General features: G+C 47.1%; 2 protein-coding genes across 5 annotated transcripts; one reads left to right on the top strand and one right to left on the bottom strand.

The window, feature by feature from the left end:
- The first annotated feature begins 14000 nt into the window (after positions 1 to 14000).
- LOC111154231 (cathepsin B) lies at positions 14001 to 33467 on the top strand. Of its 2 annotated transcripts, XR_002641075.1 has the most exons (11): positions 14001 to 14095; positions 26202 to 26352; positions 27269 to 27354; positions 28107 to 28221; positions 28892 to 29010; positions 29856 to 29941; positions 30215 to 30358; positions 30899 to 31015; positions 31948 to 32076; positions 32508 to 32685; positions 32781 to 33467. XR_002641075.1 is itself a non-coding variant. In XM_022513710.1 (10 exons), exons 2-10 carry the CDS (start codon positions 26227 to 26229, stop codon positions 32603 to 32605), a joined length of 1020 nt encoding a protein of 339 aa, XP_022369418.1. In that variant the 5' UTR covers positions 14001 to 14095; positions 26202 to 26226; the 3' UTR covers positions 32606 to 33467. The 2 variants fall into 2 exon arrangements, 1 of the variants encoding a protein (XP_022369418.1); XM_022513710.1 differs by having other exon boundaries at positions 32508 to 33467.
- A 4252-nt stretch (positions 33468 to 37719) lies between these two features.
- LOC111156663 (farnesyl-diphosphate farnesyltransferase 1) lies at positions 37720 to 69465 on the bottom strand. 3 transcript variants are annotated; one of them, XM_022517708.1, is made up of 9 exons: positions 69284 to 69333; positions 68098 to 68281; positions 59447 to 59544; positions 58325 to 58508; positions 54643 to 54771; positions 51743 to 51934; positions 46858 to 47034; positions 44974 to 45126; positions 37817 to 38038 (listed from the first exon to the last, which is right to left on the bottom strand). In XM_022517708.1, the coding sequence occupies exons 3-9, from the start codon at positions 59536 to 59538 to the stop codon at positions 37817 to 37819; spliced, it is 1149 nt and encodes a 382-aa protein (XP_022373416.1). In that variant the 5' UTR covers positions 59539 to 59544; positions 68098 to 68281; positions 69284 to 69333. The 3 variants fall into 3 exon arrangements, with proteins under 3 accessions (XP_022373409.1, XP_022373416.1, XP_022373411.1); XM_022517703.1 differs by lacking the exon at positions 68098 to 68281 and having other exon boundaries at positions 69284 to 69465; XM_022517701.1 differs by lacking the exons at positions 68098 to 68281; positions 69284 to 69333 and having other exon boundaries at positions 37720 to 38038; positions 59447 to 59817.
- Positions 69466 to 70409: the final 944 nt, after the last annotated feature.

Genomic DNA, 70409 nt, shown 5'->3' with positions numbered 1-70409 from the left:
TCAGGAAGCTGCTGGTGCAAGTCCGGGAGTTCAAAGGATAAGAACCAGTAGCTCTGATGTCCGAGGACAGGAAAAGATAGTTGTCCCAGGTCAAGAGAGGGCACCCTTCCTCTGCCCTTTTGTTCCATTGAGGCCCTGGTGGACTGTATGACACCCACTTGCATTGGTGAGGGCTGATCTCTTCACTCAGCCACCTAAATCAAATGGCAAACTTTCCCAGAAACACTCTCACAGATACACCCAGAAACAATGTTTTACCAGCCACCTGGACATCCCTCAGGAAAGACAAGTTTACACATAAAATTAATTGTCACACTCCTAAATGAGAATCGGAGTCAAACTTTATAATCCATACATTTATCCCTTTACTCGCTCATTCAGCCAACATGGACTAAGTGCCCCCTGGGAGCCATGTGTTGGAATAGCTACAGAAAAACTTGGGAAAAGAGTGAAATAGCACTTGCTAACCTGATTCACCAGACCCCTGGAGGCAGGCAGCCTCTAGATAAAAGCCAGAGTGCTGGTGTTTTCTGTTGGCGGGCTGACTGATTAACATCCGTCTCTACACTTAGATCCTAAGTCCCCCCTGAGTCAGGCTTGCCCCTCAATTCCCAGTGCCCGGTACAGTGCCTGGCACACAGTGAGCAGAATCAATATACGATAAACACCGCAAATCCGAAGATTGCGTTATTTTCACATGAACACAAACATGAATATGAAATTATGAACGAAGGTCAAACTTGACCTGCATTTGTAAGATGAAAACTCTGAGGCAAAAGTGAGGGGGGCATGAAGAGGTGGCGTGGAGGATCCTCAGGGCAGTGAAGCTACTGGGTGTACTGGTGGATATAAGGATGTATCAGAACGTACACCACCCAAAGTGAACCCCAACATAAAATGTTGGAATCTGGGCGCTAATGGTGTGTCGATGTTCATCACTGTAACAAATGTTCCACTCTGTGGAGGATGTTGATAGTAGGGGAAGCTGTGGCGGGGGAAGAGGGGCAGGAGTGATATAGGAAACATCTGTCTCTTCCTCTCAATTTTGCTGTGAACTGAAAATGGCTGTAAAAAAAATTAAGTCTATTATAAAAATAATAATAAAAAAAAAACACTTCAGGGCAACTTTGTTGTCTGGGGAGGTGGGTCTAGATGGGTCAGGTGTGTCCCCTCTCCCAGGAAAGCTTCAGCAGTACCAGCAAAGCCATTGTACCAACTGGGAAGGAGCTGTGCCCCCGACTTCCCACTCCCGACCCAACACCTGGACGCCCTGTTAGCCAGCACGTCCTCTCTCCAGGCACACCCCAGCACAATGCTGGCTCTCTAGGCACGCACAATCCCACCAGCAATCCTGCCCTGATCTGCTTACATCAACTGAGCAAGGTCGGAATTTCCAAAAGGAACTTTCCCAGAGAAGTCAAATTGAAAGGCAAATGTAGAGTGGCTGGTCCTGGAGCTCTAACTGATATAGCCAGGTTGGGGTAGATGAGGCTTGTGGGACTGCACAGAACGGGGAGGCCACTGTGCAGGACACAGGAATGGGATGGGTTGTTTGGGCCCTGAAAGGAAGGTGGAGAGATACGGGAAGGAGCAAGAAAGCCAGAAAGATGGAGAGCGTGGGAGTGAATGGAATCCAGCAGAGCTGGGGGTCACGAAAGAACATTTTCTGAAAGGAGATGCCTCAGGTTCTAGAAGCATTTCTGCAAGATAAAACCCTTCTCCACCTCTAGGCAACCTCCTGCCCATCCTCGCTGCCTACTCCGGAATTTCCCAGAGGGTCTGCTAAACTTGCCAGGATTTGTGCAGATGTGTATAGAAATCAAGCATGGGGAGGAATTTTCTGTCCTCAGAATGCAAACACTCCCTCGTCCCCCATAGACATGCCAACATTAAAGGGAGGGCTTTAAACAGCCAAAGGGCCGTGAAAACAGAAGGGTTCCATCCATTTTACCTGGATCTAAAGAAAGGGGAAGCCCCAGTTGAAAACCTAAAGCAAAAGCAAAAAATAGAAAACCATAAAAGGAACAGCTAGCTTCCCAGACTAACTCAGGTTAATCTCAGATATTCAGACCACGGGTCCCCTCCTGTTCCGTGGTCTTGAGTTGATGTGCTGGTTCACCGGGAAGGCTGGTTCAGGCTTGAGCAAAGCCTGTCCTCTTGCCGTAGGCCACCTGACCTACATCTGGCTCAGTGCTCGCTCTGATGACTCACTCTGTCACACTACAACCCCGCCTCCTACCTGTCAGCTCCCCAATGCTGGCAGAAGGCTCTGTTCTTTTATAGGTTTTGGAGTCCACAACCCTGGCCAACCGTGCAGGAAGCTCTTGTTCCTGGACCAAAGACCACGTCTGCCTGAACGAAAGGCAGCAAACTGAGTTGAGATTAACGCTGCACTCTGCCCCCTACCAAATGTCCAACCCATTCTTAGCTCTCGGTACAAAATTCACCAACTTCCCCCACCTGGTCCCCTGATGACTGAGCCATGACTTCCCTTGGCACACACAAATGAGATGATTAGCCTGTGAAACATGCTTTATACGTTTACTCACGAACACACACATCAATTAGAGGAGGTCTCGTCTATGCATAACCCTAGATAAACAAACAAGGATGGGAAGATCACACACGTAAATGTCTGGAGGAAACAAAGGATTTCATGTCTTACCATGGATTTCTAAAATCTGAAGACCTTCTTGGGCATCTGGGCAGTTAAGTCAGTTGAGCGCCTGCTTTCGGCTCAGGTTATAGTCCTGGGGTCCTGGAATCGAGTACTCCATCAGGCTCCCTGCTCAGTGGGGAGCCTGCTTCTCCCTCTCCTCCCCACTAGGGCTCTCTCTCACTATCTCTGTCTGTCTCTCAAACAAATAAATAAAATAAATATAAAATTAAATTTAATTTAATTTAAAAGTCTGAAGACATTCTCAAGCAAAAGTAGAATTTACAAAAAATAAAAACGCTTCTTCAACGATCACTTAATTTTTGAAAAGTACTTATTGGCTCTCTATAGCAAACGAGCCCATGTTTCTAAAATGATGGAGAGGGTCTCCTGAGGGGCTCAGTTGGTTAAGCAGCTGCCTTTGGCTCAGTTCATGATCCCAGAGTTATGGGATCGAATCCCACATCGGATTCCCTGCTCAGCAGAGAGCCTCCTTCTCCCTCTTCCTCTGCCTGCCGCTCTGCCCACTTGTGTGATCCCTCTCTCTCTGTAAAATAAATAAATAAAATCTTTTAAAAAATAAAAAATTATAAAATTATAGAGAAATTAGGTAATTCTCTACGGCCCATCTCACCGATGTCTAAAATGAGCCTGAGCCATTGATTATGCATCTAAATGGAAACAGTTCACTGTTAACATTCCCTTTGGATCATGGGCTGGGCCACAAATGATGGGGAAACCTTAAGTTGGGGTACCTCCTTACTGTAACCCCTCCTGGTAACTTCAGGAGTTGGACACTCAGTATTCACTGCTGGAGGGCATGGAGCTGCCTTTTCACAGAGAGCTAAGTCACTAGGTCTGTCCCTAGGGGGAAATTTAGCACCTAGGGGAAAAAATACTCTGAAACATTCCATGAGAGCCCAAAGTAGGAGACCCAAAGTAGACTCATCCATTCTCTTAGTTCAGACCCTCTTGTCAAGCTTCTCAGCAGCCTTGGAATGGGTCCAGGGGACCTCATGGCGCTGAAGGTAGTGACTATGACGTCAGAATGTGAGACAGGAAGAACACTGCTCTGAGTCAGGAGGCTTAGCTGCTTAAGTGCATGTGACTTTGGAAAATCGCCCAGCCTTTCCTTGGTTTTGTCATCTGGAAAAAGTCTTCATCACAGGGCTGCTAAGAGGCTCCAAGTAGAAAAGGTTGAGGGTGAGAACGTGTTGTAAACTGTAAGAAGCCCTAAGAGTATAAATTATTGTCACTGCTTCAGAAAAGAGCAGGCTCTTTTCTGAGCTCGCTCTGCTGGGCACTCGGGGCTGGACGTGTACTGACTCTGCCACAGACGGAGTTGTGTCAAAACCCTAATCCCTAGTGGAGCAGTATTTGGAGACGGCGCCTTTTGGAAGTAAGTCGGTCTAGATGAGGTTATGGGAATAATAAGAGACCCTAAAGAGGCTGCCTCCTCTCTCTTCTCACCTGTTCACAGGGAGGAAAGGCCATGTGAGGACACATTAAGAAGGCAGCCGCTTGCAAGCCAAGGAGATAGCCCTCACCAGACAGCAACCCTGCAGGCACCTTGAGCTTGGACTTTCAGCCTTCAGAACTGTGAGAAAGAAAGTCCTGTTCTTTAAGCCACCCTGTCTATGCTATTTTTGTTGGAGCAGCCCAAGCTGAGTCAGACGTTCCCTTGCTCTGCTAACAACCCTGAGATTGCCCCTGTCATCACGGCCATTTAATGGATGAGGAAAAAGGAACCCAGATTGTTTAATGAACTTGTCCAAGGCCAAGGCCACCAACCAGGATTATGAATTCATGGCAGACACCCGCCAGAACTCACCTAAATTATTTCTTCTTCCTGGGCACACAATTAAACCATATTTCCCAGCCCTGTTACCTGGAGAGTTTTCTTCAGTGGAATATATGTGAAAGCGCTGTATACGGTCTATAAGCCAGGATGGTGAAGAGGACAGGGACATTTTCCCCATTCTCTCCCTTTCCTGTGGCAGGGACCTCAGAGTCCATGTGTAGGAGATAGCCCTGCAACAAGAAGGGAGCAGCCTGGGTCCCTCAGTGACATCAGGAGGCAGAGCACCTCCCCCCAGCCAACCCTCACTGGTCTCCAGCTTCTGTAGGAAATGAACTGTTGGTGCCTGGTTGGCTCAGTCGTTAAGCATCTGCCTTCAGCTTGGGTCATGATCCTAGGATCCTAGGATCGAGCCCCACATCACGCTCCCTGCTCAGTGGCAAGCCTGCTTCTCCCACTCCCCCTGCTTGTGTTCCCTCTCTTACTGTCTCTCTCTGTCAAATGGGTAAATTAAATCTGAAAGAAAGAAAGAAAGAAAGAAAGAAAGAAAGAAAGAAAGAAAGGAAGGAAAGGAAATGAACTGGGGGCACCTGGTGGCTCTGTGGGTTAAGTCTCTGTCTTTGGCTCAGGTCATGGTCTCAGGGTTGTGGGATCAAGCCCTGCATCAGGCTCTCTGCTCAGCAGGGAGCCTGCTTCCCCTCTCTCTTCCCCCTCTCTCTCTGCCTGCCTTTCTGCCTACTTGTGATCTCTCTCTCTGTCAAAGAAATAAATACAATCTTAAAAAAAAAAAAAAAGGAAATGGGATAGGTCTATTTGTTATAGAACCTGGCATTACTTACCCTGACTAATGCATCTCCAAGAGTCCTTCTTAACAGGGACTACTGAGCTCTCACTTGACCAGAGCCACAGGCAGCAAGTTGGTTCTACCATTTAGGATGGTTGAACAATCGAAGGTCAGCTCTAAACATCAAGACAACCAAACCAGTATCTTATGTGAAAATGATAAAGCTATCTGTTGGTAGTGTAAAAACCTGAATACTATCTCTGATTATAAACCAGGAAACAACACAAGATACTCTTAAAAAAAAAAAAAAAAAGATTTTATTTATTTGTCAAAGACTGCACAAGTAGGGGGAGCAGTAGGCTCCCTGCTGAGCAAGGACCCACCCCCACCCCTCGCCCAACGCAGGGCTCCATCCCAGGATGATGGCGTCATGACCTGAGCCAAAGGCAGAGGCTTGACCAACTGAGCTACCCAGATGTCCCAACACAAAGATACTTTTAAAAGGAGTAGAGGAAAGCTCATTTGCTGTTGCATTTGTCTTCAAGGACATGTATTTTGATTACCAACATGTGTGCAACCTAACCCAATTTGTTTGGTAGCAAAGTTTCCTTTTAATTTCCAGTACCCGTCAGGGCACTTGTCCCACAATAGACTGTCCATTAACATTTGCTGAGAAGGACTAGCCTTCGCTGCCTCATTGTTTTCTGCTCGCTTCTTGGTTCAAAAACATATAGTCAGGAATGTCCCCAGTCAGTTTTTCCTCTGGAGTTGCCAATAAGCCTGCCTCTTCCGGGAAAGTCCAAAATAGCCCTGTCCTCTAAGACAGTGTTAGAGGCTGAATTGCCTTTCCCAAAAATTCATATGTTGAAGCCCTAAGCCCCAGGACCTCAGAATGTGACTGCATTTGGAGACAGAGCCTTTAAAGGCAGTCCTGATTATGTTGAAAGATTCTATTGGGGCTGGGAGGTCCCTAATCCAATCTGACTGTTGTCCTTATAAGAAAAGGAGATTAGGACACAAAAAGAGACACCAGGGATTGTGTGTGCACAGTGAAAAAAAGAGACATTTGAGCCTACCTTTTAAATATAGTTTTGGTGGAGCTGTTTCCAACTTATATTACACTTTGTTACATATGGTTCTAAGACCAGAACTTTTATTCCAAGGTGATATTAAGAAAAATTTCAAAGACAACAAAACTGGAAGAATTTTACAGTGAATTTTATGATGAATGCTGGTATGTGGGCCCAATATTCTACCATTAATATTTTACTGTGTTTGCTTTATTGCACACCTATCTATTTTCCCATTTCTTCCTCGTTTTCTCCATCCCATCCATCATCTTAGTGCATTTCAAAGTACGTTGCAGATGTCTGTAACTTCCCTTTCAGCATCCATATCATTAACCAGAATCCAGTATTTGTTTACAGTGGTTTCTTTTCATGTAAAATGTATCTACAATGATGAAATTCACAAACCTGAGCATTGACAGTGATATACATCTGTTGTTCTGGGAAAGGGAGGTATATGCAAAAAGACCTCGAAAGGCCAAAAGAGCCCTATAACGGAAGAAAAAGTTTGATAAGTTCATCTAGATGAGAAATGATTTATTTGGGGAACTTAGGAAAGAATCGAGTCTTGCATGGATACAAGACCAGATCTCTCTGAAATCACATCTCCCTTAAGACTTTTATAGCCCTTAGAGACTGGGAGTACTTGCTGGGGCATCACCCAAAAGGAAAATGTTTGTTTTGTTTTTTAAACTAGGCTCCATGCCCAGCATGGAATCCAACACAGGGTTTGAGCTCATGACCCTGAGATCAAGACCTGAGCTGAGATCAAGAGTTGGATGCTCAACTGACTGAGACATCCAGATGCCCCCAAAAGGAGAATGTTTAAAAATGGGTTTGTGTCACGGTCATATCTCGGGGTAGATGAAGGACATTATGCTCTGAGGGTGTGTTTAAGGATGTGGTTAAACAAAAGGAAAGAATGAGGGAGAGTTGTGCTCAAGGAGGTTTCAGGTCACAGACTAGTCAACATGGCTGATTTTTTCCAAGATGGCATCGGTCTCATTCACACCCCTGTGGACCAAAACCCCTATCAAGATGTACAACATGAGCAACGCTCTGAAAAAGTGGTCATGCCTCTTCTTGGTCAATTCCACCCTCACCGTGCCCGGAGGCAACCTCTATTATAACATTTGTTCCACTACAGATCAGTTGTGTTTGCTTTAGAACTTTATTTAAAAGGGATCATAGAGTATGCTTTCTTTTTCTTACAGTTTCTTTCACTCAGCATAATGTGTTTGAGACAGATCCTGCGGCTATGCACAGCAAGTCATTTGACCTCTTTTTCAGTTTGGGAAGTATTGTTAAATACCAATGGGGCTGGTGATCCATCTTCCTACAGATGAACACTTGGGCTGTTTCCAGTTTTTGGCTATGCGAAGGAAGGCACTATAAACACTCTTGTACATGTCCTTTTGTGGCCTTATGTCTTCACCTGTTTTGGGTAAACACATAAAAATGGAATTGTTGAGTCATGGAGCAAGGGTATGTTTAGTTTGTTATTAAAAAAAAAACAAAAACCTGCCAAAGTGTTTCTTAAACCAAGGTGCCTGCACCATTTTATTCTCCCACTAATGATGTACAGTTACCCCCATTGTTCCACATCTTCGCCAACATCTGGTGTCATCAGTGTTTTTAACAAAACCAGACCCTTCTACATGTCTGGCTCTGGACAGTAGGAAATGGGAGGGGCTTTCCATCACTAAGCATGTACAGTGGGCACTGTGGTTAGTATCCCGTACAGAATCTAATTTAAATTTATTCCTCTAAGAACTTGTTCAGAGGCTGGGGGAAGTAAGGTAATTGTGGGACTGGGATTCAAACCCAGGTTTTTCTGGTCCCATTTTTTTTTTTCACCTCGATTAAAAATAACGTGTTGAGAAGGGAGATCCCTGTGCAAAGGAGTGCTGTCAACTGTTTCCCATTAGGGCACTCCAGGAAGCTCAGAAGATTCTGGTTCATGTTAGAAGCTGATGCTTCTGACCCTGTAGGTTTGGGTGACTTGGGGATAGAGCATAAGGGAGGAGAGAAATCCTTCTCCAAACACTTGCCTCTTTCCACCTGCTAGAGGTCTTAGGAAATGAAGCTCTCAGGACCATGAAAGGTCTGAAGGAAGAATGAAGGGCCCAGAGAGACTTTCCAAAGGTCTTTTCTGCCACTGGGGATAAGGAGTTCTGGGTGCAGCTCTAATCTCAGTTACAGCTCTGCCTTGCTGAAATAATAACCCCGAATGGGCTGTTTGACCCAGTGAGAGCCAATTATGTCCCTTGGGGAGCTCCCAGATTTGAAAGAATATGTCATTGCTGAGGTTTGGGATATAAATGGAGAGGAAACAGCACACACGGCACTCCATCCATCACAATCATATGAGGCAAACGCAAGTGTCTTTGTTAGCCAGATGAAGCATCTAAAGATCAGAGGGTCTGAGTCACTGATCTCAAGTCATACAGTTCTGCGTGGGAGACTGCAAACTCTGTCCACCTCCTGGTGCAAAGGACTGAGGCAAGGGCTTTGGAATCACAGGCTTGGGGCTGGGGGCTGAGAGAACACTCTTTGTGACCTACCAGACTACATGGGAGAATCCACACCAAGGGGACATTCTCAACAAGGCAGCTTCAGCTTCAACTGCACCCGCTCTGTGTGGAGACCCCACCTCTGAGACAGAATGCTGAATGAAGCGTGTGGATCCTGAGGCAAGACAGTGTTTCCCATGCCGCCTTAGGAGGGACCAGAGCCCGAAGCAGGCAGGGAAGGGAACCGCCTTCCCTTCCTATCCCCAACCCCCTGGCAGAGGCACACTTGGCCCATAGCGGAGCTCCAGAAAAGGGAGAGCAATTCTTAGTCCAAAGTGCTCCAGGGGACCCTGGGCACTTATTTCTCCAGGTTACCTGTGTGCATTTCAGCAGCAATCTCCTGAGGACACAAGGCCTTGGCCGGGGCGGGGGGGGGGGCCCCTCTGTCCTTTCGTGAAATCCCATCACTGATGATGCTCTGACCCGCAGGTATGTGAGTGGTGGCCACTCCTCTCGCCTGATGAAGCTGGAGAAAGCCTGAGGCTGTGTTATGAGCTGCTCTACCCCTAATACATTGCCCCAATATGTCTTTTGCGTCCCTTTTCCTTCATCTGTAGAATGGAGGGAATTTTCCCATGTCCCAGGTAGAGAATATCCTTTACAAGGTACATATTATATAATAGATGATCAATTATTGTTTTTTAATTCCCCTTCCTCTGGTCTTTGGCCAAACAGATTGTCAAAAAGAAAAAGACGTTAACTTGTTCTGTTGTGTTCAATACTATCCTATTCCTTTGGGGATCGTGAATACAGCTCCGTGTTGTCCCAGTTTTGCCTTGGATCTAGAACCTTCTTGTCCTGCTGCTGTCGTTTTAAATCAGTTTGGATAGGACAGTTGGTCTGACCTTGTAAGGTCCTTGCAACCCGAAGCCTGAAGGTAAATCTGAACTTCCAGGTTCCAGTGCTAATCAGGAGGAAAGAGAAGGTCGAGAGGGGATTTACTCGTCAGATGTCACTGTTGGGTCCACACCTGGGAGAAAGAACTGACTGCTGCTAAAACGCTTACCTGAAACTGGGCTCACCCCTTGGTGGATGTTGAGCCGAGAGATACAACAAGCCAAAGACTAGGAAAAGGAAGGGTTTTGCTTGCACCAAGTGCAGAAGAACGGCTGGGATCCTTCCTGAAGCAGTGCCTTCCTGAACCACAGTGGAACCAGGCAGTTTTAAGCTAAGGGTGCATACATATTCATGAAGGGCCTGGTGCAATGCAAATACAGCTTGGGGTTGGGGCAAAGTCATCGTATGGTGCCTGAGTCTAGGTCAAAGTCACCAGGGCCAGCAAGGGTCAATATCATCAATTCCCTGGCTTCAGCTGGTCAGGTATCTGAGTGCTGGTTTCTTTCACTTACAATAAATGTTTTCAAAGTTTATCCATGTTGGAGCATGCCCAAGTATTTCATTCCTTTTTATGAATGAAAAATGTTCCATTGCATGGGTATATGACGTTTTGTTCATCAGTGGTGGACATTGGGTTTTTCCATCTTTTTGATGAAGGATAATTGGAAGACAGGCAGGCAGGGACAAACACCTCTCCCCTTAAAAGGATTTTTACACTCACCCTGGAGGGAACCCTCCACCATTTTCTACGGAACAGATAGATGACAAAAGCCTGACTGGATGACAGGTGCAGTGAGGGTAAATCAGATTGAAATGGCCTTCCCACAATCCCATAAAAACCCCTAGAGTCAGAGAAGGTGGTGGCAACCCTCTCGGGGCCCCTCCCGCTCTGGGAGCTTCCTGATAGGGCTCAGTAAACCTTGTTTTGCTGCCCACCACTCTGGTCTAACTTCCTCATTCTTCAAAGTGGCGTGACCAAGAACCGCGGACACTGAAGGAGAAGTAAATCCTGTAACAGTTGATGATCCTGTGAAGGCTGTAATGAGCATCTCAGTACAAGTTTTTGTGAAGACAGAGGTTTTCATCTCTTTTGAGTATATACCTAGGCCTCTTTTCCAGAAGTTCAGCAGGCAAATGGCTTCAGCATATACAGGCTCAGGTCCTTCCGTAAGCTCTGAGGAGTATTCCCTGAGCCCCTGACCTCAGACCTGGCAGGTTAAGCTGAAATTCTACTCAACCTTCAAGGCCCACTTCATGCACGGGACACATTCACTCAGTAAATGTTTATTTGTTCTATACAAGGTGCCACGCTCTCTGCTACATGCTGGGGATGTGAAAATAACAGCATAGCATTTGAAAGCAAAATTCAACCAAGTTAATGTGAAGATCTAATGAGCTTTATTAAGCAATTTATGAATTGACTAGCATCCCACATCTGGCAAATAAGGAGAACTCTGAGGAGTTGTACAAAATGGAAGGTTTTTATGGGAGAGAAGTTGGGGCAAAAAGTTACTAGCCAAAGAAAGGACTGGTCCGGTGAGGTTACTTTCCCTTAGCCAGAAGGGCAGAGGGTCATGCCATTTTCCTTAGGGAGTGGGGGGATGGAAAGGACCCATGTGATGGATTACCTCATTGGTGCTGACCAGAAATTCTGGATTCATTCGCTTAAAATTCCATTCTTGGGAAGACAGAAACTGCAGGTAAGTCTTGGTTTGCTGTCCTGGGGGCAAGTGACTCTGAGGAAAAGAGGGCATAGGCAGGGAAAGATAGGAGGCCCGTGACTCCCCTGACTAGGCTTACACAGGGGGCTACGTGACCAGGCTCACAGAAATCCCAAATAGGCTCACAGAAACCCCAATGTGGAGAAATGCTGAGGTGGACAAAACAAGAGATAAGGGAACAAATCAGACCACCTGGTCTTGAATGTCAGGGAGTTTGGGGGTTTTTTTGGTGTTTTTTTGTTTTTTTGTGTTTTTTTTTTTTTTGACAGCTATACTGTAATCGCAGAAAATGACCAGACCTCAAAGAAGTGAGCCATTAAGGGTATTATCATTAGTCCTTGCTCAAACCAAGCTGGCATAAGAATTTCAAGGCTACAAGCTTCCTGTCAGTTCTCAGTAAAAGACTGCCAGTAAAAGCACCCAGTGGCAACCCATTCGGGACCTCTGTCACTGTAGAGAGATTTTTTTCTTTCCTTTTTGCTCTCTCTTTCATTTAATAAACTTTCACTTCACTTCACTTCACCCTTTTGTGTCCACAAGATTCATTCTTTAACTCTGAGAGACAAGTATCCCCACAATCCTATAACAACTCTTCCCTGGGCCTGTGGCTTTCTTTTTAACTATAGGCAAAAATGTTTATCCTCATGGAGTTTAAGATCCAGTGAGGGCATTGAGGAGAATAAACAAGTCAGTTATACAGTGTGTTCCTTTCTCCATGAAGCCGTCCTAGATGCAGCAGGAAGGGTTAAATTCTACTCAAACAGTACTTGTTTATTTCTTTTATTTCAAAAACATGACTTCTCACTCTCCAATGGCACTCATTCAAAATTTCATAAAAAGGCAATAAATGTAAAGTACTTAGCCCTCCTGTTATGATGAGGAGATTTTGACCATGGTCCTCTGTGTGTCTTCCCCACTGGGGTTTCCTTTTTTGAGCACCATTACGGGGTATGTAAATGACTGACAGCATGCGGGAGATGAAATGTCAAAACACTGATTTGCAGTCTAGAGTCCACGGTTCTCAAGATATGACTGGGTGAGTTTGCAGCTGGGACCATCGTGACCTGCAGCCTTCTTCCCCACTTGCGAGCTCCTCAGCTAACCCACTCAGTTGAGGGTTTAGTAACCATGGGCAGATTCTGAGACTTCCTTGCTTCCACTCCTTTCTTTAATTGGGACCAAACAGGTATAAGTGTATGTGTCTAGCTAGCTCTCTGATGTGCCCTGGCAGGCACAGGGACTGTGTAACAGCTAGCTGCAAGACGCAGCAGATAGCAGCCTGTAATAGTGGAAACAAAGGCAGAAGGAAATGTAGAAAAAAATTAAATGTCCTTATAACCTGCAGCCCATATTGACAAATACTTGAGATCCGCAGACTATAACATTCCTCCAGGAAGCTCCCAACCGTCTTAATGCTTTGCTAGAGGGGAAAAACAACCTTTGCTTGGCAATAGCAAGGCCTCCTAGACCTTGTGAGTCTTCTTTAGCCTATGAAAGTTCTTTGGAACTTCCCTTATCTTTACTTCCCCCAACCCCAAAGTATATTGTCAGTTGCAACTAACAACCCTGGGGCAGCAGTTCTTTCTGCCCATGGGTCTTGTTCCCCTGCTTTAATAAAATAATTTCTTTGCACTAAAGACTTATGAAAAATTCCTTCTTAGCTGGAGCACTACTCAAAAAGTACATCACCTGGAACCTCTTGGAATCCACCAGACCTACAGCTTTCTTATTACCAGGAGCACCTAGATAAAATCCTAGACTTTTCCTGAGCCTCTCGAATAAAACTGGGATCATACCTAGGTTGCAAAGTTGTCAGAAGGATCGGAAACCTGGGGATGCATCAAGGTCTTGAGCCACACCACCGTCTCCATCAGCCTGCCTAGCCACTCTCCGAACAAACTCCAGGGAAAATAGTGTACTTGCTGTGCGTGTCCCCTTTAGGACAGGTCTGGCACACCTCTTCCAAACAGATTTCTGCCCCTAAGACCCTTCTCTATAGACATCCTGACGCAGGTCCTGAAATTCATACCCACTTATTATTACAAAACTAGAGGACCTTATAGGCATGTTCTCAGAATATCAACGCTAAAGGAGCCTGTTCAGGTTCTTCTGGGAGACCTGCTATCATGATACCCCCAACTCAGTGGTTTCCGAATGAATGAAATAGGGACAGTCATCCCCTCCTCCAAGAAGGGATCTATCCGAGTTGAAGGCTGCTTTCAGGAGGCGGCGGCCCCTGGGGAATTTCTCCCGGCTGGATAGAAGCCCTTAGGGCCACCTTCATCTTCCCTCCGCTTCTGGCCCCCATCGGTAAGGCAGGCCGCCCACAGGGCTCGGAGCCCCTATTCCCGGGACAGGGAGCCCACCCCCAGCGACGCAGAGGCCGCAGCGGAGGCAGCGGCGGGGCGGAGGGGTAGAGGGTGGAGGGGTGGAGGGTGGAGGGTGGAGGGCGGAGGGCGGAGGGTGGAGGGCGGAGGGCCGGCCCGGGCTCGCAGCTGTCACGTGGCGAGTCAGCCAGGCGCGCAGGGCGGGGCCGGGCTTGGTAAATAGGCGCCGGGGCCGGCTCCGGGAAGCTACGGCGGCTGCTCGGGCACCGGCAGTGGCGGCGGCTCCTGCGCCCTCGCAGGCTGCAGGACCAGGCTCTTGGCTGCGGGGCTCGGTGAGTGCGGACGGGCGGCCCGGCGCTGCACGGCCGCGGTGGAAGTGACCTTGGAGGGGGACGGGCAGGCCGGGGCCCCTCTGCGCCCCCGGCCAGGCCCAGGCGGGTCCCGAGGCATCCCCGGGGGTGGGGGGCGAGAAGGCGGGGGACCCTCGGGCTGCCCCAGCGGGGCGGGCAGGGGTGGCAGCTCGCAAGCTCCTAAAAGTTGTTGGGGAGAGAAAGGCCAGAAAACAACCCCAGGCGGGCAGCCTGGCACCCACCCCGACTCTGACCAGAAAGCAGGCGCCCGCCGGCCCCCTCTCCTAGGGCTGTGTTCTCCACCCCAGGTGGGCTGAGCCTGACCCCCACGGTCAGCCGGCCTCGGGGGTCGGGCCTGGGAAAAGCGGGGGAGGAGCGGGGGAGTTTGCGGGGGCGCTCCGGGGGAGGAGCTTGCGGGAAGCGCTTGGCTTGGATCCTGGTGACTTTCGCGTGGAATCCAGCTCCCCAACCCCCTGTGAGCTTCGGGGCCTCAGTTTCCTCGGGAAATTGCTGAAATAATAGTGTCTCCCTACAGGTGTTTTCTTATTCCAAAGGGTTTGCTTGGGCAACTTTCTACACAGAACCACATGCACAATTTTGGGGGCCCCGGGAAATAGAAACCAGAAAACTGGAACCTGGAACTGGATGGAGTAGGGTGGAGCCCACAGGATGGGTTAAACCCGCTGATGGGAGGACAGATTTAAGCAGAGGGGTTAAGAGACTAGGTAAAGGGCTTGAGAGTCCTAGTCACCCTCTCCTTGGGAGGCTGGGGTGGAAGGAGAAGATGCCACTCCCTACCTCTAGAGTGTCCTGGAAGGGAGACTGTGCCTTCCATAGGCCCAGGACTGTTTGGGAGAAGGGAAAGCAGGGCAGAGTCCCTGGGGCACCACCTCTTCCCTCGGTTGATGACCCTGGAGTCCTGGGAGAGGCAGCATCTGGGTAGCAGTGAGGGGTGACAGAGTGTGGGGGCTCAGCAGGCCACCCAGGTAGATGTGAATTGCATTTGCTTTAGTGGGCCTAGGTCATTCTCTTCCCCTGGTACTGAGGAAGCCAACAGGCTGTGCAAGGATAAGGACGCTAGCCCAGGCCCCACATCCTCTACCAGTCCCTCACACCCAGTGGTTCAAATGGAGATCTGGCCTCTTTAGTTTGCTTAGAAAAACTGATCTTCAGGTGCTTCCACTAGACACAAATGCAGCTGGAATGCATTCATCCCGTTGATTCTGTAGATTCAGGATGATAAGGTGAATAGGTTTAGAAGGGTGTCTGGTTGGGTAAGGGCTGCTTTTCTTCCATAACATCCTTAAATAATGGAGAATTGTTTCGGTTTTTTGTTTTGTTTGTTTTTAAGTAAGCTCCGTGCCCACCATGGGGTTTGAACTCACAACCGTGAGATCAGGAGTCACATGCTCTACTGACTGACCCAGCCAGGCACCCTGAGAATTGTTTCCTGTTGGCACTGGTGATGGTGATTAGAGCCCTTGAACTTTATAGAGAAAGGGGGCTGAGCTGTACTCCCTCCCCCATACACACACCCACACCCTGTATGGCTTTCCCGGAGAGAGTCGAAGGTGCCTTGGAGAAAGCTTCTGCTCAAATCTTTTTGGGCATCTGTCCCGGAGCTGGGGTATTGCCATTCGGCAGTGGAAAGGTGTAGATCCCTTACCTGAGGGCTCCACAAGCCAGCCCAGCCCTGGCTCCAGTAACTCCCCTGCTGTTGGGTCAGGACATCTCTGTTTCTGGACTAGTCAGGTGGGCGGTGAGGGTGGAAGCTCTTTGGCCCCATGAACCTGTCCACGTGCTGCTGATTCAGCAGCTTGAATTGAGGCCTTTCTCCAAGACCGGTTGGTTCGTTCCTCAATTATAGGACCTGGGCGTGGGGGTAGGAAGTTGAGCACATTTTAGGAGTAAGAGATATTTTATATTCCTGTTGGGCAGTTGGATTGGGAAGCAAGGGAGAGCACATTCAGGGGAGTTGTGGGGCGTCCGCTGGGTGATTTTCTTAAATGTGTTATGGAGTTGTGTGGAATATCCCTGTCCTTGGGAGGACAGGACTAGGCTATTTCCGAGTAAGGGCTCATGGTGTCTGCTGCCTCTTTTAAATAGTTTGACATAAGGAAAATGTGAAAGATGGTAAGAACTGGGAATTTTTCTAGATCAAGAAGGAAGGAAATCAGGCACTTTTCATATGGTTCAACCTCAGGTGCAGAGAGGTGGTGGGGTTGACAAGTTGATGCATGTAGTTGGGCATATGCAGGTGTGTATTGTACTCAGTGAATGTTGGGAGGCAGTCAGCAGTGTCTACACCTGGTCTCGTGTCCTTTATCACCTCTTGGTTTAAGCTCCGTGCACACTTCTGGAAGCTGCCTAAGGGTGGGTGGGCAGTAAATCCTGGGTCTTTCCATGGCTGTTCATGTTCATATCCCACCAAGGGATCAAATGCCCGTATATATTTAGACTTAACCTGTCTCATTTTTACCCTCCAGCCTCATCCCCACCCCCCTCCCCCCATCTGGGGCTCACACAGCTCAGGCTTCCTCGGGGTTCCCAGGAAGTACATTTCCTCTTGGCCAGAGGCCAGTACTGGCTTGTTTGCTCTGCAAGCCTCATGACCACCCCAGAGCCTGCTTCTGGTCTTTCTGAGGGACAGATAGCTCCTATCTTGTCTCTTTGTAATTCTTTTGCATGTTTTGGGGGGTGCTTTTATTACTTTGTATCAGTCCCTGAACAATGTTAGTAAAAGTGATGTAACTGTAATTATGCCATTAGTATCCTTTCCCGCTTCTGTTTATGAGGGTTCTTCTTCTTCTTCTTCTTCTTTTTTTTTTTTTTTTTTAAGATTTTATTTATTTGAGAGAGGGAGATCACAAGTAGGCAGAGAGGCAGGCAGAGGTGGGGGAGGGAAGCAGGCTCCCCGCTGAGCAGAGAGACCGATGTGGGGCTCGATCCCAGGACCCCAAGATCATGACCTGAGCCGAAGGCAGAGGCCTAACCCACTGAGCCACCCAGGCGCCCCTATGAGGGTTATTCTTAATAAGTCTAGTCTAGTCATGGAGGTCTAGTGTCTACTGAGGGGCAGGTTGTTTTTACTTTCTCACTGTTCACGGCAGGCGAGGCAGGCAGCACTGCAGTAAATCCTGGTATCTCTCAGGCACTCCTGAGTTTCTCTAGGGCTAGAGCAGAAGTCCAGTTAACTCCTGGGTCATAAACCGTGTGCGTCTTCTATTTTGCTGATTGAATGCTGTCCGAGTTTTACCATTGTGTACTGCCAGCAGTGGGTGAGGGTCCCTTTTCCTCATTTACCACCACCGGGTAGTATTAGACTTTAATTTTTACCCACCTGATGGGCTTGAAATGATGTTGCTCTTTTCTTTTTGATGACCAGGAATTTAAATAATTCTTTACTTTCAGAAATCATTGGTGAGTGAGGATTTCTATTTTTGTTGTGAATCGCTGACTGTGTTTGTAGTTTTTTTGTTTGTTTTTGTTTTTGTTTTTGTTTTTTTAAAGATTTTATTTATTTGACAGAGAGATCACAAGTAGAGAGGCAGGCAGAGAGAGAGAGGGAAGCAGACTCCCCGTTCAGCAGAGAGCCTGATGCGGGGCTCAATCCCAGGACCCTGAGATCATGACCTGAGCTAAAGGCAGAGGCTTAACCCACTGAGCCACCCAGGCGCCCCTGTGTTTGTAGTTTTAATGTGTTTGTTAACAGCTAGAACTCCCCGAGCTTTCTTTAGATCCTAACAGGTATCTGGACTTATACAATTAGATAACCTTTTCTAATTTTTTTTTTTAATTTTCAGAATGCGTGTGAGTTTTGGGTAGTGCAGTTTGATTCTTCCATTTTGCAGATGAGAACACTGTGGCTCCTGCAAGCTTGTGACATGACAGGGGTCACTAAAAATAATTGTGGTGGAGTTTTAGAGTTTGGTCTCTTCATAATTGTCCGTCCCTCCTCAGGTACACTCCTCCGGGCTCACTCGTGTTGTTTTCTCAGGCACCACTTTCTCTCACCTATAAAACAAGTTCGATACAAGCCAGAGGTCCTTTTCCAGCATTACTGTTTTGGACTGTGGGGTGCCCAGGAAGCTGCCTGCCAGTGTTATCTGTTTCTACCAGCCTCTTAACTCACTTCACTCTGGTCGTCAAGATAACCTAGTCACTAGCAAGGGTGAGGGGAGGAGGATGGGATGGATACCACCAAAACAGTAAGCTGATCCAGTCTAAAACACTGAGAACAACCCAGTTATTCTGCCAAAGGACCCAGCAGGGGCTGGGCTTCTCCGTGACCCTCTGACCTAGGCTGGGGTGGGGTGTGCTTACACATACACCAGTCACTCAGCCTCTGGGCTTGCACAACACCTGGGAAGGTGGTGCCAGCCCAGGCCTGTGGCCACTCCGGGGTTGAGGCATCATCAGACATCAGCTGGGAGCCATCTTTTCCTCCACTGAGCCCTGTGGGTGCTTGGAAGTGCTTTGTTCTGCTGGTCAAGGTAGCAGAATTAAATAACCATTATCTGAGGACTTGTTGCTAAAAGTAGGGTGGGGACGCCTGTGTGGCCCAGTCTGTTGAGCCGCTGCCTTCTGCTCAGGTCCTGGAATCAGTCCTGCATCAGGCTCCTTGCTCAGCGGGGAGCCTGCTTCTCTCTCTGCCTCTGCCTGCTGCTCCCCCTGCTGTGCGCTCGCTCACTCTCTCTCTGACAAATAAAAAATAAAATCTTTTAAAAAATAAAAGTAGGGTGATCATAATTTTTCTGGGGGTGGAGGGGGGGACTAGTCTGGGATGGTATAGCTTGACCAGCCTGTGAGTAGAGCGCTGTGCGCCTCCCGCACCAGTGAGGACACAGCCATTTCCTGGTGGCAGTTAGTTCATTGCCTGGGCTGTCTGCTCCAAGCCAGGCTGCATGGAAGGCACTTTGAAAAAGACCATCTCCTTCCGTCTCCCGGCAGCCTTGTGAGGTGCATACGTATTCGTCTTCGTGGGGCCTCGAGAGGAACCAGAACCAGGCTGGGGAGGCAGCGTCTTTCAGTTGCTTGCTTTTGTCACTGCCCGTGTCTCCGCCCTCCTGAGCCCCCAGCCAGCAGGGAGATGGGATCTAGCCTGCAGTCGAGTTAGAGCCACAGTGCTCCTGTGAGCTGGGGAGGCCTGGAACACTGATCTCATTTCGATCTCCAAGGGTTTCCGCCAGCTTGTATAAAGTAGTCCTAAGGTCCTTCAGAATCCGGGCGGTATGCCTGTTTTAGAAACCGAGACTTGAGAATGTAATGCCCCCTTTAGCATCCCAGTAAGTCAGTATCTGAGTCCGTGAGCAAAGCTTGTGAGCAGAAGCTTCCAGAACTTTGCCCAAATTCTTGTTTCTCAACAATACAAAGATTTTCACCTGCCCAGGGCCTTCCTGGGGTCTATTGTTTGAAGACCAAAGTCATAATTTTCTTGTTTTCAGGATGTGGGCTGCTATGGCTGATCTTAAGCAGAGTTCCATTTGTGGGCACTGTAGCCAGATGGTTTCCAGGCTACACAGAACCAGTGGGAGAGGAGTTTGGCCTGCCCTGCTCAGCCTGGTGGGAATTAGTCTCTGGTTCTGGGACAGATGGTTGGCAGGGGGAGTACCTGTGAGTGACCTAAACTGTTTAAGTGGGTGAGGCAGGTGGGGCTGCCTTTTTTTTTTTTTTTTTTTTTTTTTTTAAGATTTTATTTATTAGAGAGTACACAAGGGGGTGGGTGGCAAAGAAGAGAAAGCAGACACCCTGCTGGGCAACGAGCCCAAGGCAGGGTTCAGTCCCAGGACCCTGCGATCATGACCTGAGCCAAAGGCAGATGCTTAACCAACGGAGCACCCCCAGCCAGGGCCCTCTCACTGCTTTCCCAGGTCCCCCTGGGGCTTGCAGGGCTGTGAGCCGCACAGCTTTGGCCCACTGCAGTGGGTGCCCTTTCTGGGTCACACAGCAGTCGTCCGGGGGGCATTCAGCCGCAGGGAGTTTGGCTCTAGACCACAGAGAGCCAGCTGGTGCCCGTTCATTCTCACAGCTCTAAGGAGGCAGATGGTGATGAGGAGCCCTTTTGGTTTTGTTATTTTTAATTTGAGGATTGTAAGCCATGAGGCAGTTAGACACGTTTCCATTATGAGCAGAAACAGGAAACATCAAGGCCGTGATTCAGACTCAAAGGCAAGGTCTCCTTTGGTGTGATCGGAGATGAAGGCGCTGGTGTCAGCCCCCATGGCGCCGCCCCAGCACGGAGGCGTAGCTGGGCAAGTTGCCGTCGGAGGAAATGAAGAGCTGCCTAGTTTTGATGTGTAGGTGGTGCACCGAAACAGCCGAAACTTCAGGAACAGCTGCCTTGAATGTGAGAGAGAAAGTTGCAGCCGAGTTCTCCAGACAGGTACCACTCAGTCTTCCCAGCGCTTCTGCCTGTCCACCTGCCCCCTCGTCTGCAGGCACTCCGCTACTGATCTGCAGGGCATAGCCTTTTTCCGTGGCTGTGGGCAGAATCGGAGCCCTCAGCCTGTGGGCCTTTAGAGCCAGCTGTGGAGGAGGTCCCACGGTGCATAAACAGCAGCAGCAGGCAAGGCAGAGCAGAGGAGGGGATGAGAGCCGTGCCAGAGACCCATTCATCTGTGTCGGTATTGCCCAGAAGATCACAGCTGGGCTTACTTGGAAATCTCACATACCTGTGTCCTGTCTCCTTAGATTTGGGGCAGATTGAGAATCCAGTCTCCCCGAGGACTCTACAGCCTTAAAAGGAAGCTTTGGTAAAAACCAAGCTCGGTGGCAGGTCCAACTGTTTCCATGTCCTTGGAGAATAACAGGACCGAAGCCTGCAACTCAGCATTGGCTCCTCTCCTGCATCCATTCCGTCTTCTTCCAGAGCCCCAAGGTCCACCGTAGTCCCAGGAATGGCTTCAAAGTCATCCGGGGAATGATTATACTGTAAGCGGGGTTCATAGGATCTGTTGGCCGCAGGCCCCTTTCACAATGACAACATTCTACAGAACTTCAGTGGCCTGTGCTTCCATAGAAACCATCGAGTGCTGTAGGGGTCTGGAAAGGGAAGAAGTGCCAGAGCCTGTTTTTTCGTAGCCAGAGATTGGCTTGGCAAAGGGCCAGAGGGATGTAGTGGCACCCCAGGTCCCCCGAGGAAGGCCAGCTGCCTGAGGTTTGGAGGGACCAACCATCTGCCCACAGTTGTTTCCTCTGCCTGTCCACGCCCTACAAGCGAGTCAGGTGACTCCAACTGTTCTTACCCAGTTTGGGCCCGTCTTTTCTCATGGAATAAGGACTTTCTGTTCATTCTGTCCTGTAATTAAAAAAAAAAACAAAAAACCACAAAACTGACAAAAGGGAAGTATTTGCCCCAAAGAGGGGAAGCGAAAGCTGCTTCTGTTTCAAGCGCAGGCCGTAGGACTGACCCAGGGCCGGCTTGTTGAGAGCACGGCTCACATTAACCAGCTGCTGTAGCCGGTCTGCTATGCATGATTCTGCAGATGCAGAAAGATGCCAGGCACTCCCTGAGGTGCAGTCACCACTGCTCATGGGACATCTGTGTCTTTCCCTTCTAGCAGGAGAAATCTGACTTCACAGTCTTTGGGCTCAGCAGTCTTCCGACCTCTAGAATAGGAAGCCCAGTTGGAGGTTAATTGAGGTTAGAACCTCATTTTTAATTCAGACTGTGGTGTAGAGGTACTCTGGGCACGTCTGGAGTCAATGGGAGTTACCTGGCACAGGCTAGAAGTGGGGACGAAGAGGGCAGGGAGGGAAAAAAGGAGGGTGGCTGGTGGGACCTGGGAGTTGAGGGTGCCCAAGGGGAGTAGCCCTTTGCTGCTTTCCTGGTATAGACCAGGTGCCATCATGGCACTCTTGACTTCCACCTGGAAAAAAGTCATGAGCCCCTTTTACAGCTGAGGCTCAGTGCAGGTTGGTACTCAAGGGTGCACAGTAAGGGAAAGATCTGAACCCAGGTCTCCTGACGCCAAGCCCAGTGCTCGTCCTGGCCATGGGCCACAGCAGCCTATTCACTACTTGAACCCGAATCCAGACTTTCTCCCAAAGCCACAGCCCCATGCCTGGGATGCCCACGTGCTCAGTGCTAGTGGGGCTTGGAGTCAGGGGTTCAAGCTGAGCTCCTGACCTCCAGGCTAATGGCTCTGCTGTTCGCTGGAGTCCCTGGTTCTCCCTGATGCAGGGTTAAGATGGGGAGAATGACGTTGACAGGAAGTATGGAGGAGGACCTGTGGAACCAAGAGAAGAAGGGCAAGTGCGTGAAAGTCTCGCTTGCGGGGGCCTCGCAGGCCTCGGGAGTTCCCTTGGCTATGGCCATGGTGTAGCCCTCGGCACAGAAACGGACTGAGAAATGGGTGGTGCCTCTTTGTTCTCTGCCATGAGAAAAAACAGAGAACGCTTGTTTCAAGTCCAAGTTACCATGGAATTGCTCCCCTTCCCCACTTGCTCGTGACTTGACATCTCAGCAGATGGCAGAGCCTCCAGGGATCACTGTGGGATGCCCCTCTGTGACCTGTGGGGAGTATTTCCCTGAGGCTCCCTCGGCACCCTGCCACATTCCCGGACCCCTGATGGGTCACAGTGGAAGCTGGGGAGGGCAGCCCTCCCGGCTGTGATTTGAATGGGCTTATCATCCAGGCCTGGCCCTGCTGGCGTGGGTCTGATGGCCCGTGTGCCTAGAGCCCAGTGTTCGTTCATGAGGTTCTCCTGTCGTGGGGGAACGTGAAGCTGCCGAGCGAGTATAAGTCAGAGGGTATCAGGATAAAGGAAGGGAACACGACTGCTTTGCTCCTTTGCTCAGAAGATGTTATGAGAGAGACCTCTGCTCCGTTGCTCCTTCCGAGGTGTGAGGACACGGCAAGACATTTACCTACCATGAGAGAGGCCATGTGGATCCTGATATGGTCATGGGAGCCGCAGCCTCCCCGTAAGGCACTGAAAACGAGAAGGTTAAGTGTTTTGAGCTGAAAGTCACTAGGAGAAGGCCTCACTGTTGACTAGGAGTCAGTTAGAAGTACATTTGGGGGCCCGGGGTTTTGGGTAGTCCTAGCTGCTTTTCTTCCTAAAAGAGCCAAACTTTGAATATAGTATGTTCATCTAATTTTTTTAAAAGGATAGTGAAAAATAAGTCTGCCCGCCACACATACTACTTTAACACTTTATTGATGTTTTACATGTGGTAACGGTAAGAGGCATGTACGTCGCTTCCTGGGCTCGCACGCTTACCGTGACTCCTCTGCTACTTGCTTTTTTCCACTTACGCATGTGTTGGGCATATTTTACTTTATCAGGACAATATGATTCACTCCACCTAGTTCATTCTTGATGGCTGCTTTGTCTTCTGTTAATCATTTACTGTAACTTAACAGTTATTTTTTATTATTAGACACCTGCTTTGTTTCTTGTCTTTCGTCATACAGAGAATATTCAGTAAACATCTGTACACCTGTTCTGTATCTTCGAATTTGAGGCCAGTAGGGTTAATTTCTAAATATCAAATTGCTGAGTCAGAGGGCATGCAGATTGCAAAAGTAATAGAAATGTCCTGGCCATCGTCTCCGTGACTGGGCCTACCTCCGGGGTTCAGCGGCCCAGCGTCGCTGCCTGCCCATGTCTGACCCTGCCAGGGACCGGCCAGCTGCCCAGCCTTTGCAAGCCCTTCATTTTATCTGTACTTCCCTGTGCTTACGTATCTTTTGATATCTGATAGCTATTTGTCGTTTGTTTTTTTTTTAACATTTTATTTATTCATGAGGGACGGAGAGAGAGAGGGGCAGAGGGAAAAGCAGGCTCCCCACTGAGCAGGGAGCCTCAGTGGGGCTCAATCTCAGGAACTTGGGATCATGACCTGAGCCAAAGGCAGACAGTTAACAAACTGAGCCACCCAGGCGCCCTGTACTACTTTTTCTGTAATTTAATTGTGTGTCCTTTTGCCATTTCTCTATTCTGTTTTTATTCAGATTGTTAAGCACCTTTTGCATATTAAGGAAATGAAGCTTTAAGCACATGGAAGTACTGTTTTGTCAGTGTGCCACTTTTTATCTTGTTTTTTCTCCTAGAAAGAGAGGCTTTATTTTCAGTAATCAAGCTCTGTCTCTTTAAGGTTCTGTTTGTCGATCATAGGTGTTTATCGTTTGGATAGTACAGTTTGTAAAGTGCATTTATTTCCTTCATGTGTTTTTATTCAAAATCTTTGTTCCGCATACCACTTGTGTGTGAGAAATCAGGTGTAAGCATTTGGCCTTCCTATGTTTTTCGCAATGCAGAGCTAGTGGTGCGGGCATGTACCCTGAGACAGGCCTTTTGTCTCCCACCAGTGCCACGAACCCTAAGCTTCTGAATGGTTTTGTTGATCGGACTGTTCCTGGCCAGTGTCAGGCAGGGCTGTATACGATCTCCACTACCCCAGGGGGCGGGCAGGTGTCTCTTCCTGCTCTTTTCCAGAGCTGTTTGCTGTTGTTACGCCTCTGTCCTTCCGGATGGGTTGTTGCTTAAGCAGCCATCAAGTTTAAATCTTGCCTTAACTATAATTCACTGTGGGAGGCCGCAGGCCCAGCTGTGACCTGGAAGGAGGTGGGTCCTTCTGGAAGCCCCTGAGGTCAGGGACAGGAAACCCTACACCTTCCAGCCCCCGAAACTACTGCCGCCGCCCCCCCCCCCGCCCCCGCCTGCCCACATGGGTCTCCCACAAGGCCCGGCAGCGGGGGAGGGGGAAGGACAGACTGTGGCACCCGGAACATTCCTTGCTTTCCTTAGAGCTGCTTGCCTAAGAGCATGATTCAGAGGTGGAGCCAGTCTCCTGACTTGCCGGCCAGGCTAAGATCTAAGGACTGTGGTTATAATGTGATGGGTTCCCTTCCTGGAAGGACTGTCTTTGAAACAGAGCCCTTGGCTGACTGGAAAAACCAGAGAAAGTCCCAGACTTTTGTCACTGGCCAGACTAGCTCTCCCTCCCTGGTGCTGTTGGGCTTCATTGGCCTGTTTTTGCTTGTTTCCCTATTTATGCTTGTTTTATATCCCAAATGTAGCTTGTGAAATAGATTTTGTTCTGCATTTTTCTAATCTTAGTGGTTCTCCCTTTGGGACCTAATCACCTAAGAATGTTCACTCTCTCAGAGCACTAGCCTGGAAAAGGCTTGAACCCAGTTTGACAAACCAGCGAGAGGCAGTTTGGCACTAGCAGGGAGGGCCCCGAACTCCTTTTAGCCTGAAGATATGGGTCTATTGATGGATTTCGGATGTTGTCATCGGTACTGCCTGTGACCTGGGCCTTGGGTTATGATGGACAGCAAGGCCGGGCTGGCCCTGGGCCCACAGCTCCCCAGCTAGCTGCACATCAGTGAACAGCCCTGTCTCAGAGCATGAGTCCGGCTTGAGATCGGCTCAGGGCACCCCAGGAGACCCAAGCAGCATGCCGGTTACCAGGCTGCGGCTGCAGAGGGGCCTCCCTGCCCGCTGCTCACTCTCTCCTAGCTCCCAGGCATCTGGAGAAGCGCACACGGCCGTCTTCGCCCCCCTGGTTTATTTCTCAGTTGTTTCTCAGTTGGGGGACACTGTGGGAGTGTGAGGTCAGGGTGCTGGCATGGTCAGGTGAGGGTCCTTTCCCAGGTGACCCCCTTCCTGCTGTGTGCTCCTGGCGCAGAAGGCGAGAGGGAGCTCTCTGGGGGAGCTCTCTGGGGTCTCTTGTGAGAATTCTAGTCCCATCCTCATGAGAATCACACCCAACAGCCCCATCTCCGAATCCCATCATGTTGGGGTTAGGATTTCAACACGAGTTTGGTTGGGGGTTAGGGTGGACGCACACTCAGTCCACAGCACGGCCCGTTGTGCTACGGGCATAGGTGGGGACTGTGGTGAGACGGGGCCTGGGAGCTCATGGGCGCTGTTGGTCTTTGAGGTCTCTGTGCCCCCACACCCAGGCTTCACAGAGAAGGACGCTGAGGAACAGAAGGGGGCACATGGTGGAGCCGGGAAGAGAACACGGGTCTTTCGACCCTGGGTTGTGTCTGGCCCCAGAGCCCTGCTGCCTGAGACGGCCCCCTCGTGTACGTTACGCACTTGGAGCATCCTGATGTCTTGTCTTTTCTAGGTGAATCGAAGATCCAGCTTCCAAAATGTGGCAGCTCTTGGCCACCCTTAGCTGCCTGGTGGTGCTGACCGGTGCCCAGAGAAGGCCGCCTTTCCAGCCGCTGTCGGATGAGCTGGTCCACTATGTTAACAAACGGAACACTACATGGAAGGTGAGCTGTGGGGACTGTTTCTGTTTGCGCTCCTCCCCCAGGGGTTCAGCTGATGCATTCTGCCTCCCAAGGGTGGTGGCTGCAGCCGTGGCATGGTCTGTCCCAGAGTCGGGCTGATTGAGAGTCATAGCCACTCCAGACCATGCTAACCTTCTCCCTGCTCTTTCCCCCTGCCCCGTGCTGTGTGTGCATGCACACGGTGGTATATGGGGGATAAACGAGCTTTGGAAGTGCTCACAGCCGGGAAGACCCTGGACACCCACCCCCCCCCCACAATCCTGGTAGTTAAGGCCCATCAGGCAGCTCCCTCCTTCTGCCCAGCCCTGAAGCGTGGGCCTATAGGAATAAAGAATGAGCCATGTTCAGGGCTATAGAGGGTCTCTCTGGACCTCAGCAAGTGTAGCAGATCCAATAAGATACCCAGTGGTCTGGGAGCTGCGTGCGCCCTGGGTGGCTCCCTTGGGGCAGGGCCTCGCTTGCTGTGCAGGGTGCCTGTCCCAGGCTGTCCACGCAGCTGGAACAGGATACCACTGATTGGGTGCTTCATAAACAGAAGTGCAATTGATTGCCGTTCTGGAGGCTGGAAGTACAGTTGCAGGGTGCCAGCATGGCTGGGTTCTAGGGGAGTGCCTCACTTAGTGGGCGGAGCAAGCCAGCTCTCACAGGTCCTGTTAGGGTACTAACCCCATTCACCAAGTCTCCAGCTTCGTGACCTAATCACCTCCTGAAGGCCCTACCTCTAGGTACCATCACCTTGAGGTTTAGGTTTCAACATGAATTTGGGGAGACACATTTCTTTTGCAGTCCCCCAAATCCCCTTGCTCTCCTGAGCTAAACAGGACCCCTGGCCCTGTCAGGCCTTCACGCACCCCACCCCTGCACACTGCCTCTGTTGACTGCTGTGACTGTCCTGCAGGCTGGACACAACTTCCACAATGTGGACCAGAGCTACCTGAAGAAGCTGTGTGGCACCTTCCTGGGTGGGCCGAAGCCGCCCCAGAGGTGAGTGCCTGCTACCTGGGGATGGATATGCTGGCCACACCTGCCCCACTGCCCTAAGAACAGCAGGGGTTGGTTTGGGACTGCGAGAAAGAGGGAGTAAGAAGTCCTCCTTGGCATCCGGAGGTGTCCCTTCCCTCGGAGCTGCGAGACTGCCTGACAGGGCTCAGCCTCCAGTGCCGTGTTTCCTACTGTGCTTCTCCACATGTCTCAGAGCCCAGTGGGCAGGCCCCCAGGTCTGCCCTGTATGACCTAGTGGATCCAGTCTTCAGGAATTGAAGGAGAATCTGAGAAAAGCTATCTGATCTGCCGTCAGTGTTCCATTTTTTCTAGAGAACTCTGTAATGGGCATTTTCAAGTAGATATTACTCTTGTAGGAAGCATTAGAAATACCTAACAATATGGTTGGAATAGTAACGGGACATCACTCAATGGCGAAGATGCTAAAAACATTGTGGGGACCCTGGGCAGACCCAAGGTGGTAGTGAGGGAAGTAAGAAACACAGTTATGTAGATCTTGTGGCCGAACTCCCGAAAAATATCCCATAAATAAGACTAGCAAGAAACACAGGGAACAAGATGTGCTAAATGGTAGAGTTCCTGGTTTGGTTGTATAAAGTTCCCAGGGGACGTGGCCACAGATGTCACCTTTGGCTTCCCCGTGCCTTCCCTCCCAGGTGGCAGGCGCTAACATCTGCAGGGATGGGGGAGAGTCGTAAGATGTGAGTTTGTCATGGACGCCTTCCTTTATCTAGACTTTGGTTTGCCGAGAACATGATTCTGCCCGAAAGCTTCGATGCCCGGGAGCAGTGGCCTAACTGCCCGACCATCAAAGAGATACGGGACCAGGGCTCCTGCGGGTCCTGCTGGGTGAGGCCCTGCTGGCTGGGAGGGGCCGGAGCCATGGGGGGCGGGAGGGCAGGTGTCAGACCAGACCACCAGGTGACGAGGCAAATTATGGAAACTTTCTGCGTGTCCGTTTCCGTCGACATACAAATTATGACGATCCCTGTGGTCGTGAGTTATTGCAAAGACGAGGAGGAAGAACGGGTGGCCCATGTGTCGGTGGGAAAGCTGTTCTTACTTCTCTGACACGCTGTCCCAAGGCCGTCAGCAAATACCAGCAGTTTGGAGCCCTGCTCTGCTCCATGAAGTACCACTCTGTATCAGTGAGCTGTCTTAATTTTGTTTCAAACTGTGGTAAAGTGCACTTGGTGTACATTGAACCATCTGTTTTCTGTCTCTTACCGACCAGTTGAGCTGCCTCCTGTTGGTAAAATCATAGAGTAATCGTCCCGTGTGAGCTGCTTTATGTTAACAAAAACCACATCTTAGACGAGAACTGAGTGTGCAGGTGGAGATTTGGGGCGGATTGGTCTCCCGCTTTAGAGACAAACTTGAGTGCCAGGACCCTCACTGACACGGTGGGAGACCAGCCACCAGGAAGGTCTGCGGGGTCCACTGTGGTCCTCCGACATGGTGCCTGGCAGAGCCCATGGCCCAGGACTGCGGCTTACCTGGGTGGGGCTCGTTCCTGCAGGCGTTTGGGGCCGTGGAAGCCATTTCAGACCGAATCTGCGTCCGCACCAATGGGCACGTCAGCGTGGAGGTGTCTGCCGAGGACATGCTCACCTGCTGTGGCGACCAGTGTGGGGACGGGTGAGTTAGCCCCGGGCCCCTCCCACCATGGGAGCCCCCAGGCTGAGGCCTCCGTGAGGGCAGGAGTGGTATTCCAAGTCTGATAACAGCCCTCTGCTGGGACAGCTTTGGGGCCCGGGGAGGCTGGAAGCAGGCCCCGGTGGGTCTGCAGCCGTCCGGGAGCTGCCTACAGCCAGGCTGACCCTGCCCGGGGTGTGGGTGGTACGTCCTGGCAAAACAGACATGGTCTCAGGATATGTGGGGACATTTCTGATCTCCAGCCTGCTTGGTTTCCTTGTTGCCTTTCCTTGATCATGGAAATGTAATAACCTTGGCGCCTGGTTTCTGTAATGAGGAATGATGGGCCCCCAGCTTGGTTGCAGAAACTGAATTCCCAGCATAGGTGCCTGTCTTTCTGCTGACTCTGGCCTTGGTTTTACAGCCGTGGTTCTCAGATATGACTGCGGATTAGGAATACCTGGGAGTGAAATAAGTGTCCAGGCCTCCTCTCCTTCCAGTTAACCCAGTCCCTGGCATTAGCATTTTCTGTATTAAAACACCAGGGAATTGCAGTGTGCTAAGAATCCGTGTGACAGCCTGGTTCAGGGTAGACATGAACGCGAGGGTCCTTCTGTCTCTTTGAGGATGGTGGTGGGTGGGCCAGGGAGCTGGGGAGATTCCCTGGAAGAAGTGACTCTCCTGGGGTGGGTGAAGTGGGCTTGGTTGGGACCCAGGAGAAACTTTTAGGCCAGCTGCTGAAGGCATTGGTGGATCCGTAAGGGACCCTGGGGTCTTAGGCAGCAGGCAGTGTGGTCTGGAAACAGAAGTTCTCGCACAGTGAATTTAATACATGGTTCTTTCCTTAGCTGTAATGGGGGCTTTCCTGCTGAAGCTTGGAACTTCTGGACAAAAAAAGGCTTGGTTTCCGGTGGTCTCTATGACTCGCATGTTGGTGAGTGTCTGCCATCAGCCCATATCTGGCCAATGGATTTTCTAAGCCATGAGTAAGAATGGTCTCTGCTTGCATTATAAAGTGAGGATTGAGAGTCGAGGTCGGGAGGTGGAAAAATCCAGTAGGAATCGGAGGTAGTCCCCTCCAGGGCAGAATTACCAACAGTGTCAGTGCTGCACATCTGACCCCCTGTTACCATTGCTGCAGTTTTGCCCTCAAGGGGTTTCTGAAGAGACTCTCAGCTGATCCTTCCTTTCCGTTGGGCCCCCGCAGGCTGCAGACCCTACTCCATCCCTCCCTGTGAGCACCACGTGAATGGCTCCCGGCCCCCATGCACAGGGGAGGGGGATACCCCCAAGTGCAGCAAGATCTGCGAGCCCGGCTACACCCCGTCCTACAAAGAAGACAAGCACTATGGTAAGGTGGGGCCCACGCTGCCCAGCACCCCGGGGCCAGGGACCCGCTGACATCCTTCCTGAGCCAGAGGAAGGGAGAGGCCAGGGCAGTTGACCCTTAGAGCCAGGAACACAGGAGGGAGAAGGAAAGGTCATGACCTTGTCAGAGGGAGCAGCACACTGTGTTTTCTACCTGTCTCCATGCTGAATCCAGCCCCAGGATCTCTGTTGCGTCAGTCACAGACCCTTAGGGTCACAGGGACCAGACCCCTTGTTTTACAGGGGAGTGATCTGGCCTAGAACCTTCAGGGCACCGCTCCGTCCTTCTCCCAGGGTCTCATGCTCACTGCCCCTCCCGCTGCAGAGCTGTGCTCTCCCACATCTCCCCTTCAGGGTCCGGGGCCATCGTTCATTCCTCCCCAGGGAAGCCTTCCATGACCCCTGGTCTGGGTGAGAACCCAAATGCAGGCTTCACCTGGCGGCTCCCTGTAAGTCAGTGAAGAGCTGAAGATGGCACCGCGGGGGGCACACCTCACACCCACTCGGCCGGTTCATTTGCCAGGATGCAGTTCCTACAGCGTGTCCAGTAGCGAGAAGGAGATCATGGCAGAGATCTACAAGAACGGCCCGGTAGAGGCGGCCTTCTCCGTGTATTCTGACTTCCTGATGTACAAGTCTGGTGCGTGTTGGCCCCCCTGATGGCAGCGGGGCAGGGGAGGTGTGGGTTCCAGGGAACCAACAGGACTAGATCAGGGAGGAAGAACTCGAAATGTGCTGGCGAAGTCCCAGACCACGCTCCGCGTGGACGGGGGAACAAGAAGCACCTGGCTTTGCGTGAGGCTGTGGGGATTCACCCTGGAGATCTCGACGCCCCTGGCCTGAGGGCTGCCTTAGAAAACCCCCTACTCTGGCACAGTCTGTGGCTGGCCCTGCTGTCTCCATTTTACCTGCTCATTATTTCAGCGTTCTCCACGGTTAGGGAACACCATTGGATAAAGGGAGATAATTCTGGAAGACAAGATTATAAAGCTAGCTGTTTTTAAGAGTTGTCCCTCCCTATAATTTAAAAGGGTGCATTTCCAGTTTGACAGAGGGATTCACCAGTGTGGGGATCGCCTGCTGCACAGGCCCCGTGAGCACCTTGGCCTGTAGCTTTCTCTGTCAGTACCGGCTGCCACCACCCTGGCCTCCCTTCTCACTTCACCTCTGCAGGGTGTTGCCTAGGACAGAACCTTAAAACTTAAGTTACAGAACCCTTTTGACAAATAAATCCTCACGTGGAGTCCTAGCATGTAGAATGGTAACTGGAATTGAATGGTAACATTAAATCTACTGCTTAAAATTTATAGCTTCAGTTTTCAAGGCAAGCCATGAGCATTTTGTTGGACTCCACTTTAACGTTTACTCAACATATTTGGGCGTTGGGCTTTCAAAAACCTATTGAAATCATTGCCCCACATCGTACGAGCCACTGGAGCCTTCTGAGAGAACATCAGGGCATTCTCTATAACCTTGTTTGGGAGGGCGTGGTGGGCCAGGCGGGTTGGAGGGATGCTCTGGGAAGTGGGGCAGCAGCCCAGTCTCTGCCTGAACAGGCTGTCCTTTTCTCAGGCGTGTACCAGCACGTCACTGGAGAAATGATGGGAGGCCACGCTGTCCGCATCCTGGGCTGGGGAGTGGAGAATGGCACACCCTACTGGCTGGTGGGCAACTCCTGGAACACGGACTGGGGCGACAATGGTGAGTGGTGGCCCCCTGCCTGCTCACAGGGTGTGTGGGCCAGGATGGGATGGTCATCTTGTCCTGCTCTGCTCCAAACACTGGGCCTGGGGCTCAGCAGTGACCTCCCGGGGGTTCCCTTACCATGAGGGCAGACGCTGATCCCAAGAAGGGGTGGTAGGGTCAGGCCATGGCTTTGAGGTGCTTGTCCCTCACAGTTCCCCATGCCCGGGATGCAGTGCTTGCTTATGTGGGGTCACATGGAAGTGGGGTCAGAGCTGGGCTGCTGGGCGAACAGAACAGGTCGGGAGAGCACCTTGGGGCTAGTTTGGTGACTGCTTTGGGGCTAGGCTGGTGTCTCTTGCTCCTGGGTCTTCCTGGAGTAAGTCTGAGTATGTTGGCAAGGCTTGTAACTTAGCACACTATTAAGGCATATCATTTTTGCTTTCCAGGCTTCTTTAAAATCCTCAGAGGACAGGATCACTGTGGAATTGAATCAGAAATTGTGGCTGGTATTCCATGCACTGACCAGTACTGGAAAAAGATCTAATCTGCTGTGGGATTAGTTCTGCCAGCCCTGGGGCACTGTTTCCCTAAATATAGCCAGTTGGGCTGGTGAGGAGATGGAGGGTAGGAATGTCTTTTATTCTTTTGAGTTCAGATATGATACAAGAGGTTTTAGACAGGGCCTGAGGGATTGAGCCAAACCTCGTGTCTACTGTCAGAGCCGTCTTCCAAGGAGACACATCCAAGGCCTGGCTACCTCCCAGCCCGTTGGGTGGACTGCAGTCCCCGTGCACACCTAGACTACGTGAGCTGCCACCGCAAGCGAAGTGAGTCCTCCCCCCACCCCCCAGACTAGTGCTGCGCATAGTGCCCGCTGCCCCCGCGTCCTCCCCGGCCACACTCTCCAAGAAGCCATACCGAGACCCAGAGGTGTTAGGCGTTCCAAAGGAATGGAAAGTGGAGTCCTTAACAAGACCAGTCTCCCACCAGCAGGGGTACTTCTAAGCAAGTAGCTCGCTAGCTGTGGGCTAGGTTGAAAAGAAAACCAGTGGGCCAGCCCTGGGAGAAAGCCATTCTCCCAGGGCACCTGCATCTCATGAGCTTTGCGGTGCTGCTGCAAAGATCCTCTGGTCTTGTCCTTGGCATGATTCCTTTTTAAATAAACATTTTATTTTGTGTGCACCTCAGCTGATCATGTGAATGAAAGCGGAACAGCTGGGAGAGCTGTCCTCGATTCACAGACTGTGTCCCTCTAATACCACCGGCTGGGCGTGAGCTGACTGGCCTCCCAGCCTAATAGTGACACTCATTTGGGAGAAACCAGCTTTAACTGTAAAAATCACTGCTTCACTGTTAATTTAATCAGGACAGGAATGACTGTGCCAATTAAACGTTTTCTCCCTTAACACGAAGTCTGTGCTCTGGTGGGATGCCGCGGTCCGTCCGTTCTTACCCTGCAGATTCCTGTCTTCCTGGATCTGGGTGTCCTTGAATCTCAAACCAGGGAACTCCTGCCCCAAACCACGGTTTCTCTCTTCATCGTTCCCTGTCACTTTCATCAGCCTTGCTCTATAATTCAACCCTTAAACTGTCTCAAGCCCCAATGATTTGTGCCCCTGCTTAATTTCAAGAGCTAAGAACATAGTTGTAGTCTGTTTTGTACCAGCCCCAAGCCAGCAGTAACCCATGTGGGGATTCACACAAGCGTGGCGTGTGGGTGATGCCGGAAGCCAGCTGTCCTAGTGGAGAGCCAGGTTGCCTGGGCCCTGCCGATGTTGAGATGGGGTGGAAGCAGAGCCTGTGTGTCCTGTTCTGAGTTCCCCTGTCTCTGGGTTCTGTTGCTGGTTAAGAATCCCAAGCAGTGAAGTATACTAGTGTTTGAGCGAACAGGAAACTAGAAGAAATTACTCCCATCCCACTGGCACATCAGTACCTAACTTTTTTCCCAGCTGAGGGCCGGACTAGTTCAGAAGCATGGGATGTTTGACTTCTGATTGAAATTAGAAGTTAGGGATCAGGAACTAAGCCGGAATTAAATGAAAAATTTAAAAATCTGTGAAACCTAGCATAATACAAAGGCCAAAAGCCACAACTTTGCAATCACTTTATTGTTAAATTTTCAACTGGAAGACATTCATAACCACAGTGTAGTTCTGACAAATTCAGCCTGCGCCCAAACAGTTGGATGGCCCCATGTCCACCCTGCGCTCAGCCAGGAAGCCAGGGGACACGGACAGCAAGAACCCAGGTGAACCGCAAGGCATCTGCACGCTTGCCTTAGGAGTCTTTGTTAGAAAACAAAACCAGCAATGTTGGTTTAGGATTGGGATCAATGTCAATACTTAAATAAACCTCAAATTACCTCACTGACCACCCTGTCACCTCAGTTCAAGTGGTATGCTTTTCTCGGGTGCCTGTTGGAACAAGGTATTCAATCAATGGAAGGCACCGAGCCTTTTTGTTCTTTACCCAGAAGAGGGTGTGGGTGTAGTTTAGACTCCGAAGATTGGGCACATAGTTGCTTTTCCACTCTGAAGATGTGTCAGATAGCTGTGCTTCAGGTCAAAAGCGGGGCCAACACCCAGCACCTTAGAATGCGGAATTTGGGCCAGAGCTCTGAATCTGCCCCTGCAATTTAACAAGACTCCTGCTGGTTCACACGTTCATTAAAAAGTTTGAAAAGTAAGGCCTTAGAGCAATGGTTCTCAAACTGGGCTCCTGACCAGCATTTTTATCACCTGAGAACTTGTTAAAAATGCTTCGGGGTTTGAGATACAAATGGTCCTAGCAATCTGGGACCTTCAGGTAGTTTGGATGCTTAAGTTGGAGAACCACAGCTTTAGAGCTCTGCTTCCCAAACTGCTAAGATTAATTAACAAAATGGCTAGCCTCCTCTCCTCCCCCAACACACATGTGCATGCCAGCCCCACAGAAGTTTCAGACAGAATGGGGCTTCCAAGTAATTGCTCCAAGCACTTCCCCAAACGGAGATGGGTGTGCATGTGTGCAGGTCTATCTGGAGCCTTAGAAGCTCCCAAAATGGGGCGCCTGGGTGGCTCAGTGGGTTAAAGACTCTGCCTTTGGCTCGGGTCATGATCCCAGAGTCCTGGGATCGAACCCCACATCGGGCTCTCTGCTTACCAGGGAGCCTGCTTCCTCCCCTCTCTCTGCCTGCCTCTCTGCCTACTTGTGATCTGTCTGTCAAATAAATAAAATCTTTAAAAAAAAAAAAAAAAACAAAACTCCCAAAACATGCAGAGCAGGCTCCTGCTCCTGTCCGTTGTAATGGAGTTTTTAAATTTAGAGCCCTGATTCAGATGTGTCTGATACTCTGAGGAAAAGCTAAAATATTCCTCTGTAAGTAAAAATCAAGGAGACTAGAGGCCAGAGATAAAATATATCTGATTGATTAAAGTGTGGAGCGGAGGATGCGGTTGCCAGATTCAACAAAAACAAAGGATGCTCAGTCAGATTTAAATTTCAGATCAAATAATTTAGTAGAAATACATCCTGTGCAATAATTTTGCGACGTAATTATACTAAAAACAAAAACTAGGGCATCAAATTCTAGTTGAACTGGTCATCCTGTATTTTACCCGGCAATTTTAATAGAGAACTCTAGAAGGAAAATGATCTTCCGAAGCACCCAGGAGCGGGCACAAGAGCTAAGACTTTGCACAAGTCAGTGACACTAAAAGTCACATAACTGTAGCTGGGAGGGGCCTAGATCTTCTAAACCATTTAGAAGCTCAGGAAGTCCCACAGGTCATCACTGAGCTGGGAAAGAAATCTTCCAGTACAACCACCTCAGACCACGACTCTACCAGGTTGTCCTGTCCTACACAGGCTGTAGAGAACTCATCCATCATTTCTACACACATTTCTAACCACCTACCTTGGAATCTGAAACCAAGTTCTGATGCTTAAACTGTTAGGAGCCCAGCTCAGAGCTATACTCCGTGTCTCAAGTGCCTGACTTCAGCATGGTGACAAGTTTGTCCAGGACCGAGCCTCAAGTGAACCAGTTCACTGCAGGTGCCATGTGCTGAAACTAAGCCACCGTGTCTGGTGGCAGCCGAGGACAAGAAGGAAATGGGTGTATGTGTATAATCACGGGAGGCCAGCATTCCTGCCGGGGAAAACACCCAGCTTCCATGATTAAACCACCACACACAACGGACTGCAGAAGAGCAGGCTACATACACTGAGAGCATGAATGGCTTCCAGAAAGTACTTTCATGCCCCACACCAGTGATCCCTCAGCTTGAGGGGCTTTTCCAAACACCCTTCGAAGGGACCGTGTCCTCCCCGGCCCAGGCCGAGATTCACAGTAAGTCACTGGAGGAGCGTGCCTCACGCCCCCTTGGCCTGTGTGGGGCTAAGGGCAGACAGCGATGCTAGAAGGAGGCTAAATGCCCTTTGGCTTTCCAGCCCATCACCTGAAAACACATCTTGCCTATCTCGAGGCCTCCATGTATAAACTGGTGATTTTAAAAAAAGAAAAGATAAAAAAAAAAGCCACATAAAGCCTGGATATGGTTAAGATTTCTGCATGCAGCTAGCAGAGTTGGCCAAAGTGAGAGCAGGCCGGCAGAGGGAGTGCAGGTCACAAGCGGGCAGAGGAGGCGAGGCTGCCACGCGCTCACTTTCAGCGGGCACAGCGTGCAGGGCCCAGGCAGTTGGATCCTTCTTCCTGGTCCTGCTCTGGCTGGCTCCGTGGGGCTGTGTCCCTCCATCACTAACTCCATTCTTGTGTTCCTATTTGCCACGTGCATCCAGGCTTTCAAATGAGCTGCCCTCAACAAATGCAAAGTAATTCAGTTGTTTATTACAAACACATCTTGAGATACGATGTCTACTTAAAAAGTCAGCCTTAACTGGAGGCCAGTCTTCTACGATGGTGCCCAAAGCAGTCCTGCAGTTTCTTTCTGAAAGCTAACCTCCTTTTAAACCAAGAAGCGATTCCAGAACCCCCAGCAGTCAGTCCTTAGCCTTCGTGGGCAGAAGATAGTCTGCATTCTTAGGAAACCTGGGGCCGTTGCCTAGACCCACAAGCATAGATGTCTACTACATTCAAATCAACTGAAGGAAACAAAATGAGAAAAATGGGAACCCAACCAAGAAAATTCACTTCCCTTTGTACAAAGACATGTATTCCAAGGTTGCTTCAAATTAAATACATTTAATTATAATTCTAGCTAGGATTCACACTAAATAAGATCTCTCAGCAGCCCCATAGGCCACCATGTCCCCTGACCTGCAGTGAGGGGCCCTCTGCTGCCGGCCACGGTGCGTAGACGGGAGCACTGTGCACAAGGGCCTGCTTGCTGAGGGTGAGGTAGCCTTCCCTTTTATTCTTAGCTTCTTGACTGCACGTCACAGTTCCTAAAAGTCCCAAGTCCACAGAGTTCTTTCAGGGATTGAAGCAGGAGGGAAAAGGGGGGGGGACAAGGGGTACCAATATCCTTTTTCTTTTTTTTTTTTTTTTTAATATTTTATTTATTTATTTGACAGAGAGAGATCACAAGTAGGCAGAGAGGCAGACAGAGAGAGAAAGAGAGAGAGAGAAAGCAGGCTCCCTGCCAAGCAGAGAGCCCGATGCGGGGACTCGATCCCAGGACCCTGAAATCATGACCTGAGCCGAAGGCAGAGGCTTATTAACCCACTGAGCCACCCAGGCGCCCCAATATCCTTTTTCTTGAAGAAAAGGCCAATCCATTTCATGGTGAACTTGAGCTTCCAGACTAAGACCCAATCAGTGTTCTCCAGTCTGCACATAGTCTTCTGTGACCTGGGACAGTGTGCTCAGGTACTGCCAGCTCAGGGCAGCCAACAGCATGACAAATGACAGGTAAAGAGGGGAGTAGTGACTTCGGGAGATCAGCTGACAATTAGGAAGATTCTGGGTCCTGATGGTGGAGATGATCTGCCTGGTTTTACCAGAAGATGGGTCTGAGCTGGGGATTCTATGATAAATCTGCCAAAGAAAGGAGAAAATTTTAAGTGCCACTTCATGGGTCCTAGGAACTTTATAAACACCTTCTGTATTTACTTCTTACAATAACCCTACACAGGGAGGTTTTATGTCCCTCTTACCAATGAGCAAAAAGGCTCAGAGAACATGGAAGGAATAACCCAAAGTCACTCCACTAATAAGGCAGGACTGTCCATGGAGGCCTGTATTGTCCTGCAGCCTGTCCTCGAGAGCACCGGGAAGTCCCTGCCCCCGGGAGCCTCCGCATCGAGCTGTACCTCCCTGGCGCCTCACACAGAGCCGGGCACGGGGGGCGGGGGGAGCCTGGGAATCTCAGCAGGGTTTGACAGCTCTGCTCACACAGCAGCAAAAAGGCTACTGAAAAGACGGGGCAGATGCAGCCAGACAAGACAGAATCTGTGGTGTGGACCACAGGCTGGACGAGGAAAAGTGAGAGCAGAAGCTGGGAGCCAGAGTAGTCCTCCCAGAACTCTCTCTTGGTGCCTCTTGGCCCTCCTACTCCCTCCACAACTCTCCAGAGCATTTGCTGAACCCAGGCCTCACGTCCATGCTTCCAACTACAGCTTAAGCTGAGGCCTCGATGCCTCTCATCTGAGCTATGACCAGCCTCCAAACAGAGCTCTGACTCTACTGAGCCCTGAAGCCCATTCACCTGCTTGCCACACTGTCACCAAAGAAACAGAAACCTCTGCTTGACACCCCCACTGGCTCCCCATGGGCTGCTGAGTGAGGTGTGAGCCCTGTGACATGGAGCACAAGGCCACCCATGACCTGGGCCCACTGAACCTCTCCAGCTGCATCTGCCGCTGCCCACCTGGAACAACTCATGTGATGCTCTGCACGCTTCTGTTCCCCTCTTCGCTCACACCATCCCCCCACAACCCCCGGAATGCCCCTGGCACGCTCCTTCACCTGGCCAACTCTTGTCTGCTGCCCAAGTCACAAATTAGGTGTTAAGTCTTCTAGAAACCTGCCCTGAGGCGCCGGGAGGCTCATTTGGTTGAGCGTCTGCTGTGGGCTCAGGTCATGATCCTGGAGTCCCAGGATCAAGTTCTGCATGGGGCTCCCTGCTCAGTGGGGACTCTGTTTCTTCCTCTGACCCTCCCCTATCTCATGCTCTCTCTCTCGCTCTCTCTCACATAAATATACAAAATCTTAAAAAAAAAAAAAGAAAGAAAAGAAAACCTGCCTCAACCCCCAGGTTGGGTCACATGCCCCCTCCTGCACATACTCCTATCTTCTCAATTAACATTGAATTCAGCTACTTCTGAGTCTCCCTGACTGCAAGTCTCAAAGGCACCACATCTTACTGGTCTCTCTGCCTCGAGCCCAGCTCCGTGCCTGGCACACAGGAGGCCCTGCTCAAATGGCCACTGACTCAAAGTGACAGAGCAGCTAAGAGACGATGCAGGTGGGAAGTAACAAGGATCTGAGCCGAGACGGAGGCAAAGAGAAGGAAGATGACAGAGCAGGCGTATTTTTAAATAAATTTTTCCCAAAATTCTCATTATATAATGGGTATTTTTTTCCACAGACATATATTATATTCTTGCCAGCCTCCTACCTCTCCACCAAAAGGGCATAGCTACAATCTAGTTTAACAAGAAAATGAAAGAATATGTCCTACAGGGGCACCTAGCTAGCTAGTTGGGAGAGCATGTGACTCTTGATCTTGAGGTTGTGAGTTTAGGCCCCATAATGGGCACAGAGCTCACTTAATTAAAAAAAAAAAAAAAGCCTACAGAAATACGCAAATAATATCTAATATCTAATACTATGCTACCAAGAACAGTTTTAGAGAAAAACAGAAACTGGGATGAAACTACAATTTCCTCTTTACTTTCTTTTTAAAAAATGTTATGTTTTAAATTTTTTAAAAAGATCTTTAGTTATCTGAGAAACAGTGAGCACACATGCATGAGTCGGGGGGAGGGGCAGAAGGAGAGGGACAAGCACTCCCTGCTGAGCAGGGAGCGGCATATGAGACTGGATCCCAGGACCCTGGGATCATGACCTGAGCTCAAGGCAGACACTTAACCAACTGAGCCACCCCAGCACCCCTCTTTCAATAAATATTTTAGATGATGGAGTTACAGTTGTAAAAAACAAGCAATACAGGGGCATGTGGATGGCTCAGTTAGTTAAAATTTGACTCCAGAATTCAGTTCAGGTTATGATCTCAAGGGTCGTGAGATTCAGCCATTTACATTGGGCTCCATACTCAGCAGGAAGTCTGCTTGGGATTCTCTCTCCCTCTCTCCCTCTGCTCCCTCCTCCTGCTTGCAGGCATGCTCACGGTCTCTCTCCAAATAAATAAAATCTTCAGAGGTGCCTGGGGGGCTCAGTCAGATGAGCATCTGCCTTCAGCTCATGTCATGATCTCAGAGTCCCTGGGATCAAGTCCCACATCAGGCTCCTTGCTCAGCGGGGAGTCTGCTTCTCCCTGCCACTCCCCCTGCTTGTGCTGTCTTTCTGACAAATAAATAAATAAAATCTTTAAAAATAATTAAGTAAATAATATAAATAAATAAACAAGATCTTCAAAACAAATAATACAAAAATAAAATAAAAAGCCAGAATTCCCTTAACCTACTCTCTCAGCCATAGGGTAGTGTAGTTAATTTTATACCTTTCCTCACTATGCCCTAAAACTCTATATAGAAATGTATAAATGTCTTCTGTAATAATTTAATAACATCATAAATTGGTGTACTTTTATACCCATTGCCATGTACATATATAACTATATACAAACACATAAAATGCATATACGTATTATATATTCTATATACTACCTAGAATGACTATGATCTAGGGGTGTCTGGGTGGCTCAATTGGTTAAGTGCCTGCCTTCAGCTCAGGTCATGATCTCAGGGTCCTGGGATCGAGCCCCACACTGGGCTCCCTGCCTGGCAGGGAGGTGCTTCTCCCTCTTCTGCTCCCCCTGCTTGTGCTCTCCGTCAAATAAATTAAATAAAATCTTTTAAAAAAATGACTATCATTCTATATAACATATAAATACATGACTACATTGTGCATATAAAATTATACACAATTTTATTTTTAAAATAGATTATAAATAGATTATGTTGCAATTTGACTTTTTTCACTCACGAAATTTTTTATGGACATTTCTTAATGCCAGAACCTAGAAAATGATGTCATTCTGTTTCTAAATACAAGCCGCATAATGTGAATGTACTATAATTTAATCAATTCCTTCCCAATAAGGACTGAGGACAAAATGTTACAATGAACATCTCTGTACATCTTCTAGCTAATTTTGTACATAAAGTCCTAGAATTGCTTGGTCAGAGGGTAATGCATGCAAAATTCTGATGAGTAAGAAAGCTTATAAGTAGAATAGGCAGGATGTGGAGTTTCATATGGATGAGGGTTAGAGAGAATAAAGAGGAGCCTGGGTTATCTGGATTCCGTGATTAGGTGAATGGTAATATCATTAACCAAAAAAAGAAAAAGTTTATGACCAAGTCCTGAGCTGGACTAATCAAGTCAGGACTGACGAGCATGCATTGGACAAAGAAGCCTGGCCATTGAAGAGAATACCAGAAAGCTTTTGTGCAGTGAGAAAAAATGCAAATGAAGACAGAACTCCGGGAAATACCAGTATAATAAGAAGCCAGAAAGGCAAAGGAGTTGACAGGTAAGATGTTAAACTGGAGGCCAGAGTCACAGAAGCCCAAAGAGGAAAGGGCTTTTAAGGTAAGAAAGATCCACAGGGTCAATACAGTGGGACTGGGGAGAATGTTTTCAAAATTGGTCATTAGAAGGTCATCAAGTCACTTTAGTAAGAAAAGTCTCATGACAAGGTAGGAAAAAAAGCCAGCGAGCATGAGGTGGGTTAAAGAAAAAAATGGGAATAAATAACGTGAAGTACACGTATCTTTCAAGAAGGTTAACTGTGAGGGAGAGTGGGGAGGGGAGTAGGTAGAGAGGAGCAAAGTCAAGCCAGAGTCATGACCTGTTCCCTTTTGGAAGCAGAGTGGCCTGAGCGCACATACCAACTAGAGGAGTGATGGGGGGGGGGGGGGTACTTTGGATAACGAGGCGGCGGATCTAGGGGTGACGGGAGCAGGAGGACTAAGGCTCACCCAGGAGAGGTGGACACAGAGGAGTGGAGGGGGTTCATGCCACACAACACACAATCTCGCACTTCCTCCCACGGTGAAAAGGCAGTGCCAGCTGAGGAGGAGAGGACGGGGAGTACAACAGCGCATTTCAGACTTTCTGTTCACAGGTGATCACCTGGGGAGCTTGGTAAAGGCAGGGCAATGCTCTAGACGAACCACAGCACAGGGTGAGACGGGAAGCTGTGCCACCTTGAAAAAGATCGCCCTCGCCAAGGAGTAAGCATTGGCAGAGAAAGAAAGAATAGTTTCTGGCTCTTTGCCTCAGCATTTGTTTCTGTCCCAAAATAGCTGGTGGAGCTTCTCGCCAGCTGATAGGTAATCAGAGTGGTTTGAAGCTGTGGCTGCTCCAGAGGACCCCTGACATGAGGAGCAGAGCCCACCTACTCTGCAACGGTCGGCTGTCACTCTGACTGTTCCTTTAAACACTAGAGCTGCATGAGGAAAGCCTTCAAGTCCCCTGCAAGGACATTCTGGTTACCACCTGTTAGGCCCAGAGACCTGACAGAATGTGTCTGCCTGTCTTCCTGCGAAGGACAGACTTGATCAGTGTTAGTATCTGGACAGCAGCAAAAAGCCAGGCAGCTGGGACGCCTGGGTAGCTCAATCATTCAAGCGTCTGCCTTCGTCTCAGGTCCTGATCGCGGGGCCCTGGGATGGAGTCCCATATTGCGCTCCCTGCTAGACGGGGGAGTCTGCTTCTCCCTCTGCCCCTCCCCCTCACTCATGTGCACTCTCTTTTTCTCTCTCAAAATAAAATCCTAAAAAAAAAAAAAAAAAAAGCCAGACAACTTGTGGACTTGATACAAAAAGTTAACTTGAAATTTCACTCATGCTGACGTCAAAACCATTACTACATTTTATTCCTTCAGACTCGGAAGTCTTCAGAGATTTTTCTCAGTCATATCAACTCAAGCGTTAATGTGTCCCCCAAATTACACTGAGTTTCACTGGAGTAGCTTTAAACAACTGACTCCCTGAATCGGGGGTCTGCAAATATTCTTAAAGGGCCAGGAGCTATTTTCAGCTTTGTGGGCCACCCTCTGTTGCAGCCTCTCGACTCAAATAAATCTCTTCTGAACTACATATTACATAAAAGGTTTCTCATTTATATAAAATGGAGGAAAAGTAACTACTATGGTACTACTCATTCTCGAAAGCGTAATCCAAACCCCTTAGGATTGTAGCGAACAGCACAGGCTCTGAAGTCAGCCAGATCTGGGCCCAAATTATGGCTTCAGCCTCAGGTTTCCTTGATATTAATAGTACCCACCTAGTCAGTTGCTATGCCAGGCGCACAGCAAGCTCAGAGGAAGTGCTGGCGATATGGTCAACCAGACTGTCCCCAAGTCTCATTAGCAGCAATTTTTTTGGTCAATGGCTAAACACTGTACCTAGTCACTAAAAGAATTTTAGGATTTTTTTTTTTAATGTGGTCTTCTGTCTTCTTCTTCTTCTTCTTTCTTTTTTTTTTTAAAAGATCTTATTGATTTATTGGAGAGAGAGATGAAAGCAGGCATGAGGAGGGTGGGGGGTGGAGGGGCAAAGGAAGCGGGAGAAGCAGACTCCCCACTGAGCAGGCAGCCCGACCCAGAGCTCCATCCCAAGACCCCGGGATCACGATCTGAGCCAAAGGCAGATGATTAATCGACTAAGCCACCCAGGGTCCCTGCTCTTATGTCTTCTATCTGTGTCTTCGGTAGAAATGCAGAGGTCCAAAGCTTGTCAGATAGAAGACAGGGAGGAACTCCAAGGAGAATGTGCACTATGCAACAGAAATCAAAGGAAATCACTGTTTTGCAGAATTCTGTTTAGGGGAGACCACTATTACACATCACATCCCTGTAAAGGTGTAACCAGAGGACAGGAAGGAGGGAGAAAATTATTGGCAGCAGGAGCTCTCTCTGGGAGAGAGGAAGGAGGAAGGTCTTTCATGTCTCATGTATTTCCATAGTAGTTCGATCTTTAGTAAGAACCCAAGATCTCAGGGCCTCCACTCACCAGAAGCTAGTGGCCACCCCCCTCACCAGTGTGACCATCACAAAAAAATGTCTTCAGACATTGCAAAATGTCCCCTGGGGTGGGGGAGGGGGAGGGCGCAAAAGCCCTTTCAGTTAAGAACCACCGCTCTAGGGCCTAGTGATTCGTTTTTGCCTCTAAGAAAAAGTTTTTAGAACCTAGTCATGTATTATATCCTCCACAGCAGGAGACCTGACTTGAACAAGTATGTTTTGTCTTATAGGGTGGTTTTGGCATTTGAAATGAGATCTGCATTAGAAAATTGACAAATCACTGCCACTTGATGGTTCTCCTTTGCTGCAATTCCCTACTGTGGTTTCTCAGTTGAGGCCTATCACGTAATGGAAAGTACTGGATTGGGTGTCAGGCAACCTGGCCTGGGGTTGGAGATGCACTCTGTCAGATACTGCATTAGCATGCACAAGCCTCAGCTTCACTCTGCTCACCCATGAAACCTGGTTGGCCTCGAATGTCATCTTCCCCCTCAAAAATTCTGATCCTCCGTAGGGGCTCCACCCTAAAGCCTTGCTCCATTTATAGCTTCTCAGCAGGGGGCCATGCAGCTCTGCTCAATCAGCAACCTGTGCACACACTTCTTCCTAATAAAGGACACCAACTCCTGTCTCTTTATACATAACACCGTGAGTTTTTACGATCATCTAGTAGCCAAATACGAACTCTTGAAAGAGTGACAGTATTTAAATCCTAAGAAGAGACACAAATTTTCCAGGTCGTTAAGTAAGAACCCACCTCTTCTATGTACTGGTAGATTATAGCCTTGACCACTGGCATATTGGTGGCGTCCATCATCAGAGTTACCGCCTGCCCTTTTCGGATCTTCACTACGCCTTTGAACACCTGCTGATTGTTGTAACAGGCAGCCAGAGTGGCAATGGCCATCACCTACAGATATGAGGAGGGAAAGAGAAGAAGAGAAAAAACACGAATTCATTCCATTTCATGAAAAAAGAAATGGCACTCCAAGCAATCACTATTCTGAAAAGGTGAAAAAACGTTCTGCAGAATAAGAAAGTGCCAAAGGGCTAAGATGGAACTAACCAAGAAAAAAATACCCACAAAGAAAGCCTGTCAAAACTTGGACCTTTCCCACTCCTCCCTTCCCTAACAATATACAGAATCAAGGGTCTTTGTGTCTTAAATGATTCTTTGGTTTGACCATGAAAGTTCCTTTTTATTTGGAAAAAAGTAAGTCCATTAAGTCCATACATCTTTTTCTATGCTAGAGTAATGAGTTAGAGAGCCAAAAAATGTATCTCAAAATAGTATCTACAAAGAATTTTCTATTTTTCCTACAATGAACATAATAATCATTTTACATGAAAAACAAAGCACAGAAGGATGGGGGGACAAACGGGAAGGGGAATGGTTCCCATGCTCAACGGCAAATTACTTCTGGGATAAATGGGGACCTAAATCAAGCATGCAGAGTTTAGTTGCAACAATCTCTCAAGACTGGTCATTAAAAGATCAAATCAAGGGGCGCCTGGGTGGCTCAGTGGGTTAAAGCCTCTGCCTTCGGCTCAGGTCATGATCCCAGAGTCCTGGGATCGAGCCCCACGTCGGGCTCTCTGCTCAGTGGGGAGCCTGCTTCACTTCCTCTCTCTGCCTGCCTCTCTGCCTACCTGTGATCTCTGTCTGTCAAATAAATAAATAAAATCTTTAAAAAAAAAAAAAAAGATCAAATCAAGGGGTGCCTGGGTAGCTCAATCAGTTAAGTATCTGCCTTTGGCTCAGGTGATGATCCCAGGGTCCTGGAATGAAGCCCTGTGTTGGGTTCCATGCTCAGTGGGGAGTATGCTTCTCCCTCTCTTTCTTCCTCTGTCTACCCCCCACCCCCGTTCGTGCTCTCTCTCTCTCCCTTTCTTAAATAAATAAAATCTTAAAAAAAAAAAAAAAGATCAAACTAAGTTTCCAAATCAGTTAAATCCCATGAGTTTCATGTATTTGAGTTAAAAACTGAAATAATTGGCAAAGGCATTTAAAAAAAGCCTAAGTGGGGCACCTGGGTGGCTCAGTGGTTTAAAGCCTCTGCCTCAGCTCAGGTCATGATCTCAGCGTCCTGGGATTGAGCCCCGCATCGGGCTCTCTGCTCAGCAGGGAGCCTGCTTCCCCTCCTTCTCTCTCTGTCTGCCTCTCTGCCTACTTGTGATCTCTGTCTGTCAAATAAATAAATAAAAATCTTTAAAAAAAAAAATTAAAAAGCCTAAGCACCAGAGGACTGTGGGGCTAGGTCCATAGGATCAGGTTCTATTATCCCGAGTCTGGGAAAAGGACAGCAGAAACAAGGCCCTTAAGTAAGACTCTGTAATGATAAACCTTCACCTATATTTTACCCAGCATTCCCCTTAAACCTAAGCCAAAGCCGTAGATTTAATTGTGAGGCTAAGAATCTAAGGAGGCTGAGCTGGGTGTGGTGCTTGTGGGGCAGAGGGGAGGTGCCTGCCTTCCCACCCAGCAAAAGAAAACAGACTGGAGCCATCTTTTTAAAAGGAACCATATTCCTGAATACAGCAAACCAAAATAGTAAACGCATTCTGTCCACCCCCATCAGCACCACCATGCCAGTCCTTTTAGCTTCCGCCTCTCATACACAAGAACAGCTCCCTTGCCTACCTGTGGAATAGCGGAGAAGTTAAACACACTTTGGTTTCTAAGTCTTGAAAGATAAGTGATGACATCTGGGATGTGGTGAAGTGCGTTGGTTATAAGTTCGTTCAGGCACAGCACAGCTGAATCAATGTTCTGTGGCTTAGCAAAATCGCCCAACTTCTTAACATACTTGCCCCAAACCTTAAAAAGTAAGTTAGCACGGGCATAAGTGAAGAACATACAAGCAACCGGAAAGAATCTTCGTCAATAAAAACTATGATCTAGAGCAAAGTTTTTCTTAGCTGCGTACTCATCTTTCACCAAGACCAAGTCCGTTTCAAGCTCCACAAAGTGGCTATTTGTGATGACCAGTCAGGGTCTCATCACAACCTAGGAGTCAGTTAAGTATTTGGGAAACTGTCCCTTAGGGACAGTTGGTACATCATGTACTAAGCAATACTTTGATGACTTCAAATAAAGAGGACTCCTGGTTGTTCCAGAAGGCATTAGTCTCCTTACAAAATCAGCTACAAGAGTACTGCAAGCTAAATGTTAAATATTTTGAAGATGGTCAGGCCTCAAAGTAATAAATGATTAACATGACATTCCCAATTCTGATAAGAATGCTGCCGAACAAGTGTCTTGGGGGAGAATGAGCTGAGTCTACACAATGAGAACATTACCTCCTTGGATCTTAGTAACTCAAAAGTGAAATAACATCTTCAACTCCAACGGTGTGATTGATTTAACAATTTTTAATGATATTTTTAAAGGAGTCTCTGAAGCTAGCAAAGAACTTAATTTCATTTTTGGTCACTCTTAAGTTTCCCAAAGAATAATGGTTATTGTCACTTTATACTCTCCCCCAATAAATGACTGGCCACCACCACTACCATTTTTACAAAATCCAAAATTCCTGCTAAAAAATACAGAAAGGATGATAGAATTTAGGACATCACCTTTTGGCATCTCCAGTGATGAGGGATCTAGGCAGTAATCACCAAAGAAAAGAAAAAGAACCCATAACTTACAAGGAAAAGAAAATTAAGTTATCCTTAGAATTTTAACAGTCTGTAAAGCGGAAGAAAACGGGATACTCAAAATGTGAGCTAAAAATTTTATATCTAGAAAAACTAACTTTCAAATATCAAAGTCACAAATTACCAATATGTATAAACATGAGGAATTATTATTCTCATGGGCCTTTCCTATCGATCAGTGTGTGAACTCCAGACAACCAAAATGACTACAGACATCAATATAAGCTCACCTTAATTAAAGGTGAGCTTAAACAAAGACTAAGGAAGGGGGAAAGGGAGATATTACAGCATCAGTGGCCATCTAATCTGACAACTGAGAAATAAATATAATCATAAAAAATTGGAAATTAGTATAGCATATGCAAAAATAGTCTTCAATTATTTTCAAGAATCATTTTGGTGGTAGTTGCATTATTATCTCTAGTGAGAGACTGCAGGATCTGTAATGCAGGGGGAGAAAAGCAAATGAGTAATCATGGCATATACTAATTCTAGCATCTCTGATTTCCCTGAGAATTATGAATCTCGATGAGGAAGAAAATGAAGTAGAAATATAATACAGAGGAGGAGGTTATGTAACAATCCCTGAACTGGAAATATTAACATAAACTTAGAAGGTATTTGAACTTTAAAACTAAACACACACACACACACACACAGCGACTGTCCCAAGAGCAGTGACTGTGCCTAGTGCCCAAGTGCAGTGCTGGGTACTATTTCCCATTAGCCCAGGTGTCTTACCTGGGGTTCCTAAGAGCTGGATGAGCCCAGTGCTCAGGCAAGAAATGTATAAAATGAGCTTAGAACATCTGTACATACCAAACGGCAAGGAAGCTATCAAAGCATTAAGGGTCCCCTCGTGAGGACTCAGGAGCCAACCTGAACCTGTTCCTGACCAAAGGAGGGAAATTTTGAGCTTTAATAGTGAGAATAATTACCACAGATTAAACCCAATCAGTGATGGGTTTTTGTTTTTTTTTTTTTTTAAGATTTTATTTACTTACTTTCTTACTGGCCAGACAGAGAGAGAAGGGAGAAAGCGTACAAGCAGGGGGAGTGGCAGATGAGGTAGAAGCAGCCTCCCTGCAGAGCAAGGAGCCCAATGTGGGACTTGATCCCCAATAAAGATCTACTCTAGAACAGAACTAGACATGAAGCCCAATGACTGCTAACATCAAAAGTGGGCAAAGATCAGACGTTGTGTGCCTCACGATAAGAGAGCACCACACCCTTCAGGAGGCAGATGCTCATTTCTCTTTAGATTTAAACACATTTGCTGTGTTTCAACCCACTGCAGTCTTTATTCTTTTCAATATTCAAATTGTTCCATATGTGGTCAGTGAAGGCACCTTTAAACTGGACCCTACACCTTTTTACCCTATACTTTGTACTTTGATAGCTCCCTTACTTTCTGGCACGACAGTATATTCTCAGTTCCTATCCCCTATTCTGTGTGGTGGAAAACAGTATTAAAAGACCAAACTGGAACACCAGCGGTACCCATTATTACTGGTTTGTTTCTACACCTCTTTGTAGAGAGAGCGAGACTTTTTTTTTAATAGAGAATCTGTATCAGGAATTTGTGCTGACATTTTCAAGTCAGTTTAGGATTATGGGAGTTTTGCTTAACTTTATTATTAGTTTTATATTTGTACCTTTTATTTTAGACTGAACATCTTGGTTCCCAGACTGATATGAACACAACTGCCTATTTGCTGTATGTTGCAGTGTTTCTGTAATAGTTTCAGTATTTCAATAACAATATTATTCCCAGTATAATTATGTACACATTTTATTACGTTGAGTATGTTTACGGTGCTGTGCACCTTGCTTTTTTTTCACTTAATAATATAACCTGGAGATTACTCCATAGTAGTATAGTTATTTCTGTGCTCCACCAAGGGAATATACCATAGTTCGTTCAATCAGTCCGGTATAGATGGACATCTCAGTTGCTTATAAACTGTAACTATTAGAAACAAAGCTGCACCACTAAGCCCCCATATTATTCACTTGCCAAGCTGCCAGCGCTCAGGGCTATTTGCACCAGGATACACTCTTCCCAGCCACAGAGTGCCTGCGTCCCCAGTTTTTCTCAACGACTTTTTGCCAGTCCGGCACTGGATAGTCTCTCAGGGTTCTTTTCTCTCTTTTTTGGTTAAGCTATTTGGACTGACATTTAATAAGCACCCTGGCCAAGGTTTATCTCACTTTATTCACACCACTATCCTGTGGTCTAACAGCTTTTCAATATTACAGAAGAGGAAGTAAACGGTGTGCAGACCTGTAGAGCCTGGGGGGACGTGCCTGGATGACAGCAGTGTGATGACAAGGGACAAGCCCCAGCTGGGACCCAGAGACTCAAGTGGCCCTTCCAGGTGGCCCCTGACTCACTGCGGGTCCTCACACAAACCACTTCCCTTCGCTGAGCCGTGGCATCCCAGAAGGGTGGTCAAGAGCTCTTTGGCAACCTTGCCCACAGAGGAGACACCTGGGAAGCTTGGCAAACTAGGATGTCTCAGCCCAGGGTCGTTTTAATGTGAATTTTTCTTATTGGGTGTGGGACTGATCATCTTTTCAGCTGTTTAAGGATCTTTCTTTCAAAAAAAAACAAAAAAAAAAAATACTTCTTTCTGTGAATAACCTGTTATCTCTTTACCCAGTTTTCTATAAGGTAGCTGGTCTTAACTTTTAGCAGTTTTTATATTAGGAATAGCAGTCCCATATTTGCTGTTTAAGTTGCAAATATTTTCCCTACTTTGTCACTTGCCTTTTTTTCACTTTAAAATCATTTGGTTGGTGGGGAGGGTATGTGCTATGGTGAGTGCTGTGAAGTGTGTAAACCTGGCAATTCACAGACCTTACCCCTGGGGATAAAAATATATTATATGTTTATTAAAAAAAAAAAAATCATTTGGTTGGGGTGCCTGGGTGGCTCAGTCAGTTAAGTGACTGACTTCAGCTCAGGCCATGCATGATCTTAGGGTCCTGGGATGGAGGTGCTCCCTGCTCAGCGGGGAGTCTGCTTCTCCCTCTGCCTCTGCCCCTTCCCCTGTTCACGTTCTGTCTCTCAAATAAATAAAATATTTACATAATAAAAAAATTAAAAAATTAAAAGCCCTTGCTTTTAGGAAATCATTTTATGGAAAGCAATAGACAAATACTGGAGTAAAATCAGGACACAGTCCTAATACTTTCTAGCTGTCCTTCTGAATAAAGCCAACCTCCAAGGCTTTCCTTGACTACCTGTTTTTTTAAAATTAAGTCAAAGATCAACTCTTCTCTTATAATGAACATTCTGTAGTTTTTGCCTCTCCCTCTCTATGGTCTTCCTCCTTCTTGCCACAGAATCCCTTTTTGACAGGGGTTGGGGGTAGGGTGGAATCCATTCTGTGTGTTGGGAAGATATAACCCAGGTCTGGCCAGAGTACTCAGCCCTCTGGCTACATGGTAACTGATTATGGGTTGGGCACAGGATCCATGTCTCATCAACTGGGCCTTCCTAAGAACTTCTTTATTAAGTTAGTAGATTGTGAGTCATGAATCGTTATATCCACCACTTGGAGAAAGCCTATTCAAGAGATAGAAAGAACGGGGATAAAGCCTCTGTGTGAGCATGTGAGCGTGTGTGTGTGTGTGTGTGTGTGTGTGTGTGTGTGTGTGTGTGCGCATTACTATACATAGTCTGAACCCCAGGATTTAGCCAGTCTACTCTGAAGCAAACTAAATCCTAACCTGTTTCATATATTCTCTTACATTGTCTAAGGTAGTTTGTTCACATTTTTATCATTTGCAACCAAAAGATTTGTTTTGTTTTGTTCTCAGAAAGTACTTAAAATTATTTTTCTCAAATCTCCTACATCTGTTACCTCTTGAGGCCAAAACTCTCTGCCTTCTCGATGGTCTTCCAGATAATCACGAATGATGTTTGTTTTCTGCAGAAACAGGCCCATAGAATTGGCACGTTCTGTGTCTTCACCAACTAAGGGGTCTTCTAACTCTGAGAGTGAGAACAGACGGGAAAGGCCAATTCCCACCAGCCCGGCGACACAGTGACAGTACTGTAAGAAACAATGAAGTACTTACTACAATGGAAACATCCGAGATAATTGCCTATAAAAAAGATCCCAAAAGCCAAAAAAAGATAACAAAATCCCAAAACAGGTTCCAAACAGAATGTACAAGATCAGATTTTGATTAAAAAACACAAATATGCACTATGTACATGTGAGGAATAAAAAACACGTGCACAAAAGATTTAACCAAAGTGACCTCTGATCTCTGGCTGGTGTGATGGCTTTATTTTTTCACCTGCTTTTCCATATTTCTACTGTGGACATGCACTACTCCTAGAATAAAAGGTCATTGAAAAAATAAACTAGTACAGTAAGCTTTTTAATATCTAAAATTGAGGGTGAAGGCAATGAGGGAATAAGGAATATTCTAATAGAAACTAGAATAGTAAGTGGAGCTTGGTCTCGAAGACACTTCAAGATCTTGCCATGTCTCAAAACCTTCATTACATAGAAGGACAAAGTACCACAGCTCTGTTCTTGCCACTGTTCAAAGCACTCTGCATATTCAGTCCTCACAAACACCTTTATGAGGCACGTATTATTACTACCACCATTTTACAGAAGTGCAAACTGGGGCAGACAGAGTTCAGTCAATTAATTACCCAAGATCACTCATCTGGAAGTTAGAGGCGAGGGACTCAAAGCCAGGTGGTCTGGCTTACAAGGCGGGTTCTAACAACTTTGCTGAAACTGCCTTTTCTCCAAAGAGATCTTGGTAAACATCATTCTTGATTATCAAAGAAGTTTTTTTCCTGTAAAAGTAGTTTGCCAAAGCTCTCCTCTCTTAAAAAGAATATTCCAAGACAACTTAATGCAATACTCTTATGAAATGAATGTCCATTACACACTGTAAGAGGTAGAGAGCAGTTAATGAAGGTACGCTCTGGGGGGGACAACAGCAAGGGTGAATGTTCGGGAAAGACCCAAGGAGGGCCTCTGGATGAAAGAAACACAAAGCCAGACTAATCAAAGGGCACAATGAAACGGCAAAGAGAAAGCACTCAAAATGTGGTCTAAGAATGGAAGACTCTGGAAAGAGTAAAGATAGGCTAAAATAGAGAAATGAGCTGTGGACAGCTAAAAGAAACTTAAAAAGAATTACTAGAAATTTAAAAACATCAGTACGTCCTTGGCACTGCCCTAGGAAAAGGAGATTTTAAGATAACAGTTCTTTGGATAGAAATATTCCTAGACTGGAAGTAGTCCTCTTCCTCCAAAGTTGAAGGGGGGGGGGGGGAGAATCACTCAAAGTACTGAATTTCATCTCATCAGAAATTATACTCAACAAACTGTCACTGGGTCTTCCTAAGAGGTCTGCAGAGCAGAAAAGAGAGTCACCACGCAGCTAACCAGTGCTGATTCCTGGCCCGGAGAAGTTTCAGCTTTAACTTTAATTTCATAAATGGGTAATTCCAGCAGCAGCATCACTCATGCTAACTTGGAGAGCATAATCCAGCAGCCACAAAGATGTTGCCGGCAAATTTTGAGGACTGAAGGATTAAGAGGCCAGACTTTGAACCTATATTCACCCAGGGAGTATGCATGTAGTCACCTCTCTTCTGAGATCCTAACTTAAACACTATTAAAGATACAAAATACACACATAGTTCAGATGTTTAAAATGTCTTTGCTTCCACTGGGGAGATGAAGAAGTCTCCCAAACATCCTTCCTACGGAAAACGGGCAACAACCCTCCTTCCTATCCAGTATTTTGATGCTTAGTTTAGTCCCCATGGTCAATTAGGTCACTTTGTCTAGACAGGCACTTTCTCCCTGTCCCCTAACTCCTACCCTGGCCATATCCTACGCAGGGGCTGCTCAGGAGTAAACTCAGGCCAAATAAAAGTCATCATAATTTTATCTGCCACATCATCTGCTCTCATTGCCCTTTCCAGCTACCCTGCCTCCCGAGGAAGACCACCTCACCCATGTGGGGTCTCCCACGCTAATCCCCACACATATTCGTTTCTAACTGCCATATGAACTGGGGGAGGGAGGCTGAGAAACTTGGAACTTCTCCCATTGTGTTAATTCTGTAAGGAGATGACGGGAAAGGAAGCAGTATGGTATTGGAGAGTTACTCACTCCTCAGCACAACACACCCATGATCCTAAGTCAGTACCTCTGGATACTCAAAAAGTTGCAAAGGAAACACACATATAATTTAACAGTTTAAGTGGTACCTACTTCTCAACAAATGGGGTCAGGCTGGCACAGAGTTTAAAAGTCATCTTGCGCTAAGATCGAACTGGAAACTGATTCAGATGCTAAGGTGTGTCCACATAAACACATACTCAGTGATGGAAGAAAGCAAATAAGCAAAACCACATTTTTGAAGATTTGAAAACCTCGGCTATCTCTATATTACATTAAGTAATTTGGCCATTTATCTAAAATTTCACAGCAAGTCAGAGGCACTTCTAGAAGCTTAATGTTTGTACCTCTGGGACAGGTTAAATTCACTTTGGCCTAACTTAATGGCAAACTCCCTAGGGCATGAATTATTTCAAGTATTCAACTCTAAGCCCCTTTATTAAGTGTTTATGATGAGACATTCAAGCTACACAGGTGGGCTGTAAAACCAGAAAACTTGGAACTGGTAAGACAACTTTCTTCCTCACTCTGAACTTCATAGCACGTACTGCCAGCTCTGTTCTATGTGCCACATACCAACACAGCTTTTAAACACTGACCTTGTCCCACTCCTGTTCAGAGGTTACTTGTTTATCCAAAAACTCCGCCATCCCAAATCCCATTTTCTGGCAAATGTCAACAATCACTGTTTGATACTTCTCAGCCAAATTTCTAAACTCGAGGGAGATCTGGAAATGGAAATCACACACACAAAAAAAAAAAAAGAAAGAAAAAATATGAAATATGTATTTACACTGGGAACATGGTACACACAGATTGTAAGATAAAATAACAGTAGAACTCATTAAGACTCCCAGATGAGTCATCTATAAGCCTAACACCAGGTCATGCTAGTTTTCTACATATTGCGTAATAAGCTCAGAAATGTTATAATTGTTAAAATAAAAGGGTCTAAAAACTGCTAAAGTTTCTAAAGAAAATCAAAGTCTCACTCTACACTCATCTTTCTAATAGATAATAAATGAGGTGTTTCAACATAAAGTGGACATAAACATAAGAATTTTAGGAAGAATGCCCCATTTTAGACAAACCTCATGATAGGGAAGACTCATTCCTTCAAACATGCACCAAGTACTTCCTATGTAACAAGCTTTGTTCTAGGCACTGGGGATACACAGCCTGGAAAGGAACAGAAACTTAAACTTGGTACAGTTTACATTCTACGGAGGAGATGAGCCACCATTTTTATCATCGATTTCTAAATTTCTATCAGGAAGTTATAGTGTCTCCCCTACTATAAGGCTAAATGTTAAAATTACATTACCATAAAATACAAACATTGAATGAACATTGAAATATATTTCATAACTAATTCATAGCTCAATAAATATATGTTATTACCAATATTAGCATTTAAAAATAACCCTATGCTATTCTTTAAGTTGTGTTTGGGGTAGGTCTCAAAGACTACTAGTTTCCACTAGTACCAGGCGAAAAAGATAAGCTCTAATCCATAATATACAGCGAAAGTTCTAGAAAGCCTGGCTTCAAATGATACTAACTAATGACCACAAAGCATAAAACACCAGGTTCAATCTCAATGCACACACACTGGGGAGAGGCTCACTTGGTGAGAACACTCTGTCTAGGCTTATGCCTAAAGTCTGTGGGACCTGGGACAAGAGCACAAAAGGAGGTGCACACACCATACTGGCTCAAAATCTTGAAATTATCAGTCACACTAGTAACCTGTTAAACAGTATGTGCTATTCTCTTGCTTTTACAAAGGCCTTCACCACAACCTGAAGGACTCAGGTACGAGTTTAAATCTCCCTCAGGGCTCTATTCCAAAAGGCAGCAGAGCAGACACTGGCAATCCCCAGCTTTTGGTCTGCAGCCTGGCCCTCCCACTCCCAACTCTGTCTAGCACCCAGAAGGCCTAGGGGCAGAGTCACTGGCGCACGGTTCACCCTGGAGAAGACAGGCCTGAGGAAACAGACTGCAAACCTGAAAAGAAGGCTCAGGGAGTTAAGGGCAAGGAATTCCACATACCTGGAATATAATCTAGAAGGCAAGCTGCATAAGATCTGGGTAGGCACACTCCCATGGCACTGGGGAACCCTCACCCCTTTGAGTGGGGCCTTCTAAAGTGAGGGGCTGGGAGGGGCGGGCCCTTCTTCCCTCAGTCTAAGAGCAGTACTGTGTGAGTGAGGCCAAATTAATTGTTCTGCCCTAGGACCTCACCCGAAACTGATGGCGCGCATAACCCAAGGACACTGCTTTACCCTTCAAATTGTGCATCTTGTCTCAAGGAGATGCTGGGATAGATTAGCAGGTGCGCAAAACTTTCCCAATGAAAATAAGACACTACGATTTTCCATATATCCCTATCTCAATAGGAATGACAGGCTGAAAGGACCTCTGATTTGAAGTTCCATCCTCACCAACACATAGCTTCGTATATTTCACGTTCTTAAGGATATAAAAAGTCAACACCAGCAAAATGGTGATGCCTGGCCTGTGCACTCTGCTCCCTTCTATTCTGGCAGAGCGAGTTTCTGCTCTCCACAGGGGAGGCTCTGTTCTCTCACCCCACTACCCAACATAGGAAAGGATAGATTTAATGTTGAAATTTGCTTGAACAAACTGTTGTTTTCTCATTGGAATACAATATTTATAAAGACAACTTTGGTTTTCTAAGCATACTGAAATATTATCTAAACATTTACTCGCTATATCCCCCCAAATTATTCTGACATTCACACATTTTCATATTCTTTCATTTTTGCTGAGTAGGTAGGGCTGCCTTGATTTTTCAAATACCTATGACATTTATCCCACAACTAGAAATTATTTAATTGTTATGAATCTACTCAATTTGAAAATAGTGTGGAAGGTTTTTTGTGTTTTCTTTTTTTTCTTTTTTTTTTTTTTTTTGAGGCTTTAGCTAGAATAGCTAGAACATAACTTTTTTAAGTGAGAATACACATCAGGACACCTGGGTGGCTCAGTCAGTTATGCATCTGTCTTCAGCTCAGGTCGTGAGAGGTGTTCTAGGAGAGCCAAATCACTGGTACCTTCTCTAGGTGAGTGCTCTCACTCTCTACCTAATTATTCTTCACAGGTTCTTTTTTCCTTTTTCTTGTTTTCTATTGTATTGTACTGGATCAGCTCCATGTAATTACTTCTCACAGATTTCTTTTCTTCTGGTTTGAACTTTATTGTCTTTCATTTTTGTCTTTGACACCAAAGACATGCTCTCAGTAATCTGAAATAACCCTTCCTCCAAAGGAGTCTCTCAAACATTCTTTTGTATGGGGTGGATTACAGCCCTCCCCACTCAGGAATATAGATCTGTTTCAGTAGCAACAGCCACAAGAGGACAATTCTTCCTCCCAAATTCTGGCAACTGTGTACAAAAGGAAGGGCTTCTTTGGTCTGTTAGAGAACATGAGACTTCACTAAATCAACCTTTTATTTATGTGATATGAAAGAAGAACTTATTTAGGGGCACCTGGGTGGCTCAGTGGGTTAAGCCACTGCCTTCGGCTCAGGTCATGATCTCAGGGTCCTGGGATCGAGCCCCGCATCGGGCTCTCTGCTCAGTAGGGAGCCTGCTTCCCCCCTCTCTCTGCCTGCCTCTCTGCCTACTTGTGATCTCTGTCAAATAAATAAATAAAAAAATTTTTTTAAAGGTTTTATTTACTTATTTGACAGAGATCACAAGTAGGCAGAGAGGCAGGCAGGGAGAGAGAGGAGGAAGCAGGCTCTCCGCGGAGCAGAGAGCTCGATGTGGGGCTCGATCCCAGGACCCTGGGATCATGACCTGAGCTGAAAGCAGAGGCTTTAACCCACTGAGCCACCCAGGCGCCTCAATAAATAAAATCTTAAAAAAAAAAGAGAGAAATGTATCTTTCCAAAGGAAGAAACACTGGACTTATAGGCAACATACTGGTAACAGTAATAGCAGTTAATACCATTCTAACCTGTCTTGACTCTTTCAAACCTCACAACAGTACTACGAGGTGGGTACTATTATTATCACTATAGATGGAGAAACTGAGGTTTATACAGGCTGCATCACTCCACACCAGTTAATAAGGGGAAGGGGTGGGATTCCAACCCAGGCAGCGTAGCTTCAGAGTTCTTACCCATCACATTAGATTACACTACCCTCACACTGCCAATTTTACAGTTCTCTACAGGGATGAGGGCTGGCTGACAATTACATCATCAGTTATACACACAACCATAGGCAGAAGAGATTTGTAATTCCGCTACCGTTGGGAAGTCCTCTAGCACTTGTCGATCCTTCTCCTTGCTCTCCATATACCGCCAGTCTGGTTCATAAAGGTAAGAGTGAAAGTTGTGTAGCAGTGGAACCTTTTTTTCTATACTGATGGTCATGTCATCTTCCAGAGTGTCCAGGGCTCGGAGGACCAGATAAAATATGCATACCGCATGGCTGTGAAAATGGAGGAACTATTAATATAACAGGACAAACATTCCAAGATATTTATTTCAAAATAACATGTCATTTATGCAAACCCTACTAGGACCCTACCTCTAAAGAACTATGAAAGGATAGCCAAAGCTTTTTGTATACAACAAGACATCTTAGTTTTCCTTTCTTAGGTGGGAGCAACAGACTTCAGTCCGTTATAAAAAACAAAACAAAAATCCTGCCGGCTGGATGTCACAACTACTCCCAGAATGAGTTACATTTAACGAACGTAGAACAACTGTACAAAGATCAACAGGCCAAGTGTTTACATAGAACTAGTATTTTTACCAATAAAAAATAAAGTAAAAAAACACAATAACTTCTCAGTATAATTACTATCACACACAAAGGCCACTGGTCCAGGTTCATGCAGGCAATCTGCCCATAAGCAACTTGGGCTGGTTCAGTCACAGGAGTCCTAAATTTGAGCACCAGGTGGGGTATAGAGATTGCTTGAATAAAACTTAAAACAACAAAAAAAAAGCAACTCTATTAGAATTAACCCCATATACTAGAATTACAAAGTAGCATACTTAAGCCAAGAAAAATTCATGACCTACTCAGAGAACTCAGAGTTCAGCTGCCAGGACTAAAAAAGAGTCAATAAACACCACCATCCCCCACCCCGCTTCCTCCCCGCTTCCCTGAAAGAGCTGGGCCCACAGGGACACTATTAGATGGCGAAGTGCCTGGAAGGGCATTCTAAAGTAAATACATGGGCTTTCCAACCACATTTCCTTCACTCTGGTGGGGCACACTCTAGATGAGCCACAAGCGGACACTACAACGCTAGGGACTGTCAGAAAGTAGCCTTGAGTGGCTCAACGTCCCGGACTAGCTCAAGGTCCCCAGGAAAAGCTCTCCTCCCCCACGTGAAAAGGAGCTGTCTGGCCACTCACCGCATTTCCCCATCCAGCCCCTGGATGACAGCTGAAAAACTGCGACTGGTCTGATTGAGATACTTGTAGCAAGTTTTCAAGCTGCTGCTCATTGAGTCCTGGGGACAGAGAAGACACACTGAGGTGGGAGATGCGGAGGAGCAGGAGTGGGACTGGGGCCAGCGGCAGGCTGACGGCGGGGTGCGCAGCCGGCCGCAGACGCCCTCCCCCCGCGGCCAGTCCTTGGAGGGCCAGGCGGCGGGAGACAAGGGGCAGCCGCGCGGCGGGGAGCCGGCGCCCGTGCCTGTGCCCCGGGGCGCCGCGGCAGGACTCAGCACAAAGGTCCGCTTGAACAGGGACATGGCCTTGGTGCCGCAGGCAGCCACGGCCATGGGAATCGTGGGGCCCGAGCAGAGTTTTCCCTCCACAGACCCGAGCGGGGCTGGGAGGCGCCCAGTGGGGCGGGGCGGGCTCTCCCTCCACCCCAACAAGCCTGTGGCTGGCCGGCCCCCCCCCCCCCGGGGCCGCGGCCCCCCACCCCGCCCCCCCCCCCCCCCCCCGCTTGCCATCCCTTCACCACCTGTGCCTCCCTCCAAGTCTTCCCCTTGTCCCTGGACCCCATGGACAGCTGCCGAAGCCCAGTCCACTCTGAGAAACTGGCTCTGCCTCCTGGTGCCTTCACCAAACTGGAGTCGGGCTCCTCTGAACCCTCCACTCTTGTACTTCTGTGTCTATCCCTGCATGGCTCAATTTTAGCAAGAATCCTGCTACTGATCACCCCGAACGACCGGCAGGGTTCCTCAGTCCCCATCATCTCATCACCCTGGTCTTCCTCTGGGAAGAATCCCACTAGGTTAGGTCGTGTGGTGAGAACGTCCCTCACCCCAGATGTTCCATCTTCATCTTTTCCATCCACCGATCCCTCCACTCTGCTCCTTGGCTAGAAATCCCCACTTTTCCTTGTTGTATTCAGAATTGAGCCCAGTTCTTTTTTTTTTTTTTTTTTTTTTTAAGATTTATTTATTTATTTGACAGACAGAGATCACAAGTAGGCAGAGAGAGAGGAGGAAAGAGACTCCCTGCCCAGGAAAGAGCCAGATGCGGGGCTCGATCCCAAGACCCCGGGATCATGACCTGAACGGAAGACAGAGGCTTTAACCCATTGAGCCACCCAGGCGCCCAGAACAGAGCCCAGTTCTATACTGAGGTCTCTTTTCTTCTCTTTTCTATACTGAGTCATTGCAATAACTATTCTGAAGAAACTGTTTTTACTGCTTTAACTACCGTCCACCTCTGGCTTTTTTTTTTTTTTCCTCACTTCTTCTATGCTCTGGAAAGATATTACTTTTAAGATTTCTGATCCTCTTTCTCTTTCAAATTAGTAAGCTGTAATAAGCTGCTTCCTGAACTTCACTCTTCCCTAAGGAAAACAAGAATCGTTTTTTGTTTTGTTTTTTAAGATTTATTTATTTATTTATTTATTTGACAGATCACAAGTAGGCAGAATGGCAGGCAGAGATAAGGAAGCAGGCTCCTTGATGAGCAGAGAGCCCAATGTGGAGCTGGATCCCAGGACCCCAAGACCATGACCTGAGCCAAAGGCAGAGGCTTTAACCCACTGAGCCACCCAGGCGCCCCCAACAAGAATCATTTTTTCCAGGAAAAAAAAAAGCCATAGTTTCAAAGCAAGCATAGCTGAAAGAATTGCTGTGTATTTTATACAGACTTTAATTTTAGAGCTGTTTTAGGTTCAGAGGAAAACTGAATGCAAAGTACAGAGTTCTTGTGTATCCCACCAACCCCTGGTCTCCCCCTCTCTCTTTTTAAGAAAAAGAAAACATTTGAAATATCTAACAGGGGAGTGGTTAAAAATATACCTAATGGCATATCCACTGGTGGGAAATACTGCAGTCACTTTGGAATGTTAACAGTGAATCCTGAACCCTAGCGGGCCCATGTTCTTTTTTATGTGTATTATTTCCTCAATTCCTATCATGGATGCATATCATATTAACAAGAGTAAAGCTTAAAAAAATTACATAATCATGAGAATTTCATTTTCTTGCCATGTTCAATAAAAAATGATTAATAAAAATTAGTGTTTACTGGGCACCATATTTAGTAAAATCATTTCATGCAGTGTCTGGCATACAAATATACTCAGTGAAGGTTTGATGAATAAATGAATATGTTCAGAATATTTATATATTTATTTTAAAAAGATTCTCTTTATTTATTTGACAGAGAGAGGGTGCACAGGTAGGGGGAATGGCTGAGGGAGAGGGAGAAACAGACTCCCACTGAGCCAGGAGCCTCGGTGTGGGCCTAGGATCATGACCTGAGCCCAAGGCAGGAGGTTAACCAACGGAGCCACCCAGGCGCCCCACCCCCACCCCCACTGAGAGTGTTTAAAACCATTCACCAACTCCTTCCCTCTCAAGTATAGAGAGGCCAGGCTTCAGGCTTTGCAGTCAAGTCAGAGAAACAGAATTAACAGCTACTACTGAGCTCTATGGCAGCTCTTCACAGAAACTGCTGTTACCAGGCCACAATGATTCCTTTCACTGCACTGCCAAATGTTTTAATCCTCAACTACAACTTATGGTTTAGGGGCTGACATCTAACCATGAGATCCTATAAAAGCTGGACAGGTTTTTGAAGAGCAACAATCTTAAAGAACACTACCCTTCCTTATCAACACACCTCTTCCACTCTTAAAGTGAGCAAGGTCAATAAACCCCTTCCCAGTCTCCTTCCCTCATCATTCTTCCTGTCACCTATTTGCTTCAGTTCCTCACTCCATAACAAAAATTTCCTCAAATGACCAAGAAGATACAGGAAGCTGTAACTATTAAGCACTGGAGAACTCGACTCACTATGAAAATTTCCACTGCTTGATTCCCATGGGCTGGCAGGGAGGAGAGGGTGGAAAAAAGACTAGAGCTAACAGCTGCCTGTCTCTGGAGCCTCCTGCTGTCTTCCACAGCTGTCTGACGCCAAGTACGTCAAGTACGCTCCCAAGAACGCGCAAGAGAGAAACAGGGATGAAAGGCATTTGGAGGAAGAGTGTGCAGTGGCTAGAAGTGTGAGACTGAACTCCCAGGACTGGGACTCCCAGGAAAAGTCCACAGGTGAACAGCTACCAACCATTCCCACAGCTCTCCTTCAGACTTGAATGCAGATTCCTCAGAATGGGGAGAAACCCCACAAATTTAACCAAATTTAGGTAAGATTAAGAACTACCATTGACTGGGCAGCTCCTGCATGCCAAGCACAATACAAATATTACTTTTTATCCTTACAAAATCCTTTAAGGAAGATATTACAGACTTATATCCACTTTCATTCAAACTTCATGGCCAGATGTATAGCAGAATTCAGAATTTTTAGTGCTTCAGAAAATAGGCAGTAAGATGCATATACAGCCCCAATTGCTATGGAGTAATATCCCATAATTAATTGTTAATATTTCCTCAGCAAAACACTCATATTTATACTAAGCCAGATTCACTTCAGTTAGGGGCAGTTTTGCTGCCAAATGACTTTGAGCCAGATTTATGAAAACATTTCTCATCTTCAGACCATTTCCGAGTTGGAAAATTGTGGTTCAGGGACTGCAATCAGTATCTCTGTTTTATAGATGAAGAAACTGTTACCTGGAGGTTAAGTTACCAAAAGTTATTTAGCTAAGAGTCAGGATTTAGACTTAATAGAGGCCAGAAATGCACGATTACAAAACACCTGCTTTTTCCATGATGTGCCATCTGGGTGATCACAGCAGCATGCCCCTATTTATGGATAGGCTCCTAAAAACTCAGTAGAAATCAAGTTTACTGAACCCTGAATTCCTACAGCCAAATCCTTCTGTGAAAGAAATAGTCAGCCATCAATACCTGCTAAGTGCACATTTCCCCCCAGTTTCTTTGTTACATAAGAGCAAAACTAAGGGGGCACCTGAGTGGCTCAACTGGTTTTAAGTCTCTGCCTTCAGCTCAGGTCATGATCCCAGGGTACTGGGATCGAGTCCTGCATGGAGCCTGGCATCAAGCTCCTTTCTCAAGGGGGAGTCTGCTTCTCCCTGTTTCCCCCCACTCCCCCTGCTCACTCTCTCAAATAAGTAAAATATTGGGAGAGAGAGAAACTAAGATCATGTTAAGTAAAAGAAAATGTGTGAACCTATGTTCCCTCTATTCAACCATTTTGTTTTTTAATGGCTCTTAGGGTTTTTAGGACTCAGAAAAACTGCGAGCAACAAAACAAATAATGTTGTACTGTACTGTTCATCAAATCTTAGAGCTAGAAGAGTCTCACTTAAAAAAAAAATCAAGAGATTATAGTGTGGAAAGTCTTCCGTTTCTAGGGGTAACCAATGCTACCCTTTTCTCCAACAGTCTTATTTTATAGAGAGGAGAATGAGTCAGAGAAATCAGGTCTCTGGACCTAAATCACAACCCTACAAATTGTGTATCCTGACTTTAGACACTCAGATCCTTTGCCCTGCTATTATTTTTCCTTGTAGTATTTACCTCCACCTGAAACGTTACTCAAGTAAACTCTTGAACAATGTGGGGATAAGGGACATGGACCTCTGCACAGCCAAAAATCTGCATATAATTTTTGACCCCCCCAAAACTTAACTACTTATAGCCTACTATGACCAAAAGCCTTACGGATAACATAAACAGTCGATTAACACATAGTTTTTTGTATGTTATATAATGATGTATTCTTACAATAAAGCTTAAGAAAAGAGAAAATACATTTACAGTGCCGTACTGTACTTAGTGGGAAAAAAATCCATGTGTAAGTAAATCCACACAGTTCAAAGTCATGTTGTTCCAGGGTCAACTGTACTTGCTTTTTTTTTTTCCCCCCACTTTGTCTTCCTTTAGAATGTAAGTAAGGTTCATAAAAGCAAGGTCTTGACCATCTTGTTCATTCTTTTGTCTCCGGCACCTAGGACAGTATCTGCCATGCATTTGGTGGTCACGTATTTGTTCAAGAAAGGAAAGAAGGAAGGAAGCTACTATACACCAGGTTGGGAAGGGAAGAGAGGAACTAGGAATTAAAGGGTATCTGCGATGTGCCAGGAGCACGTGTGATGGCGCTGGGATCTGATCAGTGATCTGGGGCCAGTCAAACCTGAGCTCTTCATTGCAGACAGCCTCCAAACAGGGAGCATGGAGGTTGTCAGACTAGCCTCAGTGGGCATCCTAGAACCACTAACTGAACAAGTTATCTAATTATTTTATGCCACTGTTTGCTAATCTGTAAAAGAAGAGTAATAATAGTGCTTGTCACTTTAGGGTTGTTGTCAAGATTGACTAAGTATGATGAGTTACAAAAGGGGCACAAAAGTTTGTGGCTCTTCCCATCAAGGGATGGGGTCTCTCTCTCTCTCTCTCTCTCTCTCTCTCTCTCTCTCTCTGCCTCCCTGCATGTGGGTTCCCTTGTGACTTTTTTTGGCCAATAAGACAGCAGCAAATGTGACTCATGCAAAGGCTTGAAGATACCAGGGCTAGCCTGTGGATGATGAAACACAGAAATACCAGTCTTTCCTCGCCACTCCAACCTACCATCTGCCAAATACCAGACTGTCCAGCCACAACCCGGCCAGCCAGCTGAGCAAGCCCAGAAGAAATCAACCAAACTGGCCCAGACCTTAGAACTCCCCAGCTCTCCCAGAAAACTGTGAACTCAAGTTGTTGGTATTTTAAGTCACTGAATTGTTTGTTTTTTTAATTATGGAAAAATATACAGAACATAAAATTTGTCACCTTAACCACTTTTAAGTGTGCAGTTCAGCAGTGTTAAATACATTCACAATGTTATAAACCCAATCTCCAGAATTAAGTCACTCAGTTTGGGCATGGTTTGTTATTCAATGAAAGTTAACTGATACACTGGAGATAAAAGACTTGAAGACCTTAGCATAGGGCCTGGTAAACATAAAAACTCAATAAATGCTATTATTATTAGGACACTGTTATTATCATTATTAATTTTATTAGTCTTACAATATAATTTCTTCCTAATCCCACTCACTTGTCAAATTTGTGTTCCAAAAATGTTGCCTTCATCAAGTCACTGTTCTGCTCTTAACCCTTACCTGCGTCACTGATTAGACACCTCAGCTCTTGGACTCCCACATGCCCTCAATGAACTTCATACTTCTAGCTTGTATTCTTCGATTTCAGGTTGCTTTTCTCTTCACTCCATACATGCTCAGTCATGCTCAGTCCTCTGTAACTTGGCCCACAGTAGTTTTTTCAACTGAGGAGGCTCCCCAACTAAATTAAATCTAATAACTTACAAAGCCCTTTTCCTGTGTTTTCTAAAATCATTTCACTTGGAGACATTTCTCATTTCACTAAAATTTTCTGAAATCAAAGTGTACTTAAGATTACTTGGCACTGGGGCGCCTGGGTGGCTCAGTGGGTTAAGCCTCTGTCTTCCCCTCCGGTCATGGTCTCAGGGTCCTGGGACTGAGCACCACATCAGGCTCTCAGCAGGGAGCCTGCTCCACTCCTCCCCCACCCACCCTGCCCTTCTACCTACTTGTGCGTGCGCTCTCTCTCTGTGTCAAATAAATAAAGATTACTTGGCACTGCCTAGGTTATCTGACCTTGGGACACTGATTCTCCATAGGACTGTGAACATATTCAGGGTGGCCATTTTCTACTCTGTGTCCATCACATGTAAGTGTTCTCAATTTTTAGCTGATTCTGGACAACCGTCTACTCAATGTGTCTCCTCTGCTTAATCATTTACCAACCTGGCATCTCTCCTTTTAAAGTCTAGTGGTCAAAGTTGAACAGTGCTCATTTAGTGTGGTCTGGTCCATCACCTGAATGACAAGCAGCGTGATGGGGGTAAGACAGTGAGCTCTGGAGTGAGACAGCCAGGGTCAAAGACAGGCTCTGCCCCAGGATAACTGGACCTCAGGCAGTTGATTAGCCACCTTATGCCTCTGTTCTAATCTACAAAATGCTAAAAATTATAGTACCTTCCTTATAAGGTTACTGGGACATTTAAATAATAGATGCAAGGAAGTATGTAAAATAGTGCTTGGCACATAGATAAGAGCTCAATAAATGTTAGCCATTATTGTGATGTCCTTTATCTAAAAGGTAAAAGATCTAAGTTTTAAAAGTCTCTCAGCAGGGTGTCAGAATGGAATAAATCATCCTGAACAAGTGCAATTAGGGATCTGACTGACTACAGTTCGAAGTCCACAGCATGACGAGGCTACCTAAAAAAGACAAGGAACACCGATGTAGTGGGGGGGGGGGCGGGGAAGGACTTTATTTGTACATGGCCATTTTATTTCTTAAGAAAAAACAAGAGATGAAGCAAATATAGCAAACACTATACATCTTGGAAACAGACACAAATTGGTTAGAGTATTTTCATTATTTTTCTATTTGCTTGAAATATTTTATAATTAAAATATACTTTTCAAAGTGAAAGCAGTTTTACACAGCATCCATAAGAAAGAAATTTTAAGTTCTGAAATGACCAGGTCACACTGAAAGAGTACCATTCTATTTTGAACACTAGACTTTAAAAGGAGACGCCAGGTTGGTAAATGATCTGGAAAGAGTAACAGATAATGATAGCTAAAGGAAGAACATAGAACATTTGGCTTGAATATCAGTATTCTCAGAGAGAACATGAGAGTTCTCTTAAAATATGGCAAGTACTGTATTACACAACAAGGATTGGACTCTGGTTCCAGAGGGAGAACAGAGCGAAAAAAGGTCAGCTTACTGTAAGGTAACACTTTCTAAAATCCAAAACTGTCTGCGGATGGAGTGGGCAAGTCTCCAGAGGCAGTGAACTACCTGTCGCAAGAGGTGTTCAGGAGACTGTACAAACTGGATTACAAAGCAGTGACTATTTTAGGTCACAGGTCCCTGGAAGAATATGATGACAGTAGACACTGTTCTCTCCTCAAAACACACAAATGTGCAGTAACATAAATATTTGCAAACAATTTCAAGAAAGCTCCAAAAACTCTTAGTAAGAATCTCTGATTAGGGCACCTGGGTGGCTCAGAGGTTAAGCCTCTGCCTTCGGCTCAGGTCATGGTCTCAGGGTCCTGGGATCGAGTCCCACATCGGGTTCTCTGCTCTGCAGGGAGCCTGCTTCCTCCTCTCTCTCTCTCTCTCTGCTTGCCTCTCCGCCCACTTGTGATCTCTCTCTGTCAAATAAATAAAATCTTCAAAAAAAAAAAAAAAAATCTCTGATTAAACATCTATTGAGCAAGGCACAGGAGCAATGTTTAGTTGTAATTCCTTTAGGCATCCCCCAAAAGATGAATCCCCTATTCCAGCCAGCAGTGAGCTCTCCCTACTGGAAATTTCCTTATGGCATTTACTATACTCTGCCACAGTTATTTAAGTTTCGCTTGTTTAAAAAGCTAGAGGTTTCTTAAGGGTAGTGCACCCACCTTTTATTCATTAGTTCACTAAAGGGACATCGAACAGGATTCCTATATCCAAATAGCTTAAAAATCCAGAATCAAATATAGAATCTTAAATCCAAAAGGGATTTGGGGATCATAAAACCAATACACAAATAACCACAATACAAGACTATGGGACTGTTACAAAGTAGTACCGGAGAAAATGGCAGAGGGAGTTTCACAGGTAACTTGTTATGGTGCCTACCTGAATTTTCTATTAACAATCGTAATGTTTTATTGACTTGACAAGATGGTGAGCTCTTTGTAGGTCTTATTTGTCTATACATGCCATCCTGCCACGGTCCAACCAGCATAACATCTAGCACGGAACGGGTGTCCAAAAATCTCCACTGAATGGTGAATAGATGTGGCACTCACTGAAGCTAGACCTTGAAGATGAGAAGGATGCCAAGTTATGAGGGAAAGAGCAGAATTTTTTTCTGATGGGAAATTAAAGTGGTTTAATAAAGGACACCAATTAAGAGTATATTTAAACAAAGAATAGTCTTTGTGATGTTCCCATCAGAGAAAAGAATTTAAAAGTTTTGATATAACCCACGAACTTGGCTGAATGTGTCTATTCATTCAATAATCACTTAAGAATCATTTTCTTGTTGTAGTAGATAACTCTGTAAGCAATCATTTAGCAAAGGACACAAGAATGAGGCAGATGAAATGTAAGTAAATAAAACCAAGTCTGGCCTTCAAGCGACCAACAATGTTGCTAATCGACAGAATACAGGTAACTAATAAGAACTTGGAAGAGTAAATATGTGTTATAAAAAAACCGAAGACGCACTGAGAAATTGGAATTGATCAGACTGCAGGACAGTGAGGCAAGCTTTTAGAAGAGGTGTAACCAAAAACTGAAGGATGAGCAAGGAAGGTTTCATTCCCGAAAAGGTATTGGGGCAATATTTGCATAGTTCATACCCTTCATGATATGCTCTCACACATCCTCTCCCACTTAAATCTACCCATATGATCTCAATTTTGCAACCACCTATTACGACACTGATAAACATCAATGCTCAAAGACAGAAGGACAGACGAAAAAATACCTGACAACCCATGTCTGGAAAGAACAGAAACGTTTTAAGCATCAAGACCATCACGTGAGGGAGGGCGAGGAAGGGAAGAGGAGGCTCGCCGAAGGGACGTCGGTCAGCTGGCCCGGATTTGGGGTAAGGGAAGCGGAACCAGGCTGGGCGGGTGGGGCCGCCAAAAGGGTTGGGTGTCTGCTACCCCTAGGGTAGGAGGGCGCCAGAGGCTTCCGGCACCCGCTCGCTGCGCCCCTCGCCCTCCATTGTGGGGCCTAGAGGCCAGGCTCTACGCCCGGGGACCGCGCGCAGCCCCCCGCCCCAGCCAGGATGCAAGGATGCTCGTCCCACCTGGTCCATCTGGGGTATCATCTTCCGCCGGCCCCCCATCTGGAAGCGCAGGAGGTTGTAGAACTCCTCGGGGCGCCCCAAGCACTTCACGAACTCCATGCTGGTAGCAGGCGGCCGGCTGCCGGGGCTCGGTGCTCAATTCCCGTATACCCCTGCAGGACACCCGCGGATTAAACCCAGGAGGCAAGACGGCTGGGGCGGAGCAGAGGCGGGCCCAAGCGGGCGCCACGCCCACTCCCCCCACCCACCTCAACGGGCCTCTGGCTCTCGCGCCACTTCTCGTGGGCTCACGGGGTTGGCTGACGGGCTCTGACTAGCTAGGACCGCTCACACGAGGAAGACGCTGGCCAATCGGCGGCAGGATGAGGCTGGCGTGACGACCATACCCTGTACGCCCATTGGAGAAGAGAAAAGGACGGTAGAGGGGGATTGGTGCTTCTACGGGGGTGGGCCTTTTCCTCCGCTTCCCCTATGTAGCAGTTGGAGCCTGAACCCAGACCCGACGTCGTAACGTTTCCCCGTTGTGCGTGGGCTTTTAGCGAGAGCCCAGCAGGCGAGAGTTCGCGAGGATTTTGTCAGCAATCCCTTCACGTATGTAGTCGTGTTTGTCCTGCGGCCAGAATTGCTCTTCAGTGACGCGTCCCTCCTGTACTATCGGCGCGAGGCTGCGGACCCATTAAAAGCCGGGAGGCCCCCGCCACCGAGTTGTCGGCGTTAACCATCAACACGGGAGGAAAAATCCTCCGCGCGGCTGACCGCAGAGGACAGCGGGCACCTGGTGCAGCAGTAACACCCCTCCTTTTCCTGCTTCATAACCCTCAAGGCTTTTCCCTTCTCTCTGGGCGAAGTTACCTCATCCCTAGAATTTAAACTCTAGGACCTCTTTCAATGTGTTGAACCCCACTTTATCCCCAAAATGGATCTGAAGCGCTTCTACCCCTGTGTAAATAATGTATGATGCGGAAATTTATATCTCCATCCTTGTTTTTTTTGGGTTTTAGTTTCGTTTGTTTTTTGAGAGCGCGCGCGAGCGAACAGGGAAAAGCGGACTCCTGGCAGCGCGGGAATTCTCCACCCGCCAACCCCCATTGGAGCTGGATCTTCCCACCCACCTCCGCTGCTAATT

This window comes from Enhydra lutris, unplaced genomic scaffold (genome assembly GCF_002288905.1).
Source record: "Enhydra lutris kenyoni isolate GAN:26980312 unplaced genomic scaffold, ASM228890v2 scaffoldscaffold3, whole genome shotgun sequence".
NCBI lineage: Eukaryota > Metazoa > Chordata > Mammalia > Carnivora > Mustelidae > Enhydra > Enhydra lutris.
This window is presented reverse-complemented; position numbering and strand designations above follow the sequence as displayed.

Coding starts and splice junctions, on each gene's coding strand:
- LOC111156663 (XM_022517701.1), bottom strand. CDS start 59,817: ATGGCCGTGGCTGCCTGCGGCACCAAGGCCATGTCCCTGTTCAAGCGG. Junction 54,772..58,324: donor TGCTAGAGGACTTCCCAACG/GTAGCGGAATTA, acceptor TTCCATTTCCAG/ATCTCCCTCGAGTTTAGAAA. Junction 51,935..54,642: donor CTGAACAGGAGTGGGACAAG/GTCAGTGTTTAA, acceptor TGTTTCTTACAG/TACTGTCACTGTGTCGCCGG.
- LOC111154231 (XM_022513710.1), top strand. CDS start 26,227: ATGTGGCAGCTCTTGGCCACCCTTAGCTGCCTGGTGGTGCTGACCGGT. Junction 28,222..28,891: donor GCTCCTGCGGGTCCTGCTGG/GTGAGGCCCTGC, acceptor TCGTTCCTGCAG/GCGTTTGGGGCCGTGGAAGC. Junction 32,077..32,507: donor CACGGACTGGGGCGACAATG/GTGAGTGGTGGC, acceptor TTTGCTTTCCAG/GCTTCTTTAAAATCCTCAGA.